At 49.7% G+C, this 56802-nt stretch overlaps 4 protein-coding genes across 6 annotated transcripts; 3 read left to right on the top strand and 1 right to left on the bottom strand.

Moving 5' to 3' along the window:
- The first annotated feature begins 7551 nt into the window (after positions 1-7551).
- On the top strand, positions 7552-8487 carry LOC101535303 (olfactory receptor 4D1-like). Its single transcript, XM_004590991.2, has one exon. It carries the CDS (start codon positions 7552-7554, stop codon positions 8485-8487), a length of 936 nt encoding a protein of 311 aa, XP_004591048.2.
- Positions 8488-17235: 8748 nt separating this feature from the next.
- On the top strand, positions 17236-18503 carry LOC101532433 (olfactory receptor 4D2-like). Its single transcript, XM_004599840.2, has one exon. It carries the CDS (start codon positions 17568-17570, stop codon positions 18501-18503), a length of 936 nt encoding a protein of 311 aa, XP_004599897.2. The 5' UTR covers positions 17236-17567.
- A 6450-nt stretch (positions 18504-24953) lies between these two features.
- Positions 24954-33479, top strand: EPX (eosinophil peroxidase). 2 transcript variants are annotated; one of them, XM_058675660.1, is made up of 13 exons: positions 24961-25036; positions 25173-25266; positions 25479-25654; positions 25822-25939; positions 26025-26154; positions 26984-27190; positions 27914-28232; positions 29181-29341; positions 29708-29963; positions 30272-30442; positions 32015-32252; positions 32806-33018; positions 33253-33479. In XM_058675660.1, exons 1-12 carry the CDS (start codon positions 24961-24963, stop codon positions 33005-33007), a joined length of 2148 nt encoding a protein of 715 aa, XP_058531643.1. In that variant the 3' UTR covers positions 33008-33018; positions 33253-33479. The 2 variants fall into 2 exon arrangements, with proteins under 2 accessions (XP_004591047.2, XP_058531643.1); XM_004590990.2 differs by lacking the exon at positions 33253-33479 and having other exon boundaries at positions 24954-25036; positions 32806-33019.
- A 410-nt stretch (positions 33480-33889) lies between these two features.
- Positions 33890-44689, bottom strand: MKS1 (MKS transition zone complex subunit 1). 2 transcript variants are annotated; one of them, XM_058676072.1, is made up of 18 exons: positions 44468-44681; positions 43949-44058; positions 42805-42875; positions 42290-42445; positions 40891-40988; positions 40593-40721; positions 40268-40372; positions 39554-39662; positions 38978-39034; positions 37602-37644; positions 37316-37381; positions 36506-36576; positions 36118-36187; positions 35907-36014; positions 35225-35358; positions 34733-34815; positions 34551-34648; positions 33890-34466 (listed from the first exon to the last, which is right to left on the bottom strand). In XM_058676072.1, exons 1-18 carry the CDS (start codon positions 44545-44547, stop codon positions 34375-34377), a joined length of 1680 nt encoding a protein of 559 aa, XP_058532055.1. In that variant the 5' UTR covers positions 44548-44681; the 3' UTR covers positions 33890-34374. The 2 variants fall into 2 exon arrangements, with proteins under 2 accessions (XP_058532055.1, XP_058532056.1); XM_058676073.1 differs by lacking the exon at positions 34733-34815 and having other exon boundaries at positions 44468-44689.
- Positions 44690-56802: the final 12113 nt, after the last annotated feature.

Consider the following 56802-nt stretch of genomic DNA (forward strand, 5'->3'; position numbering starts at 1 on the left):
AAATCATGCAACCCAACTATCAGCTACTAACAAGAGACTCACTTTAAATCCAAAGACATACAATTGGGTTTAAAAGGAAAGGACAGAAAAGTAATTACACAAGAATAGTAATCAAAAAAGAGCTATAGTAATATCAATACAAAAAAGTTGAAGATGTAACGCCACTATAAGCCATCAGACCCGCCAGACACACACAGAACTTGTCAGAGCATCATAATGTACATTATTTGCACGTGCACAGGAACACTTTCTGGGATAGATGATCTGTTAGGCAGTAAAATAATTCTCACTAAATATGAATGATTGAAGTCATACACAGTATCTTCTCTAACCACAAAAGAATAAAGTCAGAAATCAATAACAAAAGGAAAGCTGGAACTTGCACAAATGTGTGAAGGATAACACAAATGTGGCATCTTCAACACCAAATGCGTCAAAGAAGAAATCACTGATAAAATCAGAAAAATGCTTCGAGATGAATGCAAATAAGAACTCAACACACCAACATTTATGAGACGCAGTTAAAGCAGTAATTAGGGGACAAGCTATAGTTGTAAAAGCCTACATTAAAAAAGAAGAAATGTTAAATCAATTATCTAACTTTACACTTGAAGGAACTAGGAAAAAATAAGAGCAAATTGAAACCAAACCAGGGGCCCGGCGGCGTGGCCTAGCGGCTAAAGTCCTCGCCTTGAACGTGCCCGGATCCCATATGGGTGCCGGTTCTAATCCCGGCAGCTCTACTTCCCCTCCAGCTCCCTGCTTGTGGCCTGGGAAAGCAGTTGAGGATGGCCCAAAGCTTTGGGACCCTGCACCTGTGTGGGAGACCTGGAGGAGGTTCCAGGTTCCTGGTTTTGGATCGGCGTGCACCAGCCGTTGCGTCTCACTTGGGGAGTGAATCATTGGACAGAAGATCTTCCTCTCTGTCTCTCCTCCTCTCTGTATATGTGACTTTGTAATAAAATTAAAAAAAAAAAAAAAACCAAACCAGACAGAAAGATAGTAGAGAAAAGAGAAACTAAGGAAATAATCACATAACCAAAATTTCTTCATTGGAAAGATCAGTAAAATTTATAAACTTTTAGCTAAACCAATTAAGAAAGAAAAAGAGCAAAATATTAAATCAGAAATGAAAGCAAAGACATTTTACCAACCTTGCAAAAATTAAAGGAGTTCTTGAGCAATTCTATGTCAACAAACTGGATAATTTAGATTAAATGGAGAAATTCCTAGAAGCAAATTACCGCAAACAACTCTAGAAGATATAGATACCCTTAACAGATTTATAACAAGTAAATATTGAATCAGCATTTAAAAATTTTCCAACTAAGAAAACTGCAAGACCAGATGGCTGCATGGGTGAATTCTACCAAACATTTATAACAGCATTAACACCAACACTACTCAAACTCTTTCAAAAGAGAACACACTTTCCTTTTTTTATATAAGATTTATTTTATTACAAAGTCAGATATACAGAGAGGAGGAGAGACAGAGAGGAAGATCTTCCATCCGATGATTCCCTCCCCAAGTGACCACAATAACTGGTGCTGCACCAGTCCGAAGCCAGGAGCCAGGAACCTCCTCCGGGTCTCCCATGTGGCTGCAGGATCCCAAAGCATTGGGCCGTCCTCGACTGCTTTCCCAGGCCACAAGCAGGGAGCTGGATGGGAAGCGGAGCCGCCAGGATTAGAACCGGCACCCATATGGGATCCCGGCACGTTCGAGGCATGGACTTAAGGCACTAGGCCACCGCATTGGGCCCTAGGTGAGGACTTTAACCACTACACTATTGCATCGGGCCCAGAGTCAACTTTTTTTTTTTTTTAAGATTTATTTATTCCATTACAGTCAGATATACAGAGAGGAGGAGAGACAGAGAGGAAAATCTTCCGTCCTATGATTCACTCCCCAAGTGAGCCTCAACGGGCCGGTGCGCGCCGATCCGATGCCGGGAACCAGGAACCTCTTCCAGGTCTCCCACACGGGTGCAGGGTCCCAATGCATTGGGCCGTCCTCGACTGCTTTCCCAGGCCACAAGCAGGGAGCTGGAGGGGAAGTGGAGCTGCCGGGATTAGAACTGGCACCCATATGGGATCCGGGCACGTTCAAGGCGAGGACTTTAGCCGCTAGGCCACGCTGCCGGGCCCAAGAGAACACACTTTCCAACACACTCTCTGGGGTCAGTGTTAACCTGATACACTTATCCACACAATGGAATCTTTGTCAAAAAGGAATAAAGTACTGTATGCTCAACATGGATAAGATGTGAAAATGAAGAGGAAGAGGCAAGACAAAGACATACGCTATCAGATCACATTTTACCTAAAATGTTCAGAACAATTTTATAGAGACAAAAACTAAATGAGTGGTTGCCCAGGACTGAGATGAGAACAGCATGGGTAGAGACTACAGAAGACAAGGTCTCTTCAGGGATGGTGGACAGATTTTTGAGCTGGAGAGTGGTGGTGATTACACAGGCTTAAGGGTATAAAACTTGGTGAACCGAACGTTTTCAGATGGTAAGTTTTATGTGTGAATTACATATGGAGGGTAACCTTAGTTGATTTATATTGAGAGATAGACACTCCAGTTGTGAGAACAGATAAAAAGCTGGGATGACAGGTGTGCTAGTGGTCGTCCATGGACAAAGGCTTCAGAGTTTACTCTCTGGCAGGGGTGACCTGGACTATGGCGACATGGCTTACTTTTCCAACCACAGTGGTGACAGGAGAGGGTGGAGGCCTCACACTGTCCCTGGTGCTGACCTGAAGGCTTTTGGTTCTTGTCGACCTCTCTGGAAATTCATTTCCCTTGGGGGCACTTATGCTACTTCATTGTATTTCTATGATCAATCCTCCTGATGTGTTGGCCCCAGGACAGTCTCAACGGTTGCGGGAATCTGATGCAACAGCTCACAGACTTTTTAATAGCTCCCACTGCTCCTGCGCCCTCAACAACCTGAGACCAACTTCATTTGAAAAATTCAACCAGTTTCAATCCCCGGAGGAATTTCTGCCTTCCTTTTGTGGAAGGCCAATCCTATACACATTTCTGGTCTAAGTGAGGGCCAAACAGCAGAAACACAGAGCAAGGTTGCCTGGAAGATGGAACTTCTAGGTATTCTTGACCATTTTGGCTTCCAGGTAGATGTTGGTTTTAGCATCTCCCCACAGCCTTCTCAATACTGAGAAGGTTCCTGTCAAAGATGATTGTGAGCTAAGCATGGGATGGAAGAAAGGTACGGGACAAGCACCTGGGCAGGGATGCTGGAGGAATGGGATCTGGGGTCAGATGGTTTTACTCAGACCAAAGCATTTGTGTGCACTGGCTTATGTGTTGGGTGAATTTAAGATAGAGAGTGGTGGGAGGGACAGCAGAATATAGTCACACAGTGTTCTCTCCTCTATTCCCTCCTCCCCCCACACACACTGCAGCTCCTTCCCATACCTAGCAGCGAACACAGCCAGGTTTTACTCTCACACTTCCCACATTTAAGGTTTCCTTTTCAGTCCTTTCCCCTTCCTCTGCCTTTCTATTCCTGCCCACTGCTTCTCCCACTCCAAATCTTCACTTCTTTGTTACTCCTTCTCCTTAAACTCCTGTTTAACAGGAGCCCACTACTGCTTCCAAAATGACCTATTAAATTCACCCTTATTTTTGGTACCCACTTAATTGCTTTTCTCCTTCCCTCTCTTAATCCTGTGTGGATTAATTTGCTAAAAGACAGGAGGCAATATTGAGTGACAACAAAAAGGGATCTGAAATCCACCTATTTCCCCACGCATATTTTGTGTCCCTTCCTCATGCCTATCTTCTTTCCTGTCTAGAATCCCTACTGTCTGTTCTCTGTCTATACAGGTGGAAGAAGTGCTTCCAAGAATTCTTACCAGTTTGTGGAAAGAAGGGTGACACGCTAAGACGAAGCCTCTAGGTTTACACATGTGGTGATGTTAGGAGTTAGGATTCTTCGGTTCCCTTCAATGTCTCTTAAAACTCTTTTGTCCAATCCCTACTCTCACAGTGGTCTGGCCTATTCCAGCCTTCCATCCATGATCAAGAAATCAGGCATTCTTTTGAGAATCATCTATGAGCAAGGCTTTGTTGAAAAATGCCAGTGTGGAGTCACAGCTAATTACTACTTGAAGAGGGGTGGTTAGAGTAATCAACAGGACAGAAGGACAATGCAGTTGAGTCACTTGCTGGAAGGCACTGAGCCCTGAGGAAGCAAGGGGGACAGCCATTTGAATGAAGCCAAGTGTTCTCAGAGGAGAGGGGATTCTGGAGTCACTCAGATGTGATCCAGAATCCCAGCTCTGCTGCTTACTCGCTCTGTGATCTGGAACAAATGCTTTGCTTTACTTAAGACATGGTTCACTTGTCTACAATTTGGGGATAATCTGTAGCACTGTACTTTACAAGCATGTGAATAACATGAGAATTGGTGTTTAACCCACTTCCTAGGACCCAGTGAATATGCAAATGTACACTGGGATGATGACTCGAAATGATGACTCCTAGGTGGTAGGTGGATCTGGAAAGGTAGTGGCCAGTTTGTGTGGAAGCCCATCTGAATGTGAATTTTGTTCTGCCAATGACAACGAGCTATGGAAAATATTTTGAATTAGAGGAAGATGATATCTTACAGGGAATATATGCCACATTGCAGAGTAGATAAAATGGGGCAGAATTGGGAGGCATAAACCCTCTGAAAAGTTCATGGTAATAAGTCAGGCAAGAGGAACAAGATGGTGTGTCTTCAAAGGAAAAATGACTATACCCTGGTGACAATACATGTCGTGTGAAGGAGAAGTCCAGCTGGGCAAGAGGACAATAAACAAAACCAGAAGTACTAGAGAGGACTTCGGAGTTAAGAAGGCACGAGGACAACTATGGAACGGCAAGGACAGCAGCGTACGGTGCGGGTGCAGGAGCGCCATGGTGGCTGACTGGTGTGACACTGTGAAGGCAGAGAAGAGGCAGGTAGATGTGTGATGGCCCTGGGGCTGGTTGTCATCTCTCCTGCCTTTCGCCTCTTCCCACTCCGGCCGCTCTCCTGTCCGAGCTTCCTCCCTCTTCCTGCAGGTTCTCACACCTCTCCCTGGAGGTCTGACCTGGAGGTGTCTCTAGCCCCTCACCACACTGACACTGAGCACCAAGTTTTCCAGCTCTTTTCTTTATTGCTCTGGAAATACTTCTTATGTTTCATTAAATATTTGTGACTATTTACAAAATATGAGAAACAAATAACTTTGTAAAGGAGAAAAAATATATCTAACAATCTCATCAATCAGATAAAACCTATGTCGATGGCTATTTTGACATTTTGAACTTTCATTTCATAAATATGCCTTTATAGCATATTTTTAGCAAAATATTTTGTAACTCTATAAAACAACACCACAACATGGTAAAATAAAACCACATATTTTATTAGACATCCTTTAAGGATATGTATTTATGCTAACTAGTATTTAATTACATGGAGGCACTATATTTTATTTAACTATTAATTAACTAGATGTATATCTATATCATTTATAGTTTATCAATATTATGACAATGTTGTGATGATATCCTCAAACATACATTTAAAAATAAGTTTCTACTTCCTTAAGTATCTACAAAAGTTGCTGGGTCACAGAATATAAGTAATTTATTGATTTGCGGGCCTGGCGCAACAGCATAGTGGTTAAAGTCCTTGCCTGGCACGCGTCGGGATGCCATATGGGCGCTGGTTCTAATCCCGGCAACCCTGCTTTCCATCCAGCTCTCTACTTGTGGCCTGGGAAAGCAGTCGAGGATGGCTCAAAGCCTTGGGACCGTGCACCTGCATGGGAGACCTGGAAGAGCTCCTGACTCCTGGCTTTGGATCGGTTCAGCTCCAGTCGTTGCGGCCACTTGGGAAATGAACCATTGGACGGAAGATCATGCTCTGTGTCTCTCCTCCTCTCTGTATATCTGACTTTCCAACTAAAATAATAAATAAATCTTAAAAAAGAAGAAGAATGGGTTTGGAGTGAAGGATTTAAAAAAATTTATGGATTTGCACATATTTTAAATGTTTCTAGATTTATCTATTTCCCCAAACTTTCAGTACTGCTAAGAGTTATACATTTTTTGAGAATTATATGCTTTAAAAAGTATTTGTCAACTTCATAACTTATAAAACAAATTTCCCTTTGTATTTTAACTTCTTGCATGATTAATGAATTATTAATGATTATATTTCCACAGGCAATAAGAAGCAATGGACACTTTAGGGAGAAATTTTGAATCATTCAACATTTCATAACTTTGGTGACATCTTCCATCCGGACTTGGCACATATCAAGTTTCTTGTTGGCTTTCAGCAAAGGACAGGAATTCATTGACACTAACAGGTAAGTCACTGACAGCCGCTCAGAGTGCTACGTGGCCCCTGGGTGTGGAGTATCAGTAATAGCTTTTTCATTTCTCAAGAATTTGTTGGTAGGTTTTGTATTTGGATATATTACAAATAAATTTTATACTCAGCAATAAGAATTTTTAAAACCTGTGTTGCTACATGATATGATTCTTTCATGTGTTATTATATTTTGAAACCCCTTCCTCCTGTCATAATTTATGCATAGTTCATTCAAAGCAAAATGCCCAGATAACACAAAGACATTGAGATTAAAGCTAGAGGAGCTCTGAGACTTTTTTTTTATCTTTTATGTTTTCTCATGGGAATATTTGCACATCCACAAAGTAAACAAAGTGATATAATGAACTTCATTCCACCCTTTCTATTTCTTGTGCTTTGCAGCCAAAGTATTATTCACCAATACTGACATTTAAAAACTCTTCAGAAAGATTATCTAAAGATTTGAGTATAATAAAAACCACACATTTTAAATATAAAATATGAGAGTTCCAGGAAGATTCGCGTTTGTCCTGACTTCCTTGAGTTATCCCTGCAGATGGCCTATGATGACACATGATGCTGGAGAGGTATTTATGCGGAAAGATTGAGAAGGAACTAATCACCCAGCTTTGACACGGTCAAGACCATCTACTTCTTTTTCCTCTTTGTAATGACAGTTTTTTTTCTCACACATACTTCTCTTCAACGATAAACCATTTGTAACCTCCCCAGTTCACACCATTAGTCTTCATACTTCTAAAGATTTATGTGCCAAGTTGATCCTGTCTGTGACCACAGGAATTTGTTGACATTCATTCATGCATTCATTCACTAGTTCAATTATATTTGAGGAGCCTCAGGTTCACAAATCGTCATCCTTGGCACATCAGGTATGAAAACATGGAGTCAATGGGCAAGAATAGCATGGTCCAAAAGGAAAACGGTTATATTTATAAATGTCAGTAATATAGTGTAGAATGTGCTTAGGGAGATAAGTTGGTGAGAACTTTGGAAACGTTTATACCCACTGGAGACTCCCAATTTCATCTGAAGGGCTGCTTCACAGTGACACTGGTCAACTCAATCTTGACTCTCTGTGAAAATGATTGCATCTCCAACACTTTGCTTTGCATAGCTATTCTGTAGGCGTGGTGGAAGAACTCATGGAAATCCAGAACCTCACGTGGGTGTCAGAGTTCATTCTCTTAGGGTTCTCACATACTCAGGAGCTGCAAAAATTCCTGTTCGTGGTGTTCTTATTGGTCTATGTCACCACTGTCATGGGAAACCTCCTCATCATCTTCACAGTGACCTTGGACCCTAGACTCCACATGCCCATGTATTTCCTGCTCCGAAATTTAGCTGTCATAGATCTTTGCTATTCCACGGTCACCTGTCCAAAGATGCTGGTGGACTTGCTCTCTGAGCAGAAGACCATCTCCTACCAGGGATGCATGGCCCAGATTTTCTTCTTCCACCTCCTAGGAGGTGGGACTGTCTTCTTCCTCTCAGTGATGGCTTATGATCGCTACATAGCCATCTCCCGGCCCCTCCACTATGTCACCGTCATGAACACTCGGCTGTGTGTGGCACTGGTGGTGGCGGCCTGGGTAGGGGGCTTTGTCCACTCCATTGTGCAGGTATCTCTGATGATTCCCCTGCCCTTCTGTGGCCCCAACATCCTGGACAACTTCTACTGTGATGTCCCCCAAGTGCTGAGACTTGCCTGCACAGACACTTCCCTCCTGGAATTCCTCATGATCTCCAACAGTGGCATGCTGGTCCTCATCTGGTTCCTCATCCTTCTGGTGTCCTATGCCATCATCCTGGTAATGCTGAGGTCCCACTCAGGGCAAGCAAGGAGGAAAGTTGCTTCCACCTGCACCACCCACATCATTGTGGTGTCCATGATCTTCATCCCCTGCATCTATATCTACTCGCGCCCCTTCACCCCATTCCCCATGGACAAGGCTGTGTCTATCAGCTATACGGTTTTGACTCCTATGCTCAACCCCATGATCTATACTCTAAGGAACCAGGAGATGCAGACAGCCATGAAGAGATTGGGCAAACACCTCGTAACTGGCAGCTCAATATAGAATTTGAATAAGTTAACTTTAGGGACTATTGTTATGGTATGTTAAGACACCATTTGTGACACCAGCAGTGTCGCTATGTGCTGGTTCAAGTTCCAGCTATTCTTTTAATGTACCTAAGAAAAAGGTAGAGGATGGCTTAAGAACTTGGGCCCCATCCATCAATGTGGGAGATCAGGATGGAGTTCCTAGCCACTGTCTTTCAGCCATATGGAAAGTGAACTAGCAAATGGAAGATTTCACTCACTTTCTCTCTCTCTTCTCCATCTCCCTCTCTCTACATACACACCCTTTGTTATGCATTTCAAATAAATTAACATATTTAATTAAATAAACCTTATAAAATACATAGTTTCAATTTAAATGTCAACTCTTCTAAATTCTTCCCATATGAAAAATAAAGGAAAACAGAGGCAAAATGGTTAGTGCTCATCCTGTCAGGAGGGGAGAGCCCCTTGCGTTCTTCTCTGCTGTCCTAAAGCAGAGTTGATAGAGAAAACCAGCAGGGTGTTTGCAGACACTACCCAGCCTGTCAGATATCCACAGTCCATCTTCCCAGACTAGTTCTCATTGACCTACTGATGTAACAGCTGAGCTGATCCTATAGGCCTAGCTGCCCCAATGCTCAGGTGCATCAGGATTCCAGTCACCTGTTAGTAGCTGGATCGTGAATGTGAAAGGTTAGCTGGAGACTGTCAGACAGATGGTGATAGTTTCTAATATGGAAGACAGACATGGAAACCACACAAACTGAAGGGGAGAAAAGTATCTCCAAGAAGACAGGCAATTCAGAGAACAGGAAACATTTTTCATAAGGTTTCAAATACAGTTTGCATTCTGAGGGAACTACAGCTCTATCTACAGCAGTAAGCAGTAATAAACAGAATGTCCACACCATCATTCTGTCATGGAATGCTTCACAAAACATTGCGAGACGTGCAATCCTGGGCATTCACCCTGTGAAGGCCACATTACCTCCAGATGTGAGCAGGTACCAGGTATCTGACCGAAGGAATGAGGAATATCCCATACTACCCGCACCTGAGATGGTTAGAAAAATGTTGTAAGGATCAAGATTCACCGGACAAGCTCTACATTGTCTGTGTGCCTGTCACCAGCTTCAAAAATGGACAGTCAGTTGGGAGAGAACCACTGACTGTCCAAAAAACTTATCAAACAGAAAAATGAAATTATGGGAGTGAACACCAGGCAAATCAGGTAAGTACAAGGAGTCTCCAAACGGTGCCCTGAAAGTGTGCACTACTGGAAATCTGTGCATGAAGCTTAAGTTTATTGCACCAAAATAAACTTTTCTTTTCTTTTTAAAATTTTTTGACAGTTCTCTCTTTTATTATTTTAAAAAAATATTTTACTTTTTATTTTTTATTGGAAGTCAGATATAGAAAGAGGAGGAGAGAAAGAGAGGAAGATCTTCTCTCCATTGATTCACTCCCCAAGCAGCTGCAATGGCCAGTACATTGGGTCCTCTCTCTTTCTTTTAAAGATTTATTCATCGGGGCCAGAGCGATGGTTCAACTAGCTAATCCTCCGCCTGCAAGTGCTTGCATGCCATACGGACACAAGTTTGTGTTCCAACTTTTCAACTTCCCATCCAGCTCCCTGCTTGTGGCCTGGGAAAGCAGTGGAGGATGACCCAAGTCCTTGGATTCCTGCACCCACGTGGAAGACCCAGAAGAAACTTCTGGCTCTCAGCTTTGGATCAGCTCAGTCCTGGCTGTTGTGGCCATTTGCAGTATGAACCAGTGAATGGAAGATCTCTCCTCTGTTACTATGCCTTTCAATAAAAACAAAACTTTTAAAAATAAAGATTTTAAAAATTTATTTGAAAGGCATAATGACAAACAGTGAGAGGGAAAGGCAAAGAGAGATTTCTTCTGCTGGTTAATTGCACAAGTGGCTAGACCAGATTGAAGCCAGAAGCCAAGAACTCTACCCAGATCTCCCACATGGGTAGTAGGGATTTAAGTACTTGGGCTATCTTCTGCTTTCTCCAGGAAGTAAGCAGGGAGTTGGGTTGGATGTGCAGCAGTCAGGTTTGGAAGCGACATTCTGATATGGGATGGTTGTATTGCAAGTAGTCACTCAATTTGCTGGAACAAATACCTGCCCTGTCCAGTCTTTTTTCAATGATTATATTTTAAAATTTGAAGTCACCATGAATGTTCATATTGCTTGTCATATAAGTATAAAAGGAAGAATTACTACAAACCCAAGATTCTGTGTAAAATGCATGTATGTCATAAAATGTTATGTTATACATGAATGTTCACGGACACACCACTGAGAAACCAGAAGGTGCAGCACCTGCCTGAGCTGTCCTCTCCATTGCACAACCCTGATCTGCACACCCCCCACCCATACTAGTCATTTTGTTGAATTTTTAATCAACACAGGTTTTTTTTTGGTAATTTTTCAAATTGGAAAGACTGATTTACAGATAGAAGCAGAGACAAAGATTTTCCACCCACTGGTTCACTCCCCAAGTGGCCACATCAGCCATAGCTGAGATGATCTGAAGCCAGGAGCCAGGAATTTCTTCCAGGTCTCCCATGCAGGTGCAGGGTCCCAAGGATTTTGGATGTCCTCTACCACTTTCCCAGACAAGCAGGGAACTGGCTGGAAAGTGGAGCAGCTGGGATATAACCTGGAGCCCATATGGGATCCTGGTGCATGGAAGGAAAGGACTTTAACTACTAGGCTACCGCATCTGTCCCAGTGCTTTTTTAAAATAAATTTTATCACATGAATATTACTATGTCTTGGTTTGGTTTTTTGAGCTTTATAAAAACAGCACCGTGAACATTATATTCTGGCATTTGCTTTTTTATTTGGCATGTTTCTAAGGTCTACACACTATTGTTGTTATTTGGGTTACTTCCAATTTTTGGCTATTGCAAACAGTGCTATCATGAATCTTCCACTACTTGCATGCACTCACCATGCTTAGAGCTCAGATTCACAGCCATGGGAGTAGAAGTGGCTATCTCTGAGGGTAGAGTTGGTTTATAGGTGGGTTATTATTATTGGCAACTTTATGCATTCTGTTTCTTTCTCTGTTTGTGGTGGGTTTCTATAATTTCTGATACTAATTTTAACATAAACATGTATCAACCTTTTACTTTAGAATGAACTCTTTCTTTCTTGCTTGCTTGCTTATTTATTTATTTACTTATTTTTGGTGATGTTTACATAGTTGGCTAGGGTAGGAAAGGTTGAGGGCTAGGGGAAAGTGGATGAAACAATTGTTTCCAAATTTCCCTTTTCTTTCTCCTATGCTATGGGGAAGCGGGCAGATTAGGGAAGAAGCCATACCTCGCTTTCCAACCGCCCCAGTACCCAGGGATGAGGTACAGCCACTCAGTGTCATCTCAGGGTCCCTGAAGTGGAACATGCTCCAAGGGTTCTGTTAAAGTGTTTGATAACTCTGAAATGCTGTTGATCTTGTTGATCCAAGGCTGAGGAAATATTTCCAATGTCCATCTGCTAACACAGTCACCCCAGAGTTTCCATTCATCCAAATATTTGCTGTCAACACTTGGCTGGGATGGTTGGCCAATTTGTTCTGCTCTCCTTCTTTCACTATGGAACAAGAAGTCCTCTGCAGGTCCCAATGAACTGCTACATCCACAATGTGTATCTGGGCATTATGTCCACTGTTCCATCTTAGCCATGAAGGAGGCCCAGTTCCGACACATGCATTCCACAGTTAGATCACAGATCTTACAATTCTTCCTATAGTTGGAGTTTTGAGTCCAGTGGTTCAATTGGGGGGGGGGGGAGGATCCCCAAAGAGACCTCATTTGAGGTGATCCCAGGCCTGATTCCCTCTTATCAATATGGGGTTTGGCTCAGTCCATTACCCACATTAACTTATACACACACTGGTAGTTGCAATTTCTGGGTCAGTTCTATCTCCAACCCTGACACTTAAATAAACCAATGGATGCTGAGGCCCAGTCCAACCCTGCCCCACACACTCAGTCCTCACATATACCAGTGAAAGCTGCTGCCTAGTTGGAGCAACCCCCAGTAATCCTAACTAGGCCCAACCACAGCCCTGGTTCCTGTGAATGCTGTTTTGTGCAACAGACTGATCTAGTGTGTCCCACATCCATTCAGCTCTTATACACATCAATGGGCATTGTGTACAATGGGTTGTAGAGTTTAGCTCAACCCAACAAACTCCACTATCCAACTCACACTCATGCCAGCAGGTACTACTGCCTGTCTAGCCAGACATGCCTCCAGCCCTGGTTTACATGCTCAACAGTGGGAGTTGCAGCCCATGAGAGAGGTGCCCACAGTTTATCTAAAGGCCCACTCCCAGCCCCAGCTCTTGCACTCTCAAGGTGGTTCTGCAGTCTAGCTTGTCAGGACTTTCCCTTAGTCCCAGGACTTGCCCCCAGTCTCAGCACTTGCCAGCTGATGCTGCACCAAGGCCCAATCTGCCTGTACTTACTCTGGCTCATGCTTAAATGAGTAGATGCAGCTAGCCCAGCCTGGTTCTCCCCCAACCCAGTTCACATGCATGCCAAAAGGTATTGTAGCCCTGCCCTGCCTGTTCTGTCTCTGGTTCCAATACTCACGCTCGCTACAGGGAGCAGTGACCCAGCATTGGAGCCCTCCCTCAGCCTCACTACTCACCTCAACATTTGCTGGTGGGTGTTATAGCCTGACCTGGCTCGGTCTGTTCTCAGTTCCTGCTCATGCTTGTGGGTGTCACTACTACCCAGCCCAGCCCAGCCAGCCACCTGTCCTGGGCCCAATGTGGACTGGCTGGTGTTGCAGTCCGACCTGGTCTGTCCTGCACTATCCTGGTTCTCATATCCGCCAGTGGGTGTTATGAAATGACCCAGCTTGGCAAGCCCCAGGCCTGACACACAGGTATGCCAGTGGATACTATAACCTGGCATGGTCTGGGCTGCTCACCTGCAGGGACTGCATCCCCACAAAGCAGTTCCTCAAGCTTCTCTAGCAGGTCAACTCCTGTTGGCAGATCTCATGCACACCAGTGGGACCTTGGCCTAGACTGACTTAGTCTACCTCCTGTCCTGGAAGGAACAGTGGCCTTGCCCATCTAGCTTACATTGGTTCTGATTCTACTGTTTGGTGCTATGGCCCAACCATACCTAGTTCATGCCCAGACACAGCTCTTATGTGGGTCAGCAGATACCAAGATCTAACCCAAACTGTCCTAAACCCACCCTGACTCTCATGAACACCAGTGGGTGTTAGATTCTGGTCCAGTCTGGCACACCCAAGGCCCAATCCACATCCATTCCAAGGGAAACTATAGCCATGTCAAACCCACACTGCCACCCCCATTCCAGCTCTTGTGCTCACCAGAGAGAACCACAACCCAGCCAGAGCATTCCCTTTCCGCCCCAGTCAGGCCTGTTCCCAGCCACATATCCTGTATGCCAGTGGCTGCTCTAACTCAGCTAGCCACAATCCTCTGCTCTTGCCATTGTCATTGATGGGCTGAAACTGAGCCAATCGATGACTCATGAAACTGGTAGATGTGACAGCATAACCCAGGATGACCCTCACTCTTGCCTGTCTCCTGTACCTGCCGAGGGGTTAAGGTTTCACTGACCACTTCCCAGTCCACACCCCTCCACAACCAACCCAAACACTTGCCACTGAGTGCAGTAAGCTTGCCAGTGGGTATTGTAGCCAGGACCAGCCCAGCAAAACAGGATTATGGATGCACTTCTTTTATTCTGCCTGTAGTACTTGATGGGCTTTCATGGATAGCAATTCACACACAAAGTGCTAGAATTTTACAGTTGGTACCAGGGAATGAAAAAAGAGGAAGAGAAATCTGCTTAGAGATCTAGTGGACAAACAAAAGACACAATTTATAGAATTGTCATTTACAATGCAGTCAACATTCTCTCACCCAGGGCACTGACCAAACCTGAGATGAAATCAATACAAATTTTAAGACAGAAATCAAGCTAGTGGTCTGGATGACACTGTGAGAAACAGAGCTGTCCAGTGTGCTGAAAGGAACATTGTCAGTGAACCCTGACGTGTGTGGCACCAAAGAAGCAGCAGCAGCAGCAGCATTTGGCTCTGTGTTGGAAGGTGCTCTGTTCACCACTTGCTGAACTACAAACCCTGTGCTGGGGCTCGAAGCTTCCTCAAGGCTTAAAGGGCGATTGTGATGTACGCTCAAGCTTGTGAACCAACTCTTTGGTGAAAAGGGTCCTTCCCAAGGGCCCTGGAATGTGTTTTCTTTGAAGAGACTCTTGTCCTTTCTGACTTGGGCAGGCTAACCTGCTGTCTCACGAAGCCACACAATTATCAATATCCTGTGTTTTTCTCTTGCCCCAAGGCAGACCTCTCAAATAGTATCTTGGACTCAAACTTTTCTTAACAACTCCCATTGCTCCCTGGTTCCCAGTGGGAATCGTACCAGCTCTTCTTCTTGAGCCCAGTGCAGTCACTTCCCCTGAGGACATCCTCCTTCCAAGGCCCAAAGCTCATGAGGCATGCACAGCAGGTGTGGGCAGTGATGGGAAGCTAGGAAGCTGCGAGAAGGGGACCATCAGAAACTTGTGAGACCTGAACTCACTCTCCCACTTGGATGAAGAAAGGTGAGAGATGGAGGCTTTCCACATCGATCTGAAACGGTCTACATGAGGGAGGGCATATTACTTTCCTACCTCATGCTCTCATTGTGGGCAACATTTCTTCAGCATTTCTCTTGTCAGCTGTTCCAGGCTCTGTGACTCCTAGGATAATGCAGTAACGATGCAGATGGATGAGGAAGGACTAGAATAAAGAATGATGCTAGAAAACGACGATCTTACAGGGGAGATGTGTTTACAATGGTGTAAGAAAGGAGAGAAATATGGGATGTGTACTACGGGGAGGAGTGGAAAGAGGAGTCACAGCAAGGTGCCATGTCGGTGAGCCGTTCGTACAAAGAGAGGGCAGTGAAGAACTTGCCAGGAAACAAGCATGGAGATCAAGTCCTGACTACTGAGAAAACCGTCACTATCAAAGAGCCAAGACTTCCAAAGAGACAGAGAGACAACACCTCACAACACGTGGGGAGGCCGTGATTGATGTCTCAGGTGCTGAGGGGCAGCTGCATCATATGTGGATGTGTGTTTCTTTCCCAGCTGCATCCACCAAGTACTTGGCATCACTCGTGTGGAGCCCCAGTCAGTGGCCACTAGAGGCAAACATGTGACAGAGGACCATGATGAGAGACCCAGCTCAGACAGGTCTTAGGGGAAGCTGTGTAGAGGCAGGGCTGGAGTGGAAGCAATGGAACAGAAGGAGGGAACACAGTGATCTCCACAAAACAAGTTGTGGAGACTAAGTCAGAGAGGATTTGAGAGACACAGCAGCCCCTGGGGAGAAGGCTCACCCTGGGCCCACCTTGTCCCCCTCCATCTCTCTCCCTCCTCTGCTTCCCACCTGGGCCCCATATCCTCCCCAGCTCCAATATTTCTGTGTCTCCCTCCGGCCATGTTCTGTCACCTCACCTGTAATGTCCTGTTATTTCTCCATTGTTTCCATTTCTTTGCCTTCAACACTTCTTTCCTAGTCGAAACTTCGTGAAACCTACTAAACAGCTGTCCTTTCAGAAGGCTTCTCTGAGTCCCCTTCAAGCCACGTTCATGCTGTTTCTCAATCTACTGAATTTCCCTGCCCCATCTTCTCTCTTCTCCACTAAGCACCTGTGCATCTTACGCACTAAGAGGCACCCTCATGGGTCGCCTCCAAGAACGTAGGTGTGTTCAGAGGCCCCCTTCCCTGACGTGCACACAATGGTAAATTATTCATCCACCTTGCAGGCAACACAAAATCCTATTGAAGATCGATTCTGTGAAGGACAGTGGTGCCAGGACCACATGAATGGCAAGATTGAGATGTCTGACTGTAGCATCCCAGGGTGAGCTGTACTGGTGACAATTGGAGGCATGAAAAGCAGTCAGCATTTTGATGTGTTGAATGTTGTCTGACAACCAAGGAGTGCAGACAATGAGCATCTGGAAGGGGGATGGATGCCCTTAGCAGAAGGCTTCCCAGAGGAAATGGAGGACTATCCCAGGAACTGCAGGAGGGTCCTGTGACAGCCCAGACAATAGAACACAGCAACTGTAAGGGTAGGTCTTCTCAAACACTTCTGGGACATGTGCATAACCTGAACTTTGCCATAACCTTGGGTTCTTGCACAGTCCCGAAAGAGAAGTGAGAGTGCTTATGTCATTCCAGGATGAGCTCTTGCTTTTCTTTCACAGCTCAGGCAGTAAGCTGACTGACACCAATTGCTTCTAATTGGAAGGTCCTGTTTTTCTGGTTGTGCTGTTCACTACTGGGTTAGGATGGGACTCTTACTGACCGGATATTTAAAAGTGTATGATGCTTTAACTGGTTATCTGCTCAATGCCATACAGTTGATTGGATCATTTGTATTGTGCAGGGATGTAAGCTTGGCTGCTTACATGATTCGCATCATATACCCTGTGTAGGAATCCCTGTTCACAGCTGGTCATGGTTGCTCCTCTCTTGCGTGTGTGGTAGAATGGGACAGTATAGCAGTCGGTACAACCAGTAAATAAAGATTCCTGAGCTTCCAAGAGTCTGTCTTTGACACATATTTGGGATAATTTGGTCAACTCAAGGCAGTCTTTAGCACGTTGTTCTAGTCTAGTTTGAGACCATGCTATTCTAAGCACCATTTTTATTTCCTACACTCAGATGTGGAACCTGAAACCACAGAGAAGAGAAAGCTATGCATGGCGTATTCTCATGGAAATGGAGACCTGAAGTTTGCCTCCAGGTCTGAGTGGCTCCACGTGTTTTCCTCCCACTGCAGCACACACTGGTCTTGAGAATGAGTTGCCTGTGATCCTGGATGCCTTTCAGCATCTCATGGGTGAGTCTTCCTGCCCCGGCTTTTAAACTCCTCAGACACACCATTCAGGCAGCGCCTGGTGTCACTCTGCACCTGAGGATGCTCCCCCCAGATGGACCTGAGCCATCTGAATCCCTGATGACCAAATGTGCGTGAGTGACTAGAGCTGCATCCCCAAGGCAGCATGGAGCTCAGGAACGTCACGTGGGTGTCGTATTTTGTGTTCCTGGGGCTCACACAGACTCGGGAGCTCCAGCTCTCATTGTTCCTGGTGTTCCTCTTGGTCTACATCACCACTGTTGCGGGAAACCTCCTCATCATCTTCACAGTGACCTCTGACTCCCAGCTCCATGTGCCCATGTACTTCCTGCTGCGAAACTTGGCTGTTGTAGACCTCTGCTTCTCCTCAGTCACTGTCCCCAAGATGCTGGTGGACTTGCTCTCTGAGCAGAAGACCATCTCCTACCAGGGATGCATGGCCCAGATTTTCTTCTTTCACTTCCTCGGAGGAGTCATGGTCTTCTTCCTCTCAGTGATGGCCTATGACCGCCTCATTGCCATCTCCCGGCCCCTCCACTATGTCACCGTCATGAACACTCGGCTGTGTGTGGCACTGGTGGTGGCTTCCTGGGCAGGAGGCTTTGTCCACTCCATTGTGCAGGTGTCTCTGATGATTCCCCTGCCTTTCTGTGGCCCCAACATCCTGGACAACTTCTACTGTGATGTCCCCCAAGTGCTGAGACTTGCCTGCACAGACACTTCCCTGCTGGAATTCCTCATGATCTCCAACAGTGGCATGTTAGACATTATCTGGTTCTTTATCCTCCTGGTCTCCTATGCCATCATCCTGGTGATGCTGAGGTCCTATCCAAAGGAGGCGAGGAAGAAGGCAGCTTCTACCTGCACCACCCACATCATTGTTGTGTCCATGATCTTCATTCCAAGCATTTACCTCTATGCCCGGCCCTTCACTCCATTTCTCGTGGACAAAGCAGTGTCCATCAGTCACACAGTCATGACTCCTATGCTTAATCCCATAATCTACACCCTGAGGAACCAGGAGATGCAGGCAGCACTGAAGAGATTGGGGAGGCATTGCCTGGTGTGTAAAAGGGAGTGACAATGGAAAGCATCTTGTTTTTATCCCCCTGCAAAGTGTAGAGATCTTTTGCATCTGCCTTCGTCCTAGTCTATGGATTTGCTCCAAGAGTCATCTTAGAAGTTTTTGGTTGTAAAACTATGCAACTTACTCAAATTTCTGGTGAAAGCAGTTTGTTTTCTTCATGGACTCAAGTTTGTTTGAAATGCCCCATGTCCCAGGAAGCACAATTTGTTTCCCACTCCAGGTGGACACTGTCTTTTGGTGAATTTCCTGTATTTTGATTCTCTTCTCAGCATCTCCTCTTAGTCTGAACCCACAGTATTACTGACAGCATCAGACTGTAGTTTTCAGTCTAAAGTCTGGAGTTGTGAGCTTTACTCAACTGCTGGCCTTGCCTCAGTTACCTAAACACTTTGGTATCATGCCTTCTACCTCACCAACTGGTATAAAGAATCATCGATGAGTAAATCATCCCAGTGGCCTCAAAGACCAAAATTTTAAATCATGAGAAATAATTTACAAAGCATATATCCCGTAAAAGAAATGCTGCTACTGTCTCTGACATTTATTCTTCCGTCAGTTTTCTCATGGTTTGGAAATAGGATACAGTTTGGAAGTGAAGTGAAGTGAAGTGAAGGAGGCACAGAAGAAAGAGGCTTAACTCCCATTGCAGGATAGACCATGGGACACAGCCAGGAGCCCATAATGATGGGCATAGACTTGGAGCCATGTGTGCAAGAGTCTATTTTCTGCCATTCCCACCCATTAACCTGCCAGCTCAACAATTCTTACAAATGAAACCAAAAGATCCTTCCTTCCTTCCATCCATTCTTCTTTCCTTCCTCCTCCTCTCCACTCCTATTTTCCTTCCTCCCTTCCTTTTTTCTTTATTCATATTTTAAACAAGCATATGTGTTGTAATGCAGCACTTTATCCATCAGACATGCTCTAGAGATACCTTTATTGGTGTCTCTCCGATCTATTCCTCTTTCTTCCTTTATATTGACTTTGTTCTCTTTTTTTATATATATATATTTACTTGTTTTTATCTACTTCATGGGGAAGGAACGAGGAGGAGAAAGAAAAGGGTCCAGCACTATGGCAAACTATTTAAGCCTTTGCCTGAGGTATTGGCATTCCATCAAGTGCTGTTTAGTAGAGTCCTGGCTTTTCCACTTTGAATCCTGCTTCATGCTAATTTGCCTGAGAAAGTAGCAAAGGATGGCCCAAGTTCTTGGGCCCCTGCCTCCATGTGGGAGACTTGGAAGAATCTCCAGGCTCCAGGCTGCAGACCAGCTCAGCTCTGGCTGTTGTGGTCATTTGGGGAGTAAATGAAAGAATGGAAGATCTGTCTCTCTGAATTTCCTATCGGTAAATCTGCCTATCAAATAAAAATAAGTAAATATTTAAGAAAAAATAAAGAGAGAAAGAGAGAGAGAGAGAGTGAACTTCCACCTGCTAGTTCACTCCCCAAGTATCCACAACAGCCAGTGCTGGGCCAGGGCAAAATCAGGAGCCTGAAATTCCATACCCTCCCACTTACTGGCAGGGGCCCAACCATCCACTCTGTCCCAGGATACATTAGCAGGAAACTGGAGCCAAAGCAGAGCTACCAGGTCTTTCATTGGCACTGCAATATGTGATGCAGGTGTCACAGGCAGTGGTTTAGCTACTTGTACTATAACACCTATTCATGTCAGTTTAATCTTTTTATCTGTCTGGGTCATTCTCCTTTCCCCAACTCCATGGTGTGCCTAGATTTCTCTCTGCACCAAACTGTTTCCCACCCACCTGTCATATCACCTAATAGGTGATGGTGCTACACTCAAGGCCTGCTCTCTAAGGCCCCAGAATGCATTTTCTCCAGCTTCACTAAGTGCAGAACATTCAAAGCTGCTACTCTCAGGAGGAGAGTCCTCCAGCCTTGTGTTAATCCAGATTCTGGATCCCACACGTGCACACATATGTGCACACACCTATACCACCTGCTGGCCCAGGCTAGCCTCTAGTGGAACCACTGCAGTTTGAGACAAGCCTCTTCTCCCTCATGCATGTGTTCTCAACATGAGAACAGAGCCAAGGACTCCCTTCCCAGGAGCCCCAGGGAGCCCACCAACTCTACTCTGCCCCTGTGGTCTCAACGGGTACTGTTGAAGCTGAGCAGATAAAGAGATCCAATCAAACCTGTAGTCAGTGGCTCCCCCAAGGCTGGGAGGCCGTTCTTGTGAAAGTGGTTGCAGAAGTTTGAGGTTTAGAGCCGGTCAGGCAAGGTGGGAGGGGAGGTTCTTAGGTATTGCAGTTGCAAGATGCTAGGCAAGAAGCCGCCCTCATGGTTCAAGGCCTGGATCACCAACTGATCTGAGTTGGCCTGGGCTGAGGAGAGTAATGCCTCTGACTGACAGCACCAAGTCCTCCCAAAGGTACAGGAAAAAAGCCACGAGTAGCAAGGTCACAGTGAATACAGCCATTCCACACCCTGGGTGAAACTGTGCCAGTCACTGTGCAGCGAACTGAGGCTACAGCAGGCAATGGAACAAACATGAGCCTCTGCTGAATGGCCCTCAGAAGGGATAAGAGAGGAGACGGTGAGGTGGAGTGGCCTTGGAGAACAGAGGGGCAGCAGCCAGACTGTGCCAATCCCCAAGAAGCCGCCTGGAGGAACAGGAACTGCTAGCAGGGAGAGTGAGTGCTGAGGAGGTCAATGAGTGAGTGCCCAGGGTCTCCTGCTCCCACAGCCCTGAGAGGGCAGGAGAACTCCCCAACCTTCCTCTCTTCATCAGCCCCTATTCCCAGCCTCCAGCACCCTTGTCATCCCAAGAGGTGTCTGCTTACTGGATCCATTCCAAACCTCTTCCCCTGTGTGGCTCCATCTGAATCTTGCCCATTTCCATTTTAGAGGGAGGGCTCTCCCCACCAACTCCCAAGCCCTAAGCACAACCAGACCCCAGTCTTGCCCATCCCAGTGGCAGCCCCCAAACTCCACTTCCAGAGGAAAGACCACCCACAGGCCTTGTAGGAAGCTGAGCTCATAACCAACCATGTGAGGTGACTGCTGTCCCTGGCACACAGCTCCACGCTCAGTGGGTTGTCTATGCTCACATCTTGGACAGGACCCACAGCAACTACCCACAGCTCAGGCTCCTGTCTTCTCAGTTGTGCACTAGGGGTAGCCACAGGACCCAGCTGGTACCCACCCAAAGGCTCTCCCATCTCCACATCCCCTCCATGCTGGCCCCCAATTCCTACCCCACCCCTGCACCTGATCTATCAGGGTCAAGACTTGAGAGTAGCCAAAGTGCCCTCTGGTGAAGGAAGACCATATGGGAAATCCCAGTTCAGGGTAATGTTTGCACCTTCTTTGCCAGGGCAGAGAAGAGCATGTGGACTTACAGACCAGGACACCAGCCACTTGGCTTCTACAACATTCCCCAAGCACTGGCTCTGGCCCCAGCTCTGTGCTGGGTGCTGAGCAAATGACCAGACATAAATAAGAGCAGGCACAGGGTCCTCCAAAAGACTCTTCGGCCCACCCAGGAGATGGACATAGGGACAACGTGGAGGGGGGCATCGAACTCTACTGAACGGGGAGTGAACACAGAGGGCATGAGGGAAGACTTTCTGGAGGAAGTGATGGCTCAGTTCAGTTGGGGAAATGAGTGAAAGTTAAACAGGCAAAGGGAACTTCTGCAGAGATCTGAGGTGATGGGGAACAAGAGACATCAGAAAACTTCTGGGAGATCAGGGCTAAGTAAGGTAGGTGAGAGTGGACATTGGCTAGCTCTTACCTGGCCTTGGAAGTCCTGGAGAGGCCTGGGGTGCACTGTGCATCAATCCCATAGTAACTCTGAGTGGGCTGGGCTCATCCCAGCAGAGCATATGAGCTGCCCCTCCCCACCTGCAGATGTTCAAAACCCAGGGTCCCCAATCCCTCTCCCCAGGGACCCAAACTGTGTGTGTGTGTGTGTGTGTACATACGTGTGTGTGCATGTAGTCTCCTGCCTTGTTCTTCAGTGAAGGGAAGTGGAAGAGGACCAAGAGCAAGGCAGAGGAAACAATCACTTACATGTTGAATACAAGGGGTGTCCTATTCACAGGGACTTGCAATCAGTGAGACTACACATGTGAGAATGATATGCTAGCGACAGCCTCCACAGTGGCAATTTTAAACATCACAGTAAGGCCTCCCATTAGGCCCATTCTCCACAGTCGCTGTTGCTGACTAGCAAGCTTGACTGATGTGTGGGAAGCTTTGAGAGAATGCGTTCCCATTGCCAAGCACCTCCCAAGCACCATCTTCAAAGCACAAAGCAACAGGTAGAATGGCCGGCTCTGTCAGCAGCCTGCACATGTGCACTGAGAATGAGTGCTGTGGTTCAGGCTCCTGTAAGTGATGCCAGCTGCAGGGGCACCCCTGCTCGCAGTGCTGTGCTAAGAACCCTCGCAGTGACTCCATGTCCACAGAGACTGCACAGGGACGGCAAAGATGCAGGACAACTGGACTTGCTTCTCTGCACCCATTTGGAGCTTTGGTCTGTGTTTAGAATTTAAAGCACTGAACAAAAGCAGACAGTGAAATGTAAGACGAGGGTCTTCATAACAAGTTCACAGAGGGGTGGCCACTGGGCCCAGCAGCACAGATGCACCTGCATTCTATATGTCTTTGATCCCTGCCTGACTAACGGTTTGCTAAAATGTGGATTCTGGGAGGCAGCAGTGATGGACCAAGTAATCTGACTTTCTGTCACCCACACAGGAGACCAGGATTGGGCTCCTGGGGGGCACTTGGCTACAAGGGGAGAGGAGTCAGGGCAGGGTTTGGGAGCACCCAGCCAGCGTCTTCCTCGATGGGCTCCACTGTCCCCACCTCAACAGGCTTGGGGACAGAGGTCCAAGCCTGAGCCATGCACAAGGAACCTAGGGCACTTTGAGTTCCAACACAGCAACTTGTCATCCAGGCTATTTGTCATTAGAGGACCTTCACTGAAGATAAGGAGATAAGATTAAGAGGGGTTGCCACAGCAGAATGGCTGTCTCAAGAGCAACCGTCAGGCCAGGAGGAATGGCAATGCAGGGCACACTGGAGACATCAATGATGCCTGCAACAGCCCTGCTCAGGGTCCTCCCTGAAGAAGGGACAGACATGTCCACCTGCAGACGGGAAAGGAAAGGCTGGCTGCGGGCACAGCACAGACCACCGAGGAGCTGGATCTCAGGGAGGACCATGTGCACTCCATGTGGGCCAGGGTGGGGTTGGATGCCAGGGGCAGGCAGCACCAGCCCAAGGGGAGCTAGGGGGAAAAATAAGGAGGGGCAGAGAGCATGATGACAGCCGTTCTGCACTTCAGATGTTCAAACAGAGGCCTCACCAGGTCGTACAGCTAGTGGCAGAGCTTGACTCAGACCCAGGGCAGCTCCTGTGATGGGTTACCGCCAAAGAAACTGCCTCGAAATCAGGCCCAGAGGAAGTCAAGGTCTACTCCAGGCTTCAGAGCAGACCCAACCTCAACATACAAGGAACAAACATCCAGAGAAGTAGAAGAACACAGTGCAGGACTGTGGTCCCACATCAAGCGCTGGGTTCTGATTCCCACTTCCTGCCAAGGCACACCTTGGAGAGCCACAGGTGATGGCTCAAGTCCTTGCCAGCCACATGAAAGTCCTGATCGAACTCTGGACTCCTGGCATAGGCCTGGCACGGCTGTGACTGCTGGGAGGCATCTGGGGAATGAACCAGCATTCTCCCTCTCTCTTTTTGTGTCTGGCTCTGACATTCAGATAAATAATTTTTTAAAAACAGATTAAGAAAAGCAGCAAGCCCACAGCCTCTTGGCAGCCTGCTACCAGCAGCTCACCCTGGTGTGTGTTTTCCTATGACACCTCACAGAGTCTCCCCGAAAGTCCCAGGCTCTGACATTGCCTCATCCTCTCCAGGCTCCCTGGAGAGAGCTGGGAGGACCAGCCGAACATCTCAGTTCTTCGCTCGACAAATAATTACTGAGCATCTACAAGTGCTGAGTATGGGGGATACAAAATAAAACTTGGTGTCTGCCTGCTAGGCCAAGAGAGAAGTCTTTCTGAATGTCTGGACCCACTCCTATTTTAGGGATGTAGAAACGAAGGCCCAGAGTGGCATGTGACTTGCCCAAGATCACACACTCTGACTGCCTTCACACATATGCCTTAGGTCTCCCTGGCACTGTGCTGGGTCTCAGAGAAAGTCATCATTGGTCCCAATGGAAGAGGATGGGACAGAGTGAGGGGTGAGAGGACATTTCAGACTCACAGCTGCCCAGAAACCAGAGGGAGGTGCCAGGGCTCCACCTACAGGGCTGGACTCTTGGGCTGTCAACCCCCGAAGGGCATATAAAAGGCCCTTCCCAGCTGCACCCATAGAAGGAGGAAGTGGGGTCCAGCTGGGGATCCTCTGTCTGTCAGAGGGTATCGTGGCCCAGCCAGTTGTGGCTCACTTACAGAGATGCATCTGCTTCTGATCCTGGCAGAGCTCCTATCCTCACTCCTCCTCGCCCAGCCCTGCGAGGGCACTGCCCAAGGTAATAGCCCCCTGGACAGCTGAGCAGGAGGTCCAGAGGGAGGGAGGGGAAATGGGGAGGGAAGTGGGCTTGGTGTGAGGAGTTGAGGGGGTGTCTGTGGCTCTCCTGTGCTCTGAGGTCCTGTCCCCCTGAACAGCCTCCTCCAGGATGGTGGAGACCTCAGTCCTTCAGGGCTGCCTCGCTGAGGCCAAGTTGCTGGTGGATGCTGCCTACAATCGGACCCAGAAGAGGTGGGTCTGGCTGGATGAGGTGGTGAATGGGCTCAGTCGGGGTCATCTCACCCAACACCCCCCAGGGCACTAGAGCCTACCTGGTGGGTGGGCAGTCTGCCTTCTTTCCCTCCTCTGGACCTCGCGCTGTCCTAACTGACCAGCCCTGGCTGGAGCTTGGCTGGGCGGCTCTGTACCCTTCCTGCAGCATCTATTTCTGCTCTCCCGGGCAGCATCAAACAGCGGCTCCGCAGCGGCTCGGCCAGCCCCATGGATCTCCTGTCCTACTTCAAGCAGCCGGTGGCGGCCACCAGGACAGCCGTGAGGGCTGCTGACTATCTGCATGTGACTCTGGGGCTGTTGAAAGAGAAGTTGTGGCACCAGGACTCCAGATCCTTCAATGTCACTGGTACTAGCCTTGTACTGGCCTGGGAGTGGAAGGAAGCCAGCAGCAAAGAGCAGGGCGCCACAGCCTTGAGATGTGCAGAAGACAGAGGGACCAGGGGTGGGAGACACACAACAGCCCAGCTCGCAAAGCAGTCAGGGCCCTAACTATCTGTCTGTCACATCCCCCAGATGTGTTAACGGAACCCCAGCTGCGCCTGCTGTCCCAGGCCAGTGGTTGCAGCACTCAGGAGCAGGCAGAGAAATGCAGCAACAAATATCGCACCATCACTGGCCGATGCAACAATAAGTAGGTGCCGGGGCTGACCCAGGACCCCTCTCTCAGTATGCAGGCTCCGACCATCCTGCTAACCCTGATCTGTCCACTGCTACAGGAAGAAACCCTGGCTGGGGGCCTCCAACCAGGCTCTGGCACGCTGGCTGCCAGCTGAGTATGAGGACGGGCGATCGCTCCCCTTTGGCTGGACCCCCTACAAGAAGCGCAATGGCTTCCTCCTCCCCCTGGTGAGTTGTAGGGGAGGGCCGAGAGGAGGCCTCGGAGCCCCAGCGGGGAAAGACAGCCTGGAGCTGGGCTGTCGGGGCGTGAACCAGACTCCCCCGCTTACCAGCTGCCTGACTGGCAATCAACCAGTCCTGGGTCTCAGTTGGCTTCTCAGCTGAGCAGCACTCGACCCGACTCAGAGCACGGTGTCAATATTAATTAGTACTTGGCATACGCAGCTGCAGAGGGGTGAGCCACTAATGCCACTGAAGTATGGGGTGTATTTTTTTCCCTTAAGAGGAGCACCGTCCAAGTCTCTTGTTAGGTAGGAAACGCTATGTGCTTCCATGTGTCTCTTAGACATACCCACTCATCAGTATGATACAGTATTCCTGTTAACACATTACACAATCCATCGCTCACCACCTATCAGTTTCTTCCATGACTCCTCTCCCTTCCCCATCTAATTCTCAGTACACTTACATTTATTACCTAGAAGCTTGTAACCAGTCACATGTCTGCGACACCTTTCTATTTTCTGACTATCTATCGGTCTAGGCACTGATTTATCAATGCGATCTATTCGCTCTCTGAAAGATCTATCCTCTCTCTGGAAGAGCTGGTGAAGTCTGAGCCAGCCAGCCAGCCAGGCCCAACTCCTTTGCTGACTTCCAGAGGAACCCTCAGGAACTCAGCCAGGGGTCTCCTCCCAGGAATGACAGCGAGGCAGGAGGCGGTCACATCTCAGGGAGAAGCAAGGAGAGAAGACTCTTTCCAGTCCAGTAGGGGGCGCTGCTGCCCCAGGGGGCATGGGCCGGCCAAGGGGCCCAAGCTGACCTTGGCTTCCCACAGGTCCGGGCTGTCTCCAACCAGATCGTGCGCTTCCCCAGCAACAGACTGGCCTCAGACCGGGGCCGAGCTCTTATGTTCATGCAGTGGGGCCAGTTCATCGACCATGACCTGGACTTCTCACCAGAGTCCCCAGCCCGGGTGGCCTTCACTGCTGGTTTGGACTGTGAGAAGACCTGTGCCCAGCTGCCCCCCTGCTTCCCCATCAAGGTACTGTCGGCCGCTCTCCCAGGCTCAGGGGCCTGGCACAGAGTGTAGGCAGGGATCTGGAAGGTGGAGCATCTGCTTCATGTGGCCATACACCTGCCCTGGCTGGGAGTGGGCCTCAGTTCAGGCTGACTAGAGGAGGCAGCAATCAGGACACCTCTTCTGGGAGGCCTTCCCAGATCTCCCTAACATACCTCCAGCATTTCCCTTTTATACCAAGCATGGCAAACATCATCACAGTGTAGAGGTACTACTAAACTCTGTGTGTGTGTGTGTGTGTGTGTGTGTGTGTGTGTGTGTGTTTTCACAGAACTACTTGGCTCCTGCAGCCTGCACTGGAGGTTTGACCTTCCCAGGCTCCAAGGCACCCAGTGAAAGAGAGGCTTAGCAAGCAGCTCTTGAATAGAATTAAAGGAACACAGGCCTAAATGTCAGGAGAACAGAGTTCGAATCCCAGCTGTCCCCCACCCCCATCCCCTTCTTCCCTACCTGCAAAATGAGGGTCTAGGCTGCTTCAGAAGCCTCAGCCATTTCTAACCGTTCATGTCCCTCTGACACAAAGGACACTCAGAACAGGGTGTGAGGAGTGGTCGGGGTCTGGGTGAGCCAAGCAGGGCTTCCCAGAGGAGGAGGGGACTGTGGAATAAGGGAGTTCGGGAAGGAGCTAGATGAGCCGCCTGCTCCTGAGGGGTCTCCCGGCGACCCGGGCTCTCTCCCATACCTCAGATCCCACCCAACGACCCTCGCATCAAGAACCAGCGCGACTGCATCCCTTTCTTCCGCTCGGCGCCCGCCTGCCCCGGGAACCAGGGCAAAGTGCGTAACCAGCTGAACGCGCTCACCTCCTTCGTGGACGCCAGCATGGTGTACGGCAGTGAGGTGGCCCTGGCGCTGCGGCTCCGCAACCAGACCAACCACCTGGGGCTGCTGGCCGTCAACCAGCGCTTCAGCGACCACGGCCGGGCCCTGCTGCCCTTCGACAACCTGCACGACGACCCCTGCCTCCTCACCAACCGCTCGGCGCGCATCCCCTGCTTCCTGGCAGGTCAGGCGCGGGTGGCATCATCCCCCAGAAGCTGCCGGCGGCGGGCGCTCGGGGTGGGGCGGGAGGGTACCTGGGCTGAGGAGAGATGGGGCAGGCCTTGCGCCCTCGTGCCAGGCACAGGGCAGCCGCCAGGCCTTCTGCGGGCCACGCGGTGTGTGCGGCCTGCGACCCCTGCCATACCCTGGTCAGGGACAAGGGGCCCTGCGCCTCCATACTGGAAAGGCCTTTGTTTGGGCGGCAGGTCCGCCCGCTGTGCAGTCGCACCTGTGCAGCCTCGGTCCCACAGTAATGACCCCTTTGTAAGAAAGGGAGGATTCCTATCAGCTTCATGTTGCTGTCCAGCATCGGTGGCCTCAGTCAACGGCAGAACCCATACAGGGACCAGCAGCCACGGGGGCTCTCGGCCCATGCACGCGTGTATCCTGGGAAGAAAATGCCTGCTTGAGACATCATTTAACTAAGGCCTGGCACAAAAGGCGTCTGTTAAGAGCCGTATAGGAGGTGGTCTGGGGGCAGGAGCAGGGCTGCCCAAGCCTGGCTCGCTCTTGGTCTCCTGGGAGAGAAGCATAACAGCAAGTTCCAGGAGGAAAACAGGCTAGTTCGGGTCAGAGAATTCACACAGGAGTGCAGTTGGGGTCCCCAGCTGTCCAGATCTCTCTATCGCAGCTGGCGTGGGCTGCACCCTGTCTTCCTGTGGAGTAGAATCACTGGACAGATCGCCCTGCCAGAGGCCAACAGCTGCCCTGCCCTCCTCACCCCCAGCCCAAACTGCCCCAGCCCATGAGGAAGGGGAGAGGGACAGTGGGAGACTCAGTCCAGCTGAGGAGGTGAGGGACCAGTGAGGCCAGGATTTGCCCACCGCAACTCTGCAGCCCCCAGATGTCTGCCCTCACAGAAACACACTTGCCTGGGAAGGGTTATGACAACTGTGAAATTGGGGTTTTTAAGGTGACTCCCGGTCCACCGAAACCCCCAAACTGGCAGCCATGCACACCCTCTTTGTGCGTGAGCACAACCGGCTGGCGACTGAGCTGAGACATCTGAATCCCCGATGGAATGGAAACCGGCTGTATCAGGAGGCACGCAAGATCGTGGGGGCCATGGTCCAGGTAGGAAGCTCCGGGTCCCAGCATGCTGCAGAAGGCAACCTGAAGAAGCCCCTCCTTACATTCAAGCACAGTGTCATGGCTAAAGCCAGCTGGGGCTGGAGATTGGGGAGGACCCAATGTGACCCCACTTCCCTGTTCTGCCCTTCACTGTGTCATCCTGGCCCTGGTGGTGGTGGTGGGTGGGGGTTGTGGTTAAGGCATCCCTACCCTGCAGTGGGAAGTGAATGCTGCTGTACTTGATGGGATGACAACACAGAATTTGTGGGGGTGAAGAGCCCTTTGGAAAGCACAGGGTGTGTGCCCGCCCCAGCAGGGGTGTGGGCCTGGTGGCCACTGGACCCTGTCCTCAGGTGACTTCTCCTCCAGATCATCACCTATCGAGACTTTCTGCCTCTGGTCCTGGGCAAGGCCCGGGCCAAGAGAAGCCTGGGGCGCTACAGAGGGTACTGCTCCAAAGTGGACCCGCGCGTGGCCAATGTCTTCACCCTGGCCTTCCGCTTTGGCCACACCATGCTGCAGCCCTTCATGGTCCGCCTGGACAGCCGATACCAGGCCTCAGCCAGAAACTCCCACGTGCCTCTGAGCTCTGCCTTCTTTGCTAGTTGGAGGATTGTGTATGAAGGTGACCACGGATTCCAGGGGCAAATGAGGTGGGGTTGGGTATGAGGTGGGCCCCGTTCACTACTAATGTCACTTCAGGGCCATGAGGAAAGTCATGGCCATCCAGCCTGTTGGGGAGGATTTTTAAGAGTGGAAGGGCTGATGGCAGATGAGCATACTGTAGGCCTGAAAGGAGCCTCTTGTCCGCTCCCACCTCCAACGTCTTCATGGCCCCCAGGCTTTGGCCCCACCAAGCACTGGGGTGTCCTAAGTGTGGTCCCGGTTTCTGTGGAGGCTGGTGCAAGCTGCCAATCACACTCCTGCCACCAGGTGGCATTGATCCCATCCTGCGTGGCCTCATGGCCACCCCTGCTAAGCTGAACCGGCAAGATGCCATGATGGTGGATGAACTCCGGGACCGGCTGTTTCGGCAAGTGAGGCGGATCGGGCTGGACCTGACGGCTCTCAACATGCAACGTAGCCGGGACCACGGCCTCCCAGGTGAGGTCCAGCTCAGAGGAGAGCCTGGGTGCCTGTTTTCTGACTGGGACTGTCTGCAGGAGGTGCAGTGAGGGCGAAGAGAGGCAGGCCCTTCTGGGGACACCTGTTGGCCGCCTGGCCGAGTTTCTCCCGTCTGCTCTAGGGTCTCTGACTTTAGGTTTTTGCTACAAGATGGGGAGTACTTTGAGGGCACAGGAGCTGAGGTGAGGAGATGAGGGCCTTCCAAGTGAGGAACATCAGCAGTTATACAAGTCAAAAGGAGACACTTCCTCCCCATGCCACCCCACAAGTCCCAAGGAAAAAGATTAAAGTTCAGAGCTACAGCAACTGGCTCCCCTGCTCTAGGTGGACAAAGACGCCTCAGAGGCAGGGAGCAACTGGAGTAAAACTAAGGCTGTTTGGTGAGGCACAAAAGGCTTATCCCAGAAAGGGTGAAGTAGTGATCCTTCCAGAGTTTTCCCAATGACCCTGAGAATTAGCTACATTTCAGTTGTTTCATAGCTAAGGAAATAAGTGCACAGGCAACCAGTAATTTCCCAAAGTCACATAGGTAGGAAGCACTGAAATCTGAACGTGCTTTAAAATGTATCCTGTCCCACCCTGTTCCACGCACTGAGGAAGGCTCTGGCCATTGCCTGACTTCCCTGTCCTCCCCACTCACTGTCCAGATAGAATCTGAAGCCCTGCGTGCCTCGGCTGATGGGGCCACGTAGGAAGGAGTGGAATGGCGTGGGACTCTTTGTTGCCTGTTCCACTTGGCAGCCCCTGGCAGTCCTGTTTTTTCATGGACAAGAAGATGCTCCTAAAAGCTAAGCTGCTTTGGTGCCCCCTGCTGGGGAGCTGCGATGACCAGCCGCTCAAATTCTTACTCAGCTGTATGCAACCCATTTAAGTCTGTTTTTGGGGATAAGAACTTGGAGAGGTCGTGGTTGCTCAAATTCAAATATACCAGACAGAACTAGCATGCCAGATAGTGTATTATACAGGTGCTGGGAAGTGTCCCGAGGATACCCAGGCAACAATGCTTAGTGGTAGAACGTGGCATGTTTCGCTGAGGGACAGCCTCCACTTCTGCCTAGTTTAATAAAAATGGAATCGTATGGTATGCAGTGCTTTTCTGAGTAGGTGAATTTTACCCATGATCTTCACTTGTTGATTTGTTCATTTGCTCATTCATTCTACAAACCTGCCACTTTACCAAAATAAAAACAAAAACAAAATATGGAAATGTGTATTGTCTTTAAGTTCCATTTTTTTTTTCCCCCATGAACCTTTTTGCAAGGACTTACTTGGTCTGGGTGTCCAGTCAATGTACATAAGCCCAATAGCCTTACTGAATTACTAAATGTCAGCTATGAAGCGGTGAGTTTTGGAGGCATGCAGCATGGTTGTCTGCTCACATTTTAAACAAAAGAAGTGGCAGTCTGGTGTTTCAAAAAGGGGTCCTTTTGTGTCCAGCATTGCCTGGCCACAGAGCTCTGTCTCTGAGGACTTGTAAAGGGAAGCAGAAGGTAACAAGGGGTGGGGAGTGGGACAACAAGACCAAAGCTGCTTTTCTCCCTCTTGCAACAGGTTACAATGCTTGGAGGCGCTTCTGTGGGCTCTCCCAGCCTCAGAATTTGGCCCAGCTTAGCAGGGTGCTGAAAAACCGGGATTTAGCCAGGAAATTCCTGAACCTGTACGGGACACCTGCCAATATCGACATCTGGATCGGGGCTATCGCAGAGCCTCTGCTGCCGGGGGCTCGAGTGGGGCCTCTCCTGGCCTGTCTTTTTGAGCACCAGTTCAGAAGAGCCCGCGATGGAGACAGGTACGTCAATAATGCTACCCTAGAGTAAGATCAGGAGGTAGAGCAGGAAAACCCAAGTATGCCAAGACTACACCATGGTGGAGACTATCCCTGTTAGCCTCTCTTCCTTCCTGGTTCACAGGATCAGAGACTAGGGAGGGAAGGTCTGCCCTGGAGAGTGGGGTCCAAGGGAGAGACACACATACAATCCCAGTGTCTCTGAACTGCCAGTGCCTGAACGGGAGCCACCTGAAGTAGGGGACAGACCTGTCAGCCCCCGCATTCCAGGCCAGGAGGTTCCAAACAACAGGGGCAGAGACACCCAGTTCCTTCAATATTTGCGGCTTAACACACAACACCTGACCCTAGATTTGGGTTTGGGCACCTAGAGTACAGTGACCTTCATATTGAGCAGCTGGACCTGTTTCTTCGTTCATAAGATGGTAATACCAGCCTTGCAGGAATTTCATGAGGACTGAATGGAATAATGTATGTGAAATACCCAAGACCCAGCAGGTGCTCATGTACACCAACTCCTCTGTAACACCCCCCACCCCCCGCCATCGCTTGGCAGGTTCTGGTGGCAGAAGCGAGGGGTTTTCACCAAGAGACAGCGCAGGGCCCTGAAGCGGATTTCCTTGTCTCGAATTATATGTGACAATACGGGTATCACCACTGTGTCCCGGGACATCTTCAAGGCCAACGTCTACCCCCGGGGCTTTGTGAGCTGCAGCCGTATTCCCAAGTTGAACCTGTCTGCCTGGCGAAGCAAGTGAAGTTTCTGCAGGTAAGCAGAGACCTCCTCCAGCAGCCCTGAGCTGGATGGGACCCTCACACCCTTCGCTAGAGAACACAGACGACAGTACCTCTTCCAGGGACATGGTGCCTTGTCTCAGTGGCTGCCTGGTATACCTGCTGCTGGGCTGACACTTCACGACAGGGCTGAGGGCTGGGGACTAAGTAGGAGGTATCTAATTCCTTCAGCTTGGTCACTAATACCTGAAGGTGGCTCCATTTCTAGGTGTTTGAAAGTTCCTTGCTTCGGCAAAGTCTTGCTGCTTCCCCGAGCGTCTCCTGGGAGATGGATGGTAAGAAGACAGCAACACAGCTATCTCCCCTGCAGCGACTATGCCCAGCTGTGGCTTCTGCTGGTGACAACTCAGGAGCTGGCTTCACTGGCTGGGGACAGCTGGGGCCCTTGCAGCTATGGATACACCTGCTTGGAGCCTCTCAGGTATCAGGTTATCAATCAACGCCACACACAAGGACCTGGGAGCCCTGAGCCTTGAGGCCCAAGCAAGAGTCAGCTATAGGCCTTGCAGCATGTTCTTCTGTCTTCCAAACTCCCTTCTTCCCACTCTCACACAGTCCCAGCCACCCCACAGTCCCCCTTCCTGCCCTTTGGTTAGTAATGTTCTGTTTCTACCAATAAAGCACTGCCGAGGGCCACAGCTGTTGTTTCTGGGCTGGGGAGGGTGTGGCCAGGGCTCTGTGCATGCCCCAGGTGCTGCCGAGATGCCAGCTGGCACTCGCCTCTTCTAGGGTTGAACCGAGAGGGTCAAAGTACAGAGGGAAGGGCGTGGGTGGCAGGGACCTCAACACTGAGAAGATCCCCTCAGGCCAGCGACCTGGGCAGAGAAGTCACTACAAAACAGCAATCGGTATCAAAAAGGCTTTATACACAAAAGCACAATTAAAAGTGCAGCTCTGCTGGCAGAAAGGAGCGGGTACTGCCCTCAGCCCTCCTTTATGAAATAAGTCGCTTCCCAAACTCAGCCAGTCGCAGGCAACAGCAGAAGACCATGTTGGAAACAGACAGCCGGAACAGAGGGGCTGGTGGTGAAGGATCTCTCTCTACTTCCTGTTTCTTGGAAGAAAGTTCTACTTTGCAAGACTGTAGAATAGCAGGTACCCACAGCCCCTGACCGTGGAGACTGCAACAGGCCAGAAAGAGGCCATGTCAAAAACAGACTAATGGTGGGCTCATCCAAGTGAGTTTCGGATCCAAAGCCTGCTGTGCTCTGATGCTCAAACACCCGGGTGTCTGAAGGGGGCCACATGGGGCACAGGCTCTCCAGGGCGCTCACTAAACAAGCCCTTGTCCTGGCTAGCTTCTGGCATAGTGGGCCAGGGCTGCGGTGGGCTAGGAGGCCAAGGTCCTGGATGGGCTCACTAGGTCCTGGGGGAGGCTCTCCCGGGCCTCCTGCATGCGGCGCCGGGCTCGACGGAAGGCCTCTGCAAGGGAAGGGGACACTGCTATGATACAAGCAGGAACATGACCTGCACGACCCTGGAGGCTGGGTGGAGAGGGACACATACCCAGCACATTGTGGACAGAGCTCTGCTGGCTGAATCCCTCCAGACGGTCCAACACACTCCGCATCCTTTTCTGCAGGGAGCTCGATTCCATGAAGGCCCTGCAGGGAGGCCCAGCACATGGTGGGTGTGTTCCCAGCACCCTGGGATGAGGAGTCCCGAGGCACAGGGCCAGAGCCACTCACCTGGACTGCTGCAGACAGTGTAAGCGGAAGGTGACACTGCCTGTGGTCTCCGTGCGCAGTCCAAAGCGGCTCAGGCGCTCCCCCTGCAGGGACACAGGGGAGGCAGTGTCAGGCCCTGCAGCCCTAGCTGAGACCCTGTAGCAGCCTGGCCACACTCCCAATCCTCACTCTCAGGAAGACCACTTCCGGCGGGGAAGCCTCCTGCCAGCACCTCCAGGCTAGCACTTGGTTCCCCACTGTGGTCAGGGGGTCTTCTGCCCTGTCTGATGGCTGAACCCTTCAGGAACAAGGGAAATTCCCCAAGGGCGCTACTTTCTAGAGACCTCTTAGATGGCAGTGTGGCCCTGTCTGGCTCCCAAAGTGGCCGTGCACCACTAGACAGCAGGTGCTTAGCAATGGGAAGGGGAAGCAGGGACCAACTCAGGGGCCTTAACCCGCACGCTGTCTTCCAGTAAGTTCCAAGCATGGGGTCTCCTCAGAGGCAGAAGCCACCTTGAAGGTCCCCGGGATCCGCACGTAGGACAGGTCCTCCAGCTCCAAAGAACCACCGATGAAAAACCTCCTGAGCTCAGCCAGCGTGCCAAGGTCTGTGGGCCTCCACGTGGAGATGGTCAGGGTATGCAAGCCTGTGTGAGGAAGAGGGCAGAGGAGCCAGGGCCCAAAGAGGTCCATTAACCCTCGGACTCCTAGCAGTGCAATGGACCCACGCCACTGAGAGCTTCAGTGATGGGGGCAGGGGTTAGCTGAGGGGGGTTAGCTGGCCCCTGCTGAAGGCTGTCTGTCATGGCAGTTCTCAACACCTGTGTGGAAACCAGCAACGCAAATCCCAATGTTGGCCCTGCTGCTCACACCCAGCATGCTCAGTACAGCTTTCTCAGCCTCTCAGAGCCTCCTTTCTTTCATCTGGTAAACCACCCACGCCTCCCAGAGCAGCGGTAGGAACCAAGTGCAAAGCCCGCAGCTCAGGGTCTGCACTCTTCAATTCAGGGTCTGCATGTGCTGGAGCCCCCAGCCCAGAGCTGCTCCCTCAAGGCTGCACCGCATCAAGGGAGCACTGGGTGACCAGGGCACTTGACTGTACTTGGTGTCCCTAACGGGCAGGAAGCATCCACAGAGGAGAGGTCCCTGATTCCTAACAACCCCCCGTTTCTTGTGAGAGGCTTTCAGAGGTTACCTGGGGTGACAGGCAGCACTGCAGCCCCGTAGCCTTCCACGCGATACCTCTGCCAGAAGTCCAGTGAGAGGACCTCACAGTAGAGCACAGGCCACTCCGGGAGAGAATCTGGGAGCAAGGGGGGCCAAGCAGCCGGGTCACAGGAGGCTTCGCCCAGAGAGGGCGCCGGATGGGGAGGCCCAGGGCCCAGGCCAGCCACTGAGCTACTCACCCACAGATTCATCCTCATGCTGGAAGAAGGCTTCCCATGTGAATGGGTAGGAGAAGTAAGCCACCTTGTCCTGAAAAAGAGGGGTGTCACTTAACACTTGGGGCTGCAGGGTGGGCAGGGCCTCACTTGGACTCTGCTCTGCCTGTGGCCAGTACAGGGTCTCCTTCAGGAGGCAACAAGACAAATGACACCCACCCACCCCCGACAGGAGGCTGAGAGGCAAGACAGCCAGCATCCTCAACAAGAGAGAGAGGACCCCGGTGTGGGCATCTCAAGGCGCCACTTGGAAGTCAGGGCACACTCTGGATTCTCCCCAGTGACCTGGTACTGCTTCAAATCATGCTTCCAACCCTCATGCCCACCCAGAAGCCCTCCTCATTCTCCATACCATGCCTAGAGACTTAGTGGTGCAGGTCTGTGTCACCCCTGAGAGCTGCTGGAAAGCTGGGCTTGACCAGTCTGAAAGCCAAAGACCAGATACAGTGAGCTCACTTGGGAGGGGAGCCAGTGGTTGAGAAAAACACCCAGCACCTACCTTCTGCCATTCATTCACTCATTCAAACCATCTTGAAGACAGAGCAGACAGGACCTGTGGATGGACTGACTGGCTGCAGCAAGCCAAAGAGAGCAATCAGCCTTTAGATTTCTGTTACAGGGAATGAAGTAGCTGACACTGCCCTTCTGCCAGGATGGGGAAGACCAGAACAACACAGTCAGGGAGGAAGGGCATCCTGACTTCTTGGTGGTAAAGTGAAGCAGGAATGCCAAGGATCTCCAACAGGAGTCTGTGACATCAGATGGTGTCTAAGCCAGAGGGTGGGTATAGTCACCCAGGAAGAGGGAGGACAGAAGGAACATAGGACCCACACTCGGCCCTGGACACCCCAGGACCTACACTCAGCACTGAACACCCTGGAAATCAATAGGAGGACATGGACCTCAAGAGGGCTACTGAGCCGCCCATGACATGGAAGAGAGAGGACTAGCTCAGGAAGACAACTGGGCTGAGCCACGTGCTGCAGAGAGATGGAGAAAGGTGGACTCAGAGAAGTCACCATGGCCTTGATGCATGGCTGTGCCCTGTGACCTTAAAGAGAACAGGGCTGGTTTTGGTGGAGATGCAAGGAAGAAGACCTGAGCAAACGCCTCCGGAACTCTCAGGATGCCCATGCGGGGGAGACTGAAGGACTGTACTCACTAGTGCTTGGCAGCTCCACAAAGAAGTGCACGTATAGGTTGTCATACTCGTAGCCTTGGGCTGAAACTGACCAAGAAAATGAAAAGTTACTTGAGCTTTTCCTCCTACCACTCTACCAAGTTCTGCCCTAGGCTCTGGAAACAAGCCTGCTGAGGGTCTGAAACCCCCATGTATCCAGGTTACACTCATCATTGAGGTTCCCAAAGGCTGCAGACAACCCAGGGCCTCCCCCAGGGCGGGGCATTGCCCAGGCAGCAAGACTGTCCCTGTCTGGCAAGTCACTTACCCACCTCTCCATTGATAAAGAGCCGGAGGGCACCTGGGACGGTCTGGGGTGGAGAGAAATAGGTAAGATCGGGTGGGCTGAAGGCGACCGGCACTGCTGCTCAGCCCTGCAGCCCTGCCCATACACCTGCAGAAGACCTGCCGCTGGAGGTCAGACCTTGGGCATCACCACTGCCCGGTCTCCCCACTAACGCTTCTCTTTGCAAGCCTGTTTCCTTCATTTCTAGAATTCACATCATGGTGGGGGAGGGGAATCACACATAATCTAAGTGGGGGGCAGGCAAGGCAGTATGGGATAGTAACCAAAGGAAGCTGCTCTTTGAGGCGAAGTGGGCAGCTTGAACTCTGTGCCCTTTAGGAAATGACTGAGGCCAGGAAGCCAGGTTCTGTTTCTTTAATTATTTGTGTATGTGTCTTATCTAAATTTCTGACACAGAACAATGATTGATGCAGCAAATAGGAGAATAATAGAATGTTTGAGACAGAGAGACCATTGGCTAATGCCATCCTTGATGCTGGATCTGGAAATGGAACTCCTGGAATAAAGGCAAACAAAGGACAGACCACAGAATAACCAACTAAGCTACTCTGGCTAAGAGACAAGGTGGGGTGGGCACTGGCAGAAGGCAGACACTGCCTGGGACCCCGGCATCCTTGCCCTTGGGAATGCTGGGTTTCCATCCCAGCTCTGCTCCTATTTCAGTTTCTGCAAATGCACCTCCAGGAAACAGCAGGTACTCAAGGATGGGGGTCCCTACCATCTATATAGGAGACCCAGCTGGAGTTCTAGCCTCCTGGCTTCAGCCTGGCCCAGCCCTGGCTGTTGGGGGACATTGGGGAGTGAGCCAATGGATGGAGAATGAATCACTCATGCTCTCTATCTTTCTCCAAATAAGTAAATAAAAGTTTTTCTTTAAAAAAAAAAAGTCAAAATATATCACAATAAGAAATTCCTTACCCCTTTTCTTTCTCTATGGGGTAATTCAGGAAAATATCCACATTAAGGGTGAAGAAGATATTTTTATCTGTATATTTTTTTAGTGAGCTGTAAAGTACTATAGGAATTCATTACCACTTATTAAAAGTTCAAAACTGCTTTAAGTATAGGAAACACACACCTGAAGTTACCCAGTGCTCACATGCCACCTCCTGGTCCCCCCTTCCTTTCCGACCTCCCCTTGTGCATTAACATCTATCTAAACAACGTGTTCTATACCACGTGCAGTGTTCCAGAACACAAGGACCACAAGCTACTCTGTGACATCGGTTTTTGCTGAAGAGCAAGCCTCGAAGTGCTTTCTGAAAGGCACAGTTAGCAGCAGTTAGACTGCTCCACTGCCCACAGCTCGCCTTGCTGCAGGAAGCCCAGCCACTCACCATCTCAAAGTCCGTGCCCACCAGGCTGCTGAGGTACTCCTTGTGCCGGCCATAAAGCTGAGGAACCAAACCAAATCAAACCTCAAGAGGTGACCCCAGTCAGCCTAGAGCTTGGTTCTAAGCGGGATGGAGAGAAGCAGCAGCAATGGGAGAGGCGCTGGGAGCTGGATGCCTGGGCATCCCGGCTGCTGACTGAGGGTATGCGCTTGGCGGGCTGGACCCACCAGGACCCTGCACTCACACCTGGGCAGGCTTACTTAGTTCTTCGGTCCTGGTTTGCTCATTTACAAAATGGTAGTAGCAAAGATGTGTGCCTCAAGGGGCAGTTTTGAGGCCTAAATGGAAAACGGGACGTGAGGTATCCAGCCCACAGCATGGGAAAGGCTCAAACCAATGGCCACTGCAATGGCTGTTAGGCTGTAGGATGCCCACACGTGGCCACGGCGAAAAGACAGCAAGGTGGGAAGTGGGCTTCAAAGGGCATGACCAACCACTGCTTCCATGAGGCTCAGTCACGGCCTCCGCTCTGGGCACCGGGGCCTTGCCCTGCAGCACTGGCATGGGAGTAACTCTTACATCCTTGAACACGCGCTGCTCCCGCTCCTCCTCTTCCGGCTGTGCCAGGGATGACACATTGTGGATGGTGTACTTCCACAGCTCCTGCTTCTCCCCCTCTGTCTCGATCCTGTGAGGTCAAACCCGCAGAAGGATCAACTCCCACAGTGACAGCCGAGCCCCTTAAGACTCGCCTCAAGGACGAGCCACAGCTGCCACACATCTCACTCAGCCCATGGGCAAGGCTGTCAGCCATGCTGAGGAAAACAGTGGCAGAGTAGAGAGGACAACAGACTAGAGAATCCCAGGCCCATTTCGGCCTCCGAGTCATGGTGAAGGCCTAAGGCACAACCAGCCTGGCTCCCGGTTCTCTCACCTGGAAAGTGGAGAGATTGGTCCAGATCATTAATACTTTGCAGCTGTCACCTGAGACAGACGTGCAAGGAACAACTGGCGCAGAGGGAGGGTTGGCCGAGGCCACTGCCCTGCCCTGGCCCTGCGCTTGGCTGTGCACAGGATTGTCTGCATGCTACCAGCCACCAACGGAAGGCACTGCTTCTTAGCTGTGCAGCCACACACCGTGTGGCAGTGTCCTCAGGGCCAGCGAGCAGGGGCAGAATAGGGAGCACTGCAGAAACGTAGGATGAGCTTTCTGAGAATGTCCTGGAGCAGGGGCAGGAAGAGAGGCTACAGGAAGGCACACCGGTTGTCACAGTACCTCCTTCCTCCTCTCACCTGTAGGGCCCTTTGAGGCCAGTGAAGTCAGGTTTGACTGTGATCACTCCATTGCTGTCCACCTTTAGAGTACACAGGGCATGCTCATACTTCTTATAGCCAAGCCTAGAAAGCAGAAAGCCAAAAGGGGTGCTTGTGCACCCTCCAGGAGAGTAGGCGGACAGCCCGCTTCAGGGAAGAGGCCCAAGGCTTCTTCAACTGAGAAGAGAGGGAAGAGGAAGGCCTTCCCTCTCCCACCAGCCCGGAAGACTATATCCAGAGGAAGGAGATGGTCAGTGATACCCAATGATGGTGACCAGGGTGGGCAGGGAGACGCTGCACTCACTTTCCGTAGGGCCCCAGGTCTGCCATGATGTACATTGTCTGAAGAGGGGTATTAATGACGTGGTTGTTCCGAACAAAGTCTTCGGAGGGTTCCCAGGTGACAATGCGGGACTTGAGAATGCCGCCCTCCCTGGGGAGACACCATTGGGAAAGGTCACCTCCCTGGTGCCCCTGGAGAGCCCAACGGGTCCACACAGAGGTCTACTGTGGACTGGGCAGCCAAGGCCAGTGGACACACAGTGCACAGTGGCATGGAGGGGCCATCCAGCACCCGGGCACTCCTGTGCCCTTGCACTCACGTCCCTCGCCTGTCCTGCCGGCGCCGCCTGACATTCGCCATCCGTTCGACCAAGAAGGACGGCACCTCACTGGCTGCCGTGGTCATTTTCTGACAGTGCTGGGAAAAGAGAGCAGCCCTATGCAAGCCATCTGGACAGCGCCACCCAGGCCCAAGTACCTGCGTAGACATCTCCCTGCAAACCCTCCTCAGGAGCCAGAACCTGGCAGCGATAACCAGTTCATAGTCAGACCAGACCAACAAGAGAGTGGGGGCACAAACAATCCAGAGAAGACCCCTACAGGGTCTCAGTTTGCCCTAGAATTAAGGAATTTCTTTACTTTTTAATTTATTTGACAGAGAATGTGTTCCCATTCACTGGTTCACTCCCCAGACACCCCCAATAACTACACAGGGATCCATGAATACAACCCAGAAACCCAGTGACTTGAGCCATCGCCACTCTCACTTAGCGTAAACATTAGCAGGAAGCTGGAGTCAGGAGCTAGAGCAGGCTGTTGAACCCAGGCACTCTGATATGGGAACAGGCACCTCCACCAGCACCCTGAGTCAAATACCCACTCCCTTCCCCTGGAAGTCTAGAAATCAGTCTGCATTCATTGAACGTCTACAAACACAAAGTTGGGTTACTACCTTATACAGGTTGTTGCAAATTGCCAAATGGAAAATCCTGATGTGGGTAACTGAGCCCTACCTGGATTTTTAGTTTTAGTTTTCCAGAATTTTCCAAAACAGACATCCCACATTTTACATGCCATCAACCCACAGCTCTCTTAACAGAAGTTTCTAATCTTACAAAATCATTTAACAACTGCCACTTGCAGAGATCTATTGGATTGAAGACCAAAACCAGAGAATACAAGCTGTACTCTTACGGAGTTTCAAAACCTCCCTGAGAAGCCAGAATCTATGAAGTGATTGGGAAAAAAAAACCCACAGCACACCCACAATGGTATGGCACAGGCAACTGGAGGACACAGCATTCCCCCAGAGTTGCACTGAATCCCTCTTCAAACACACACACTGCATTGTGGCTGAGTTCCATGCTGAATTCTACCTAGAATGTTCTAGATTCCACCCATGTGTCTTATCTCCTAATGCTTGGTGGAAGTCCAGGGTTTGCTCCTGCAGGTTTGCAGTATGCCAGCTGGGCCTCAGAGATGCTGCAAGTGTCTCCCTCCTGGCCCTTCAGCAGGCGGAGGAGGGAGCAGTGGGCCCAACCACCTGTGGACACTGCCCACTCTACCTCAAGCTGCCAGCAGCTCACGGCAGTTTCCAGGCAGTCTATAGATCTCCCCCACCCCCGGCCCATGCCAGGCTTCTGATTTAGCATCCAGTGATGTGGCAGAAAACCAGGGGAGGCAAAGAAGCAAGCTATAGGGCCTTGAGTAGAACAATACCTCCTCCAAGTTGGTGTATCTGTCAGAGTCAGTGTAGGTGAAGATCCGTCGGTTCTTCCTGCCACCCGAGTGTTCCAGCTTCAGGACCTCCTGCCGGTACTGATGATCCAAAGGGCTCTGACAGGCAGCTTCATTTTGGTACAGATCTACTTCAAACTGAAGCCACCCCAAGGAAACAGACATCAACTGAGACACCACAAACTTTCCTTCCAGAACTGCTTCATCCAGTCAACCCTACAGAGCTGATATTTTCTGTCATATTTGCATTGACTCAATTCCCATTTATTTAGAATGTCAGAGATAAAAGGAGTGGGGAGCTGTAATGCAACTCTGCTATCCCGGGTGGCAAAATGCACAGGGGAAAGGGCCTCAACCCAGACTGAGCAGTGACAGCCATGATATGGGGAAACACAACGGGGGAAAGCCTAACCGGTGCAAGCTTTCCAGAAATCAGCTGGGCAACCCTTACCTGGCCGGATGGAAACAGGTCAGGCAGACCATCGACACTGACTCACCTGGCTGAAGAGCTTCTCCTGCCACCCAATCACCAGCTCCTCCTCTTCATCTTCATCCGGGCGATGTCCACCTCCAAAGACAACAGTGCAGCTCACATCAGTCCCACTTGGTGAGCTGGCTGATTACAAGCAAAGCCAGCTGGGAGTTCAGGGATGTATTCAGCACTCCATATTCAGCACTACTCCAGTCAGCAGGGTCAGAGCCGAGATGACAACCCATGAAGTCTCGATCACCACTCAAATTCCAATAAAATGTAGCCCTGCCTCGCAGGAAATAGCCCATCTCATGCATTGTCAGGAATGGCCCTTTAGATGGAGGCTGCCTAGGCAAGCTCTGCCTTGATGCCAGCTGTCTGCATTTGATAAGAACCCTGGCATTTTTATCTTTATTATTCCTGAAGCCATATATCTGGAATCACAACCATGTCAGGGACCAAGTGCCAGGTGAGGCAAATTAGTGATTTTTGAAAGAACTAAGTATAACAAACTCCCAAGAATTTTTTTTTTCATAGACACAAGCTTCAAAGCTGACTGTCACACACTTCTGAGTACAAAGAAAAAAAACAACCAAACGTACAAGCACCAACGGCCTCACACGGGGACCTCGGCCCCTCTTCCTTGCCTCTCTAGCTCCCCAGACAAGGAGCACCACAAAAACACAGTGGGTTTTCACATGCACGGTTGGCAAGAGTGTTCTATCTTAAAATTGTCTAAGTGTTCACATGCAAATATAGACTTCAGAGTATACCTTCTTTCACACACACACACACACACACACACACACAGCCACAACTGGTACTGGGGTCGCCAGGCACATTTGTAACATTTCAGAAGTAGACTGTCATTTCACTCGGTTTGACCACATATGTGACTTGACAGTAGCAACTGCGTCTTATTCCACTCTCACAAACAACACAATATAGTCGTTAACACTGCCTGGGGCCAAATCCAGGTGCCAACATTTACCAGCCATGCAACTTCAGGTAAGAAACTCAATCTCTCTGCCTTCCAGTTCTCCTAGGTAAAAAGGTGTTGTTTTCTCTGAAGACCACAGGCCTGGGTCTCTTCTGTTGAAAAGGCACCTCTACCTCCCCCCACCTTTGCCCAGGTCCCCAGGGGCCCGGCTCTCCACCGTGACACCCACTGGCAGTGGGGTAAGGTCCGAAGGTGGCTAAGTCTATGAGGTCCTTCCCCGGCAGGGCGGCAGGCTGGTAATGCAGAAAGCTGCTGGAGGTAATTCTTTGCAGGTGGACTCTGTCGAGAAAACAGAAGCCCCAGATGCGAGTTACAACACACACACACACACACACACACACACACACACACACACACCCACACACACCATGCCGAGCAAGGATGGCAAGAACAAAACAGAGGAGGTGGGATACAAAGGTGGGGCGCGGGCCCTACAGGAAAGAGGATGAGAGGATGTACTGGGTACCAGGAACTAGGGAGTTGCAGGACTTGAAACGGGGATGGCTGGTTGTGAAAGCTGTGCTTGGACGCGGTGCGCGCAGAGGGCTGGGCAATGCGAGACGAAGTGGGAGACCACCGAGGAAGCGGTCGGATTGTGAGCGGAAGCGGGGGAATCAGAAGAAGTACAAGTTCAGACTCGAATTATCTAAGGGTATAAAAGCATGGCATCCCGGGATGGGGTGACTACCGGAGGCGCAGATTGCGCACAGGATCCCGGGAGCGATACACGGCCTCCCCGGTGTCAGTGCTCCACCCGGCGTCCGCCATGACAGCTGCGACGCGCAGCGCCTGCGCCGGATAGCACGCGGTCCCTAGTTACCCTGGCAACGCAGAAGCTGGGGCGGCCGCCCTTCCTTCTGCGTGGTCTCCCCCTAGCGCTCCAGCGCGAGCGGTGCAGGAGCCAACTGCTAATCTGCTCACCATTGGCGCGAACAAAAGGGGCGGGCCTTGATGTGCTGAACCAATGAGGAAGCAGACACCGCCGTCAGCCCACTTCACGTAGACGCGGAAGGGGCGATGGGGCCGGACTTGTGTTCCCTCTGTGCCTTCCTGTCTTCCCCTGGACGTGACTGGAGGAAGGCACCCATTGTTCCCAAAGGACTCAAGGAGTGCGGCATCCCTCACCAGATAAAAAAAAAGTGTCCTGTGTATCAGTCCTTGTGTTGGTGTTCTCTCTGGACCTGAGAAGGAAAAACCAGGAAGACCAGCAATCAGAACAAGGAAGTCAGCAGAAGGGGGAAAAAAGGTGTTGTTTTAGCCCAGGTTCTTCCCCTGCGTGTCACTGCCCTGCCCCTGACCCCCGAGAAACCCGCGAGGTGACATTTGGGACGTGCCAAACCCTCAAGCTGGTTCCCAGCTCCTTGTGAGTGTCAAGATATGCCTTTGACACCTGCTGCTTTCCAAACAGGGTGAGCAGGTGTCCCCCTGAATTCAGGAATCTCTTGTCAGTTTGATCTTATGGCTTTGAAAGGCAGAGTCCCATAGCTGCTCTTTCTGTAACACCTAGGACATGTCAGACACAGCACTGCTTATTTAGGATCTAACATAGTCCAGGAACTCGGCTGGCACTGTTCCTAATCTGTATGGAAATCTTAAATCCCTATTTTACAGATGAAGTTTGTGCAGGCCAGAGACTAAAGAGTTCACCAAGGTGGCACTCCAGTGAGTGACAGACACATTGGGATTGCAGCCAGGTCTGTCTGTCTCTGGAAGCCCACACACCCTTCACTCACAGCCTTTCACTGACCAGGGTGTTCACTGGCACTGTAGTCCAGCCTAGGAAATGACTGTTCCAACAGATGAAACTGTGGAGGCAGAAATCATAGCTCTTAAGAAAGGATCCCTGCAGCTTTCCCAGCAGCATTGTGAGTGTGCAAACACGGCACCATGTGAACCTGCCAAGGTGGCATCAGCAGGGCAGCTTTAGGGCCCGACGGCGTGGCCTGGTAGCTGAAGTCCTCGCCTTGAACCCGCCCAGATCCCATATGGACACCGGTTCTAATCCCGGTAGCTCCACTTCCCATCCAGCTCCCTACTTGTGGCCTGGGAAAGCAGTCGAGGACGACCCAAAGCTTTGGGACTCTGCACCCAAGTGGGAGACCCGGAGGAGGTTCCAGGTTCCCGGCTTTGGATCGGCACAGCACCGGCCATTGCACTCACTTGGGGAGTGAATCATCGGACGGAAGATCTTCCTCTCTGTATATCTTTGTAATAAAAATAAATAAATCTTAAAAAAAAACAGTGTAGCTTTATAACCAAGTCAAACTTAGAGCAAAATCAATCTGACATCATTACATGTGAAGTAGTTATTGTGCCACAAGATATGGAAGTGTAAGCTATTGGTGTAACTAACCATTCTTAGCATTACACTTTTTTTAAGCAAATTAATGGGTTTTTGTGAATTCTCTGTTTACTGATTTCTATTAATCAAAACTCTTAAAACTGAAGTTCCTGAGTAGGATTCAACGGGACCATGATCCTGTTCCCTGGAATTCTGGATGCAGCAATTTCCGGGATGCGTTCACAGCTTTCATCAGACCGCAGAAGCCTTCTCTTCCTAGTGTCAAGAATGGCCTGATGCAGTGTCTTGGGCAGAGGCCAGGACAAGTGTGGGAATGAGATAAGCTGAGTCAGAGCAGCCACTGTCAGACGCAGGATCTGCAGTTAGGAACAGGCCAATTTGGGGAGCTGGGGGGACACCCTAAATGGGATGAGGTTCCCACTAAGGAGCAAGTGTGCTGGAATGGGGGCTGTGTTCTGGCTAGGCAACAGTTGTACTCTCCCGTGGCACTAGTGTGGCTGGGATTGGTTGCGCCAGGCCGGGCCAAACAGCAACACCAACTGGTGTCCTGGGGAACCAGGGTAGACGTGGGACTGACTAAGCAAGGTCTCAATCCCATACTGAGCCATCTGTGAGCTATACATGGGTATGGATGAGCCATGGCCAGGCCGATACATCCAACAAGAACCAGAACGGGGTGAAAGCCAGCCAGAAAAACCACTGTCCCTGCTAGGACAGAAGGTGAACTGAGTAGGGCTGGCTCATGGACCCTCTGGTTTGTGCAAAAGAAGCACAAGAAGCAGGATAGGAAACTTCCCAGAATAGGCCACGGAAAGTTTCCCACCAACATACATTTGGCATGGGTCAGGGGTGGACCAGGCTGAAACGGTTCATGTCATCCACTGGCAACCCCAGGCGCCAGAACAGGGTGTGGGTCGGGCCGGGTTTGGTCGCGACAAGAACTAGTACACAAGACAGAAAGCCAAGGTGAGGTTACCTGTACTAGATTTGAATGCAGCACCCAACCAGCACACGTGAGAACCAGGAAGGGAGAGGGCAGAGCCAGCGGGGGGATTGAGGGGCTGGTCCCCTCGCCGGACAGCTACTCCCACTAGATAGCATGGGCAGGGATGGGGACAGACCAGACTAAGGAAGTGGTGGGTTCCCCCCTCTTGGGTCACTACTCCCGTGGGAGGACATCAGAACTAGGACGAAGGCTGGGGTGGCTAGATGGAGAGGCACTCAGCAACATCCGTGAGGGCTAGATGATTGAGTTGGTTAGAAGGAACTAAGCTTTAATACCCATTCCATTGATAGGTATAGGAGCCAAATGGGAGGCGGGACAGACTGGACTAGCTGGCTATGCACATTGGCAGGCCAGGGTGGGAGGCGTGGCTGGAGGGGGTTATTGTGGGTTGCCCCCACTGGGCCACAGCTCCCACTAGTTGATAAAAGGGCCGAGTACGTGCTGGGCAGAACCAGGTTGGGCTACAATACCCATTGGTTCCAGTGCAAGTCGGGACTGAGAGCAGAACCAACCCAGCAACTGCAACCACTAGCTGATCGTGGAGATGGACTGTGCCGGGCCCTGTGCTTACTAGAACATATGGGAATCTGATCTGGGAATACCTCGAAGTTTCTTTGAAGATCTCCCCAACAGAACTGCTGGACTCAGAACCCTAGCCAAGAAAAGACAGAGGACAGAACAAGTCAATCAACCACCTCAACTATATCCTGGCAGCGAAATACTGGGCGGATGACTATGACAATCAATGGATTCTTCAATGACCTCATCGAGCTGGAAGTGGCGAGATTGACAGCGATTCACAACTGAAGAACTATTACAACCACTTGAGCAGGTATCTCAGAGCATGCCCCAAATCCGGGACTTTGGGCGGGTGGGAAACAGGGTGGGGCTTCTCCCTCAATATCCCCCTTTACCTCAGATACATGAAGGAAACAATATGGACATAAAAATCTTACCCACATCCCTATAGCCCCTAAACTTTTACACCATAATTAACTATGTAAGATTGTTAACAATAAAAAAAAAAAAGAAGAATGGCCTGATGCCCTACACTCATACTCTGACATCTTGTTGAAAATCAGGCTTAGGTTATACAAACTAGAAGCTAAAGTCTCTATTTCAATTTCTATTTATTTTAAGATTTATTTATTTTTTATTGTAAAGGCAGAGTTACAAAGACAGAGGAGAGACAGAAATATCTTTCATCCACTAGTTCAATCCCCAAATGGCCACAATGGCCAGCGTTGGGCAGTCCTAAGCCAAGAATCAGGAACTTCTTCCAAGTCTCCTGTGTGGGTGCAGGGGCCCAACAACTTGGGTCAGCTTCTTGTACTTTCCCAGGCGATAAGCAGGGAGCTAGACTGGGAGTGGAACAGCTGGGACTAGAACCAGTGTCCATTTGGGATTCTGACACCCTAGACACAGGCTTAGCCTGATATACCACCACACTGGGTCTATTTTTATTTTTATTACACAACAAAGTTTCCACCCATATTGTTTCACTATTACTGATAGCCAAGATATGCAGTCAACCTTAATGGCCATCAGCAGATAAATCAATAAAGACAGTGTCCTGTGTAGATACAATGGAATATAACCGTTGGGGCAGGGGGCAGGGGGCCATGATATCCTATCATCTGCAGCTGATGGATGGAGTAGGGGAACAATATGAAGTCAGACACACAAAGAAAAACAAATACCACATGTTCTCCCTCACATGTGAAAGCTAAAATGAAATCAATCTATGTATGGTGGAGGGATTGGTGAGAGAGGCAGGTTGGGTTACAGATATCAGAATGCAGTTGGAGGAAGGAAAGTAGCCTGCTGTTCTGCAGCACACTGGGGGATTGCGGCGCACACTGAATTGTAATTCATTTTATGAATGATTGGAAGACATGAGCCCCAAGCCTGCGCCCAGTGTGGGGTGGCGTCACGGGAGATGGAGAGGTTCTTTGCCTTGGTTTCATCAGTACACAGAGACTACTCACACACATGGTAGAGTGCTGCATTGCACCCCTGAGGCTGTGCTATTATTGCGTGTTAATTAAAATATGTTTTAATTTTTAAAATCGTACCATCTACAATAGCATCACATAAAGCAGGAAAATTAAAGTATGTGCAAGACTTTACACTTCAAACTTCAAAACATTGGTGAGATAAAAAGATTCTGTTAAAACATATGACTATTACATATTCATGGAGTCAATGAATCAGAATTATTAAGATAATTATCTTCAAATGATTTAAGTTCCAATAAAACTCCTACCCCATTTCTATAGAATTGACAGGCTGATTCTAAAATTTATATGCAAGTACAAAGGATTTGACTGGTTAAAAGGATTTTGAAACATAAAAACAAAGCTAAGTAATTTATAGTATGGTGTTGGTATAACATAGAGGTACAGATTGATAGAACAGTATATAGAATATGAAATATATCTACATATAATAAATGGATCTTTGAAAAAGACCCTAAAGTAATTCAATGGAGAAAGTATTTTCCACAAATAATGCTGAAATAATTGGAAATCAAAAGAAAACAAAAACTCAACTCTTTACTCCATGAAATTCAGTAAGTAAAGTAGGTCATAGACCTAAAAGTAATATTTCAAATATAAAATATCTAGACGAAATGTGAGCAAATCTCTGAGATCCAAAATCTTTGACCGTGAATGGGTGAAAGTTCTTGGCTAGAATTCAAAATGTACAAACTATAAATAAATTAATCAGTTGGTTTCAATTAAAGGAAAAAAACAACTTCCGTTCTTTAAAAGACACTGTTAAGAAAATGAGAAGGCCAAGAAGTAAACTGGGAAAATATATATGTAAAATATGTCCAATAAAAGACATATGAAGTATCCATAGGTGCTCTTATAACTCAGTAATAAAACATCTTTTTTTAAATGATCAAAAGATTTGAATAGGCATTTTACCAAAGAATATATATGAATGGCAATAAGCCCATGAAAAAAGCTCAGCATCATTAATCAGAAAGTGCCTTATTAAAAACATAGTAGGGTCCCGGCGGCGTGGTCTAGCAGCTAAAGTCCTCGCCTTGAAAGCCCCGGGATCCCTTATGGGCGCCGGTTCTAATCCCGGCAGCTCCATTTCCCATTCAGCTCCCTGCTTGTGGCCTGGGAAAGCAGTCGAGGACGGCCCAATGCATTGGGACCCTGCACCCGCGTGGGAGACCCGGAAGAGGTTCCAGGTTCCCGGCTTCAGATCGGCGCGCATCGGCCCGTTGCGGCTCACTTGGGGAGTGAATCATCGGACCGAAGATCTTCCTCTCTGTCTCTCCTCCTCTCTGTATATCTGACTTTGTAATAAAAATAAATCTTTTTAAAAAAATAACACATAGTAGGAGGGGGCAGCACAATGGCTCAAAATCCTCACCTTGCACGCACTGGGATCCCATATGGGCACCAATTTGTGCCCCGGACGCTCCACTTCCCCATCCTGGGAAAGCAGTTGAAAATGGCTCAAAGACTTGGGATCCTGCACCCACGTGGGAGATCCAGAAAAAGTTTCTGGCTCTTGGTTTCAGATCGGCTCAGCTCTGGCCATTGTGGCCGCCTGAGGAGTGAACCAGTAGGTGGAAGATCTTTCTATTTCTTCTTTGTAAATCTGGTCTACCTTTCCAATAAAAACTGAATAATTTTTTTTAATGCAGTAAGGGGCAGGGAATTGGTACAGCGTTCAAGTTGCACTTGGGATGCCTGAATCCCATATCAGAGTGCCTGATTCAAGGCACTGCTCTGCTTCCAAACCCAGCTTCTTGTGGATGCACACCCCAGGAAGCAGCTTGTGATGACCCAGGTGCTTGGGTCCCTGCCGTGCACCTGGGGGCTCTGGACTGAGTATAGAGCTCCGGGCTTCAATCCCGACCCCTGACATCTGTTACAAGCTATTGGTAACTGAGCAGATGGAAGATCTCTCTCTCTCCTCTCTAAACGTTGTCTCTCTGCCTTTCAAGTAAATAACAATAAATAAAATTTATTTGAAAAACACAATATTATACCACTACATGTCTTTTAGAAAGTCTAAAACTAAAACTTGATATATCTATTCTTTGAAGATTTATTTTTATTAGAAAGGTGGATTTACAGAGAGAAGGAGAGACAGAGAAAAAGATTTTACTTTCCAAGGGCCACAATGGCCAGAGCTGAGCCTTATCCGAAACCATCCAGAAGTTCCTTCCAGGTCTTCCATGTGGGTGCAGACTCCCAAGACTTTGGGCCATCCTTCACTGATTCCCCAAGCCGCAAGCAGGGAGCTGGATGGAAAGTAGAGCAGCCAGGACATGAACCAGCGCCCATATGGGATCCTGGGATATTCAAGGCAGGGATTTAGCCACTGAGCCATCATGCCAGGCCCTCACTTGATCTTAACCAAAAGAAGTATTAAATCTAAAACTTGAAAGAAAAAATAGATGATGCCAAAAACCGGCAAGGATGTAGAATATCTCATAAATGTTCATAAATGCTGGTCAGAACACAAAATAACAATCACTTTGGAAAACGAACTTTTTAAATTTTGTTTTTGATGATTTTTACTTGATTAGGGTGCAAACGGTCAAGGGTTACAGGAAGGTGGGTGAGACTATTATTTCCACATTCTCTTTCTTTCCTTCCTGTATCTGGGGGAAGGGGGAAGATAAGGGAGAAGCCACACCCAGGCTCCCTAATGCCTCAGCACCTTGGGTCCAGCCACCTGACACCACCCCAAGGCTTCCTGATGTGGGCCATGCTTCGAGGTTCCTGCTCAAGTGGTTTTGATAGTTCAGCAGTTCTGAATTGCTGCTAATCTCACCACTCACGCACAATGAAATCCACTGGCTGACATAATCCACCTTAGAGTCTCCATTTGCCCAGATATTCACTGCCGACACTTGGCTGGGGTAGCTGATCAATTTGTTCTGTCCTCTGTTATGCTCCAGTGTACTGCCATATCCTCCATGTGCATCTGGATATGCTGTCCACTGCTCCATCTAAGCTACTTTGGAGGCCCATGTATTCCACGATCAGACCATGGAACCTGCAATTCTCTCCATGGCTGGAGTTCTGGGTCCAGTGGTTCAGTTGAGGGGGCTTCCCAAACCTTTCCAGACCTGATTCTTGTGTGTGCTTGCCAATACAGCATCTGGCACAATCCGTCCCCCAAATCAGCATACGCACATGCTGATGGTTGCAGTTGCTGGATCAGTTCTGCCTCCAACCCTGTCTACTCTCTCATACATGTCAATGCACATTGGCCCAAACAGCTCCACTGTCCAGTCCACACTTGGACTGGTGGGTGCCATTCTCTGTCTAGCCATGCCTATTTCAGTCCTGGTTTTCATGCTCACCAGTGGGAGTGGCAACCCAAGAGCGAGGTGCCCACTGTTTCCCTGATGAGCCCACTCCCGGGTAATGTACTTTCTAGATAGTTCTGTATTTCAGACAGAATTTGCCCCTAGTGCCAGTATCTGCTAGCTGATGCTGCAGCAAAGCCCAACCAACCCACACTCACTCTGGCTTATGCATGCACCAGTAGGAACAGTCAATCCAGCCTGGCTTTCCCCCATTCAGCTCACATGGAAGCCAACAGATGTTGTAGTCCTGTCCATCCTGGTCTGTCCCCATCCCAGCTCTCACGCTTTCCAGTGGGAGTGGTGGTCCAGCAGGAGAGCCCCTTATAGCCTCTCTACTGGATTTGCTTCCTCCTCCCTTGGTCTCATGTGTGCTGGTTGGGTGATGTGGCCCATTCTGGCATGGCCTTTCTCACCTCAGCATTTGCCAGTAGGTGGTATAGACTGGTGCAGCCTGGCCTGCCCCCATTTACAGTTTACACTAGTGGGGGCTAGAGCCTAACCCAGCCAGGCTGACCCCAGTTCCAGCCCTCATGTGAACTGGCTGGTATTGCGGCCCAACCTGGAATGACCTACACACCATCTGGTTCTTAGATTTGCCAGCAGGTGATATGAACTGGCCCAGCCTGGTTCATCCCAGAACTGAGCCAAATGTATGCCAGCGGGTACCATTGCCTGGTCTCAGATGCTCCCTGTTTTGGTTCTTGCATTCACCTGTGTCCTAACAGAGGAGTTCCCCAAGCTCAGAACCCTCACAATGACAGATCTCACACACACCAGTGGGTCCATGGGTCAGCCCTACTTAGTTCACCTCCTGTCCTAGTAGAAACAGTGGCCTTTCCTGACCAGCCCTTACTCATTCTGGTTCTTACTGTTGGGTGCTACAGCCCAGCAAAGCCTGGTCCACACCCAGACACAGCTTACACATGGCTCAGCAGGGGCCTACCCCAGACCGTCCTATACCTACCCTGACTCTCATGAGCATCAGTGGGTGCTGGAGTCTAGCCCAGTCTGGTTCACTCCAGACCCAGTCCACACTTGTTCCCAGGGACACTGCAGCCATGTACAGACCAGATCACAGCAGCCACACCAGTCCTCATGCTCACCAGTAGGAACCACAACCCAGCCAGGGCATCTTCTTAGCTCCCCAACCAGGCCTGTTCCCAGCCACAGATCTTGCGATGCCAGTGATTGTTCTGACCCAACTTGGCATAGCCCCTCACCTGTCTTGGCTTTTGCCTCTGGATGCAGTAGCCTGACCTGACCTGGGCGGCCCCCAATCCCAACTCTTGCTGGTGGGTGCTGCAACCTAGCCCACCTCAGTCTGCTCCCATCCCTGACTCATGCAAACTGGTAGGTACAATATCCTAGCCCAGCAAGACCTGCACTCCAGCCTGGTTTCTGCACTTGCCAGTGGGATGTGGTTTGCTCAGCCCTGCCCATTCCACCCCCTTCCAAAACCAACCCACACAGTTGCCAACAGATGGAGCTACCTTCCCAGCCTGCCCAACAACAAGGCCTGGACCTCGTGCTCACCAACTAGAGCTATGACCCTTAGGGGAATTTCCCAAGTTCTCCCACTCGGCCCACTCCCAGACCCACATCTCATGCCTGCCAGCAGATGCTAGGCCCTTACTTGGAGTTTCCTGCCCCTTCATCCTGACCTTTGTATGAGCTGATGGATGTTGTAGCCTGGTCTGCCCCACACCCTGTTTTAGAGCATGCCCAGCCTGCCCTCAGCCCCAGTAGTCATGAGTGTTGGTGGATTCCATGGTCACACCTAGCTCAGCCCATCACCACCCCAATTGTTAAACTAACTAGCAGGACTTGTATTTCCATAGGGTTGGGCCCACATATACCCTACAGAATCTATCTCCGGTCTTGGTTCTCTCATGTGCTGGTTAGTGTCATGGTCCAGCCTAATGTGATCCGTCTCCTGTTCCAGTACTCATAGTCAGAATCTGGGATCCAGCCCTGACAGTCAAGCTCCCAGCCTTACCTTTTCTGCGGGCTGGCATGTGGTGGTCAGCAATGTTCCATGCTAACAAGCCCAACTCAGGACTCCCAAGTAGGCTGGTGCAACAGTCTGATCCACACAGGTCTTCCGGTCTCTCCCCTCCAAAACACCAGGTCTCAGTTCCCTTGCTTACCTGCAAGTACAGTGGCCCTGTCATTGGGAGTCCCTCAGGAGTCATTCCTCACCTACACATATGGTAGCATTACCCATGGATGTGTCTAGGCATTTCCTCACCTGCTAGAACAGTGGCAATGTCCATGAAAGTCCCTCAGATGTCATTCATCACCTGGACATGAACTCTCAGGTTCTTACACGCCCGCACCAGTGCCAATCATGAGATCTCTTATAGACCCATGCCCCTAAGTCCCCAGAGCTCATTGTCAGGCGGCCAGCAGGCTTTGCCTGGCACCATTAGCACCCTGGCCGTCTGAGCCAAGATGGCACAGCTGCATTTAAGTAGCCAGCATAGTGGAATTCCCAGCTTGGGAGGTTAGGTTGTGCTCCTCATGACCATCTATCTGAAAGTGATGGGTTGGGTGGAAGGTCCCGTTTGGGTGCCCAGTCCCGGAACTTATGAAATAAAACATGTGTTTACCATAGGAATCAGTAATCCGACTCCTAAGTACTTACTCAGAATAAATCATAATATATGTCCACACAGTAACTTTATTGTAGCAGTTGAAGCAGGAAACAGCACAAATACTCACCAGTACATAAATGTTTGAGCAAATTGTATTATATCTATGCAATGGGAGTATTTCACAATAAAAATAAGGAATTACTAAGACCTAAAACCACAGGCATGACTCTCAAAGTTGATACCCTAAGTTAAGGAAACAATCCCCTGGGGCCTGTACCTTAGCACAGTGAATGTAGCTGTTGCTTACAAGGCCAACAACCCCTAGTGGAGTACTTGTTTAAGTCCTGGCTGCCCTGCCTATGACCCAGCTCCCTGCTAATGGATTCTCTCTCTCTCTCTCCCTCTCTCCCTCTCTCTCCCTCTCTCATTTCTACCTACCTCTCTGCATCCTTCCTTCTCTCCCTCCTTTCCTCTTACATTTTGACTTTCAAATAAATAATGCTTACGACCTGGCACGGTAGCCTAATGGCTAAAGTCCTCACCTTGCACATGCTGGGATCCCATATGGGCACCAGTTTTAATTTCAGTGACCCTGCTCCCATCCAGCTCCCTGCTTGTGGCCTGGGAAAGCAGGTGAGGATGATCCAAAACTTTGGGACCCTGCACCCAAGTGGGAGATCTGGAGGAGGCTCCTGGCTCCTGGCTCCTGGCTTCAGATTGTTCATCTCTGGTCGTTGCGGCTGTTTGGTGAGTGAATCAGTGGGTGGAAGATCTTCCTCTCTGCCTCTTCTCCTCTCTGCATATCTGCCTTTCCAATTAAAATAAATAAATCTTTTTAAAAAACAAATGAATAATACTTTTAAAAAGACACAGAAGACTAAATACTATACACTAACTATGCTGTACTATATATTGTATGTTAGCTTTTATAGGGCATTCTAGAAAAAGGTGACACTATAGAGATGGAAAATAGATCAGTGGTTGTCAGTACCTGTGCTCAGGGATGGCAGTTGACATTAAGGGGGCAATGTGAGAGGATGTGTGGGCGGCAGGGGAGGGATGGGACGGTTCCTGTGGATCTGTGGGGTACACACACTTGTCACATTACTGAAGCCTGGAGAGCTATGATCACAGTGAGCAAATTTTACTAAATTTGAATTGCAAATGATTTGCCAAGCAGTGAAGGGTGTTTACAATATACTGCAGACTGATAAATGAACCTGTGTTGCCAATATACCACATAACCCTGTGAAGGGGCTCAGGAAGAGAAGAACCAACCCAGATTGCTTCGGAAAGCAGGATTTTCACTAGCTGCTGAGGAATGAAAAGTATCTACAAGCATGGAACTTCAGTTGATCAATGTGTTTGAGGGCAGGGTTAGGTTAGCAATTCAGAAACCATTGCAAATGCATGCTGGAACTGACTGAACAAATATGCACATTTATTCTAGATAATGAGAGTCAGTTGACTGAGAAAGAACTCACCAAGAAAAGGGGGAAAGTGAGTGTTAACCCAGCCATGGTCATAGAAACAAAGGGTGGAAGTGAGACCAAATCCAGGATGCTCGGGGCATCCAGAGAGTAGGGACTAAACCCAGGCCAGCTTGCTCGGGGCCAGAGAGTAAGCAGCTCTGCTTCCTCCCAGTGCCCTTTCAGACTGGTGTGTGCAGGTCCAACAGGTGAGGCCACGTGATAGATCGACATACCACGTCACTAAGTAGACCAAATCATGCCCACCCACCAACCCCAGGCTCAGCCTCAAAGCAGTTCCC

The sequence above is a fragment of the Ochotona princeps genome, chromosome 17 (genome assembly GCF_030435755.1).
Source record: "Ochotona princeps isolate mOchPri1 chromosome 17, mOchPri1.hap1, whole genome shotgun sequence".
Classification (NCBI taxonomy): domain Eukaryota; kingdom Metazoa; phylum Chordata; class Mammalia; order Lagomorpha; family Ochotonidae; genus Ochotona; species Ochotona princeps.

What these genes read in the sequence shown, in the direction of transcription:
- LOC101535303 (XM_004590991.2), top strand. Translation starts at nt 7,552, where the DNA reads ATGGAAATCCAGAACCTCACGTGGGTGTCAGAGTTCATTCTCTTAGGG.
- MKS1 (XM_058676073.1), bottom strand. Translation starts at nt 44,547, where the DNA reads ATGGCGGACGCCGGGTGGAGCACTGACACCGGGGAGGCCGTGTATCGC. An exon ending in GATACACCAACTTGGAGGAG is followed by an intron (nt 40,989 to 42,289) that starts GTATTGTTCTAC and finishes CTCTTTTCCCAG; the next exon opens with CACTGTCAGAAAATGACCAC. An exon ending in GACCTGGGGCCCTACGGAAA is followed by an intron (nt 40,373 to 40,592) that starts GTGAGTGCAGCG and finishes TCTGCTTTCTAG; the next exon opens with GCTTGGCTATAAGAAGTATG.
- LOC101532433 (XM_004599840.2), top strand. Translation starts at nt 17,568, where the DNA reads ATGGAGCTCAGGAACGTCACGTGGGTGTCGTATTTTGTGTTCCTGGGG.
- EPX (XM_004590990.2), top strand. Translation starts at nt 24,961, where the DNA reads ATGCATCTGCTTCTGATCCTGGCAGAGCTCCTATCCTCACTCCTCCTC. An exon ending in CTGCGAGGGCACTGCCCAAG is followed by an intron (nt 25,037 to 25,172) that starts GTAATAGCCCCC and finishes CCCCCTGAACAG; the next exon opens with CCTCCTCCAGGATGGTGGAG. An exon ending in CAGATCCTTCAATGTCACTG is followed by an intron (nt 25,655 to 25,821) that starts GTACTAGCCTTG and finishes CACATCCCCCAG; the next exon opens with ATGTGTTAACGGAACCCCAG.